This window comes from Epargyreus clarus, unplaced genomic scaffold, assembly GCF_041222505.1.
Source record: "Epargyreus clarus isolate Ecla_fem2 unplaced genomic scaffold, WU_Ecla_fem_2.2 ptg000033l, whole genome shotgun sequence".
In the NCBI taxonomy this organism is placed as follows: Eukaryota; Metazoa; Arthropoda; class Insecta; order Lepidoptera; family Hesperiidae; genus Epargyreus; species Epargyreus clarus.
This window is the reverse complement of record NW_027332238.1, coordinates 5284403-5356491: the sequence shown is the minus strand read 5'-3', so window position 1 is coordinate 5356491 and position 72089 is coordinate 5284403. Positions and strand designations below refer to the sequence as shown.

Sequence of the window (72089 nt, the reverse complement as noted above, 5' to 3'; positions counted from 1 at the left end):
ATTCAGTGGCGTAGCTACCTAGGGGCTAGGCGGGGCAGTGCCCCGGGGCCCTCAAACTCAGGGGGCCCTCGAACCCTTACCAGAAATCTCGATCGAACGGAACTTTTGGAAATTTCTCCCATTTTCAAAATAAATATGAAATGTTGCAACCCCACTTTAAACATGACAACTCAGTTGAAAGTAATTTAAAAGTTATGCCTAGGGAATTCCCCTAAATTCTTTCTGTACTAGTACTTAGTTTTACCTCAACTAACTCAAGCATGGACTGTTCACCAATCGTGCAAGGAAATAATGACCAAATATGGAGTGCTAGAATGCGACCTAACGGAAGTATTCCGCCGTGGGGCTCCGGCGTTGTAAAATAGGGCCTCCCCCTCTTTTTCCGTGGGTGCCGTAAGAACCGGCTAAGGGATACGGTGCAGACCATCTATGCACAAATGTGAATAGTTTGCAGACATATGTTTTTTTGTGTTTATTTGTTAGTATATTGCGGTTTGGTAGACATATATGAGTATATATATATAAATCAATAAATGTATTGATCGGCATGTTAATGCGCAATCGTATCAAATCGGGGTGCGCCGACACATGGACCCTTAATTTATTTAAGTAAGTAATGTTATGTGACAAATTAAAGGAAAAGGAAAATTTTGAAGAAAATACGTATTTTTTCACACATTTGCATACTAATCCTTAAGGATTATACATAAATACATATGTCATAACATGGAAGAATTTGTTGGTTAATCAACTAATTCTTCGATGTTATGACATATATGTTTGTAACTTGCGAAAATATAACGGACACATTAGCGTCATAGGATCGTATCCAATCGTGGTCCTATGACGCTTTGGTCTGCCTATTTTAAGAACAAATGTCCCTACAGTGAAAAATTTTTGATTTATGTGGAAACGTTATACTTTTGCGGAAACTAAAGCTAGGAAAAATTGTAAATAAAATAGTTATTTAGTCAGTTAGGCCCGACCTTTATATGATAAATCCTTGACGATCCTATTTCGTTTTATTAGCCAAACCTACATCCAGTATTTATTGTAATTTATGTTGTTACTGTTTAATATTTTTATTACCTGCCCTGCACTGCACAAAAAAGGATTTAAGCCCTTTTTAAAGCTTAGCATTTATAAAGTATTTGTATATTTCATATTTTTGTTTGATAAAACCTAATCAGTTTCTATAGCAGTAGACCAGTGCCGAAGCCTTTAAAAATGGTAAAAAACGAAAAAAAATTACAGTAGGATGAAACCCATTAGAAAAGGAGGGGAATATGATCAAAATGAAGGGAAAAATAAATTACAGACGATCCGAGTTCGGGAAGTGGAGGGGGTGAGTTTTTAAGGGTAAAAAATGGTTTATCTTGATTTCCGGCAAAACTACAAGTCCTATGGAAAAAAATTAAATGGCAAAGTTGTAGGTAATAAAAAGATCTACAACTTTTGTATTTGCAATTTTTTCACATAACATCAAAATTTAGGTGAAAAATTCAAAAAACCAAGTTTTTGGTTTTTTATTTATATCTTTTTCAAAAAAATTTTTTTTTCTACGAAATTTGGTGAAAACTTACCTTATTATGTCCCAAATACACTGTAATTTATTTGATTAAAAATATTTATTTTTTCGCCTTATTTTAACTTTATATCAAAAAAGCACCCTAATTTTCAATCGAAAATTCTGACGTCAAAATATCAGCTTTTTTCAAAAAGTTTGGCGGCTTTTTGTTCGTTGAAATATCTACTTTCTGATGGTGTAAAAAAAAATATACATTACTATAGGAAATGTTCTCAGAAAATGCAAAAAATTGAAGCAGTTTTTACAGCTGCTACGAAATAGCAGGTATGTAGTAAGGCCCAGACCCACCTAGGTCCGTCCCCACTTCTCTATGAAATAACTGACAATGGGCTAAAATTTACCGAAAGTCACTCAGGTATATAAATTATCTTAAAACAGCAATAAGACGTAAGATTTCATGTTTTATTGATAAACAAAAAAATTGCAAATTGAAATTTACTTTTATAATTAACAAACAAATAAGTTAATATTTAATAAGACATCTACAATATTTTGAAAAAGTTGTAAAATCTTATTTAAATAATATTTGTAGATGCCTATTTATTGCTGTTTTAAGATAATTTATATACCTGAGTGACCTTCGGTAAATTTTAGCCCATTGTCAGTTATTTCATAGAGAAGTGGGGACGGACCTAGGTGGGTCTGGGCCTTACTACATACCTGCTATTTCGTAGCAGCTGTAAAAACTGCTTCAATTTTTTGCATTTTCTGAGAACATTTCCTATAGTAATGTATATTTTTTTTTACACCATCAGAAAGTAGATATTTCAACGAACAAAAAGCCGCCAAACTTTTTGAAAAAAGCTGATATTTTGACGTCAGAATTTTCGATTGAAAATTAGGGTGCTTTTTTGATATAAAGTTAAAATAAGGCGAAAAAACAAATATTTTTAATCAAATAAATTACAGTGTATTTGGGACATAATAAGGTAAGTTTTCACCAAATTTCGTAGAAAAAAAATTTTTTTTGAAAAAGATATAAATAAAAAACCAAAAACTTGGTTTTTTGAATTTTTCACCTAAATTTTGAGGTTATGTGAAAAAATTGCAAATACAAAAGTTGTAGATCTTTTTATTACCTACAACTTTGCCATTTAACTTTTTTCCATAGGACTTGTAGTTTTGCCGGAAATCAAGATAAACCATTTTTTACCCTTAAAACTCACCCCCTCCCACTTCCCAAACTCGGATCGTCTGTAATTTATTTTTCCTTTCATTTTGATCATATTCCCCTCCTTTTATAATGGGTTTCATCCTACTGTAATTTTTTTTGGTTTCAAAAATTATCGGCACTGGTCTACAGCGGGGCCCCATTTTTTTATTTGCCCCAGGGCCCTTGGTTACCTAGCTACGCCACTGGTTACATTACTAGTACTTAACAATATGCAAATTGTAAAATATGTGCTGATTTGAGCAATTTTAAAAAAGAATTACTATTTGTAATTAAAAAACATGTATCTACTCGTATATTACTTTAAAAGAACGTGTGTATGTTATTTTCAAATATTTTAAATTTTTACATTACAAATAACAAAACGTAAAAGTAGTATACCGACTTATAAGTATTATTTATTTAAATTTTATTTTATAACTATAATTACAAAAAATATTTACTTTCTCTGTCAATTTGATCTCCCAATCTGTGATTGTATATGTAAGGTTAATTTAGTTATATTACTAGTACTTAATAATTATACAAATTGTAAAATGTTTATGATTCCAGCATTTTTAATAAAGAATTGTCCATTTTTTATTTTAAAAAAAGTATTTTCTTTCTTTGTTTCATTTTTCCAATAAAAAAAATTGACGTAAATTGAATGATTTACTGGAAAATAATAATATTCTAAGTTAGGAGAACAGAAAGAGCATTGTGGCAACACTGGCTAGTTGGCCAAGTCGCTGCTTTATAAGAATAATCGCATAACTCAAAAAAACTAATTTTCCAGGATAGCCAGTTTAAAATTAAACAATGTTTTTGTTTCCAAATCTTTTTTTTAAATGAAGTTAACATAATAAAAATATAATTTCAAGTAGAAACATGTAACCACATAATAGATAGAAACATTAAAATAGGAAATAAATTGATTACATTTTAAGAAGCTCTGCTGTAAAATTATTTTTCTTGAGTTGTGCGGTTATTCATGTAAAGCAACAAAATGTGGAAGTTCATCCAAATTCAACCAATCAGAAGCTTTGTTATTGGCGATAATAAACAACTTTATGTGCGGGAAAAGTAAGACTAAATTAAATTCTAAAAAATGGGACCAGGGTATAATGCATCCAGCATTAATGTAATTTGTATTTAGTAAAATTGTTTTAGTATAATAAAAGAAGGTTGTCTTAATAATATAAAGTATAAGTATAATTATTTATAATGAAATACATTGCAATAAATGCAATAATGACCTGATTCAGGTATCTTAAACATAAAGATTAGGGGTTCCTCGCTGCTAAGAGTTTTTTGTATACTAAATAATCGACCAACAATCGAATACTTTCGATAGTACCATTTTTATCCTAAGATAATTTGCGTGTACTAAACAATCGACCAACAATCGAACAATCGACGAACAATCGACAGCAATCGAACAATCGACGAACAATCGAACAATCGACAGCAATCGAACAATCGACAGCAATCGAACAATCGAACAATCGACCAACAATCGAACAATCGACCAACAATCGAACAATTTCGATTGTTCGATAGTTATTCGAATACAATCGAAGAATTTCGATAGTTATTCGAATACAATCGAACACAAAAACAATCGAATAATTCGATTGTTTTTAGTAACAATCGCGCATCGCTATTCAGAGCACCACCGTGCCGTGCCCACTATTGGACAACTTCTGATCTGTTGACAGTTGCGCGCCCCTTTTTTTATACCATGATACAGGTATCCAATTGTTAATACGGAGCGGTAGTTCGAAATTAATATCATGTGATTTTAAAAACGGAATATTTATATATATGAAATGAAGCATTCTCCCACAAATATTATAACAATAAATCATTCTTACATTTCAAAATCACCAGGAAGTGTAAAAAATGATAACTCCGGTTTTGATGAAGCCGAGTTTAAACAGCCGTATACCACGCCATACTTTCGTGGCATTTTTAAAAAGATCGCGGGAAAAAATAGCAAATAAATAACAACGTGACCGCTCGTTTTGATGCGACACTCGCTACTGAAGCACCGGGACACAGTACAAATATGGACAGTATGGAAACTAAGCCTAATTTATAAAATAACTACCTAAACTTCATCGAAGCATAGGGTTGTCACTATTTTTTTTTTAAACGGTTTTTTAATAATTGTGTTATTTATTTCTATTTTAGCATTTACTGTGCTGTAATGATCAATCAATCGAATTTCAATAACTATGCAGTTTACAAATAATATAAGTAGGTAATCTCACGGCGTCAGCTAATCCCAGCAAAAGACGATAATCATTATTATTATATTTTTAATAACGGAAAACACTTAAAAATTGATACAACTTGTGATGCAACTTACTTTGATTTTTAAGCTATTGCATAGCTTTTATCGCGGGCTTTGAGCGCGGCGACCGAATCGAGAAATTCCGTAACGAAAATAAGTAACACCTTTCAACAACTTGGTTGCCTGGAGACTTGATATCCAACTATCAAGTCTCCAGGCAACCGAGTTGTTGACTGTCAATAGAAAAATATGGATATAATTGAATAAAGTATTATTTTACATTCCTTATTATTTTATTTGATATTGGCGACGAGATGTCGAATGAACTAAAAAACAATAAGGAAATACGAGCCACATTACGTGGGTTAATGAAACGAACCGAAAATTACATTTCGGGAATAGAAAAAATTGACATTGAAGAAATAAATATACGACTGAATTCTTTACAAGAAAATTTGAACAAATTCTACGCGATTCAAGAAAAAATTGAATGGCTTACAGAAGAAGAAAATTTAGAAGAGGAAATAAAATACAGGTACGAATTTGAAGAAATATATACAAAGCTAAAATTTAAATTTTTGAATGTACAAAAAGAAAATAATCGGCTAATACCTGAATGTTCTTTTATATCAGCAAGAGCGGAAGTTTATTTGATAAACTGTTAACTGTCAAGGCACGCTTGAGACGTACACCTAATACAAAAGAGTTATCACCTTATCAGTTAATGTTCGGCAGAGAGGTAAGAACACTAAGAACCTATATGCATGCCTTATTTAAGAAATCCGCCCCACTATCCAGATTACATTACAATGCACCGCCAACGAAGGAGTTCGGACAAGGTGATAAGGTACAAGTCCGCAGTTACACCAACCCAAGAGTTAAATGGGAGTTCGGAGTCGTCATCCGAAGATTAGGTAGACTCCATTATGAAGTCAGAACTGAAAATGACATACTGGTGCGCCGTCACCTTGACCAAATGCTGCCGGCGCCCCTGGTGGTGTAAGTGAAAATAGCGGTGGAGGACTGTTGGATATCAAGTCTCCAGGCAACCGAGTTGTTGACTGTCAATAGAAAAATATGGATATAATTGAATAAAGTATTATTTTACATTCCTTATTATTTTATTTGATAACCTTAATTCGTCAACTTGAACACAGATGGCAGTAATACACATTTTTTTATAATCCGTGCAGAAATCTTAAAATTGCGTGAAGTATATTTTATATTCCCATTATAAAATTCAAAATTATATTACCATATTATCCAAATAATATGTTTTATCAACAAAAGCTATGTTGAATTCTGGATTGATAAAATAACGTAAAAGAGTGTTTGTTATTTTTAAACGTACAATTACAACTGACAGACTTGACAGCACAAAATCAAAACGCCATTATGATTTAGGGTACAAATAATTTGTGTACAAAGTGTTTTAAATATGAATAAACAAAGTGCATTTATTAATGAAAAATGCGATGTACCTGTAACATTCGGCCAAATGTCACAGGCACATCGCATTGATCCATTTATATTGCTGGTTGTTAATACTTTATGTCACTTATTAAATACTTTTCTATTTTATATTTTAGAATGTTCAGTCTTGCTTGGAGTTATGGTACAGGATCCCTAGTATAGTTTTCATCATTTATTACTAACAAGCTGATTTTTCGTGAGTAGCTTCGTTTCGACAAGACGCCCAACATTTTTCCTTACAGCAATGTTGGTAAATGGTAGCTTGATGGGGCAGCAAGGATAAAATATGTTGACCGGACGAATTCTAAAAATTTATTACTAACCAAATTTTTCTTTGTTAAATTACAAATCTTGTAGGATTAATAAAAGTTACCCTTTTTTTTGTAGGACATTGTTTTATTTAGATAAAAATTATATTATCCTATCACGTGATACCTTTGTCCTACAGTTACTAATAAAAAAAATAATCCTGCGGAATTAACATCTTTTCAGCGTAGGTCCGAGATGACATACCATGTAATTTGTAGGACAATGTGCATGGTAGACTATGTAAATGGTAGACAGCCAATAAAAAAAAAATCAGCTGGTTAGTAATTATTTTTCATGACCTTGTTTATGATACATGATGGAGAGGGGGGACGCCTTAATAAAAACCTTATATTTTGTAGGACAAAAATTTTTTCACGTTATTTAAATAATTATCTTGATAATTAACAAAGAAAAATTTGGTTAGTAATAAATTTTTAGAATTCGTCCGGTCAACATATTTTATCCTTGCTGCCCCATCAAGCTACCATTTACCAACATTGCTGTAAGGAAAAATGTTGGGCGTCTTGTCGAAACGAAGCTACTCACGAAAAATCAGCTTGTTATTAATAAATGATGAAAACTATACTAGGGATCCTGTACTATTATGAAATGTCAGCTGATATTTGCAATGTCTTATATAATGGAGATATGATAAAATAGTGGATAAAGATGTATTAATGTAAATGTTGATGATTATGGAAGAATATATTGTATTTCTGGAATTCCTTCTGAGCGTTTTCATAGCATAAAAAATGCTATGCAATAGCTTTACCGTGGCAGTCTCCGAGTGCCACACATATTTTTTGTAGATCTTTAACTTAGTATTAATTACGGCGTAACCTTTTACGAGTTTTGGCGGCAGCATACACGAGCCGCGGTTGTACGAAGACGATTCGTCCGCTCTTCGGAGCGGACGCGGGGGCAGGGAACATTAATCACTCTTTAGGTGTTTGTCACGCATTTTTATGTCAAAAATGCGTGTGATATCTAGTAATTAAAAAAACCATTACATAAAAAAATGCTTTATTCTTTATAAATTACAAGTTATTTACTGAAAAATATTTTCTTCTGCTACAAGTCCGGAATTTTCTTCTTTTCGGTCTTTATTGTTAAATTTTATAGTATAAAAGATTCTCATTCTTATGAACAGCTTTTTTTAAATGAGGTATTGGGAAACAAGGACAAGGTACTGTAAAACTGATTTTATCTAATTCCTTGTAAATAAATTCCGCCACTTTGCAGTTTACGTGTTCTCTCTTAAAGCAACTACGAAAAATGTCATCCATTCACAATTGTTCACAAATTTATTACAATCGGTCACACGGACTTATAATTCGAGTAAGTACCTACAAATTAATTTAATTATAGTTCCTATTTTTATAAAGTTTTTATTTATGTGTATAATAATTAAATTACTTTGGAATAATATATATAATATTAGAAACATATGATTTAAAACACCTACAAATTATAATAATAATATTATAACAATAAATCATTCTTACATTTCAAAATCACCAGGAAGTGTAAAAAATGATAACTCCGGTTTTGATGAAGCCGAGTTTAAACAGCCGTATACCACGCAATACTTTCGTGGCATTTTTAAAAAGATCGCGGGAAAAAATAGCAAATAAATAACAACGTGACCGCTCGTTTTGATGCGACACTCGCTACTGAAGCACCGGGAGAACCACTTAAGGGCCTCGTAGGCTTTGTAGGGAGTTTCCGTACTGTCCATATTTCTACTGTGACCGGGAGAACCACTTAAGGGCCTCGTAGATGCGCTTGTTTGTGTGAGTGTGCCGTTTCGAGCGCTTTGTAGGGAGTTTCCGTACTGTCCATATTTCTACTGTGCCGTAGTCCGATAGCTCATACTCGTATTATGCTATTTGATAGTAATACAGGTTATTTATGTGGGCCGATCCCGGCGGCACTGCAATGCCGGGCCGACCCGCGACGGGAGTGGAGCGAGCCCCGAACATCCCGTCAAGTCACAAAAATCAGTTTAATATACTGGTCCCGACGTGCGGGAACTTTCAGATATTAAGCTGAAAAGAACAGATACTACACTTTGATCTTAGCCAAAAGGCCGAGAAGCGATACCAAATTTAAAGTCCCGTGAGGTTTTATACAACCTACGTCGTGTTCTCAACAGCGTGATTCAGAAATCCGAAGTAAAATGATGTAGCGACATCTAGTGTCAACCAGTAAAAACTCATAAAAATCGCCCTCTAGCGGGACGCGTATTAAGCTGATACTATGTACTGCGTCACTAGATGGCGCTGTTATTAATTATTTATTAATACGTTAACTATGTAATACTAATAACAATAACATTTTCAAATAGAAACCAATAATAATAATTTATATCACGGCGTGCGTAAATGGACGTTTTACGCACGCTTCGCGTGCGCAAAACCCCCATTTCCGACCCCGTAATATAAAATTTTATACAACACGCGGACGAAAAATGTTTTTCTGACTCGTGTGATTGCAGTCCTCGCCTGCGGCTCGGCCTGCAAACTCACACTTGTCAGAAAAAAATTTTTCGTCCTCGTATCGTAATGTACTATTATTACTACTTTTAAGCAAATGTTTTTTCTAGTATTGAAAATTGTCAAATTCTATTCTGCTGTTCGTACATTTTAGACTCTTATTTGTAGTGCGCTAAGCGGACGAATAAAATATAATTGTTCGAATATTATTTTGTCGCCAAAAGGTTATTTCTTCGTCAATTAAATCCATTATATTCTTTTCGTTATATAAACAGACGAATAGCACTAGATTTTTGTCTGTACGGCTTAACGGAAGCAAAATAAATGCATTATTGTTATTATCTATCGAATATTTAGAAATGATTATCGTGTTGCTAATTTAATTAATTAACATTATCTACTTTAATAATTAATTGGAAAATTAGGTGCACTAACGACTTGGGTTACCTGTGATGTTAGTTTTAAGCTTATACTTAATCACACAAAATTATTATTCGGTATTTAGTAAACTCTATTAAATAAATTAGACCCAACCGGTTACACCACTATAAACATTGTTTAAAGTTGTAATTCAAGCCAAAAATATCTGGAAAAATAGCTATATACTCATAAAATAAAGTCACATGACGTAAATTTTGAAATATTTTTGTTTTACTTTCCTTCTTAAGCGATAAATACACTATTTATTGATTAAATACTAATTAATAAACTATTACATACTAATACCTTCTTATGTGCATACATACGTACACACACGCTGTTTTAATTTTAAATTTATTCACCTTCATAAGATAAAAACTAGCTTTCACCCCTCATTTATCCGCTTTTTCTTTTAAGGGATGCATTTTCAAAAATTAATTTTTAATATTCATAGCGTTAGCAATATATTCAAATTATTTAATTATAGTACTATTTTATTTAATTATTTTATGTTATTTTCATGATGTGTTATTTTTATAATAATAAGTGCCCATTTATATAGTCACTGGCTGTATGGGTTATACGATTGTGTGCATTAGCATAAACAAAGAAAAGGAACGCGTTTGGCGTGAGACTTGTAATTTACGCGGGAATAAAAAAAGTTGTAAATTGGACCCATAGATTAGTAAAGATTACTCACTCCTAACAAGAAAATGTACCCAGTTTTGAGAATTGAAATAGTTGCGTAAAAAAGTTTTGCCACGTCTCCATGCTGAAATGTCCCTAAAATATTTGAAATAATTATTTACTTATTATGTAAATTTCGCAGTATTAGTTATTTATTCGTAAATTTTCTCTAAAAATGTTTTTATTTGTCAAGAATTCAAAAAATGAACTTACTAATAAGCTGCTTGTGGTTTCATTCAATTTCAAGGCGGCGAAGTATCTTTACTAATCTATGATATAGAAAAATGAGGCTTGTACGTGGTTCTGTATGGGACAGCATGGAGCATACTGGCTTACGGTGAGCCACTATCAACAAATAATATGAAATTGGTTTAACAGCGCAAATCGATTACAATGGCCGGCATTGGCCACTAGTGGTCGGGTCTTGCGGGCCAGAGTTGGGACTTTCGTTATTATTTAGTGGTGATATGTATAAAACAGATGTATATTGAAGTGTTTTTATCTATCCCTCGGGGACGGTTTTTTTTTTGGGATAAAAGGTATAGTCGGCGCCAAACTTCTAGTCCGCTCTGAAGCTGTGCGCAGGTTTAGTTAGCATATACTCCGTAACGTAAGGGCACACTAACGCAGCTATGTCCCCGTGGGCGAGAGCGGCGGGGGGTGCCGGGGACCGCGGTGTTTTCATCCCGCTAATATCTACAATTTGCTGTTGCGACGCGACTCGTTTCTATATTCGGAGCGGACTAGTAGTTTGGCGCGGACTATACCCTATATCCTTTTCTGAACTGACAACGTGTGGACAAAATTTCATGGCAATCAGTTATGTAGATAAGGCGTGAAAGTGTAACAAACACAAAAAATCAAACACCATATTAGTTAGGACGCACACGTATGGAGTTTCTTGCGCCTCTTCTTCTCCATAGCGAAATACCTTCCGAAGCGGTGGTAGTTTGTTGACTTTCAAAAAGTATTCTATATGAATCAATTTTGAATAAATGAGATTTGAATTTGAATTTGACTTGAGGTCGGGGCAACGTGCTGGAACGTAGCCTTGAATATTCTTTGAATTTTTTTTGAAAATCGTATTTTTCAATTTTATTTTATAAGCTGTACTACAGATTTAGTAAGAAGTAAGTATTTCTGAATACATTTTGAAAGTAAAGTTTGTGAATCTACTACCGTTTGGGAAAGTGCTTCGCTATGGGAAAGAACGCTTTCTACACTCACAGCCCCACTAGGATTCTCTGTATCGTGGGTGCCATGGACACACACATAGACAAATACACAAACACCCAGACCCAGAAACAGAAATCTAAATTCATCATTTAGATATCCGTCTGGCCGCGGATCGAAACCGGGACCCTCTACGTGTCAGACCGGTATGGTGACCGCTCCGCCACGCGGGTCGTCAAATAAAAGAAAATATAATTATTGTTTTAAAAATAGTTTATTATACATCTGTTATATACAATTTAGATATACATTAAAGATCTATTATGGAAGCGGTGATAACTTAGTGGTGAATGCATGGCCCAAGGTTCGAAGCCGGGTCAGTATAGTCCGCGTAAAACTGCTAGTCCGCACCGAATATAGAAATGAATCGCGTCGCCATAGCAAATTGTATGACTACACCTGCTCGCAACAACTTCAGAGCGGGCTAGCAGTTTGGTGTGGACTAGGCGATGCTTTAACCGTCTTATTCCTCAGTGGCAACTCTTGTGATCGTCTTCAGGTAGAACCTTCTATATGGAGTTGGTTACAGATGTGGTAGACTTACCATCAGGTGGATTGCATACTCCTCCACACTAATATTATAAAGAGGAAAACTTTGTTTGTTTGTTTGTAATGAATAGGCTCAAAAACTACTGGACCGATTTTAAAAATTCTTTCACCATTCCAAAGCTACATTATCCACGAGTAACATAGGCTATATTTTATATGAAATATATTTGATAAATATATTTTGAGGCGGTACAAAGTTTGTTGGGTCAGCTAGTTTACTTATAAGTTGGCATAAACGATACTGTTTATACTGGGACAGCGTGGTGAGTCAAGCCTCCCCTTGTGGGTAATTATGCCCAGCAGTGGGTCATCGAATTGCAGCTATATCGTATATATAAAATTCTCGTGTCACAATGTTAGTTACCGTACTCCTCCGAAACTGCTTTAGCGATTTCACCAAATTTTATATGCATATTCAGTAGGTCTGAGAATCGGCTACTATCTATTTTTCCGCTACGCTGGCCTAATGTTTTAAAATAAAGCATGTATCATGCATCCATATACAAGCATGCGCATACAACATATACGCATGAATGCATGCATGTAAGATGCAATCGCCACTAAGGTATCAACGCTTATAAGGGCGCTTTTCTTGTCACGCGTGAACACAAGCAAATATATTAAATATTCATTAATGTCTCGTTATTTTTTTCCATTTCTTATGTAGTTTTGTTAAGCTAGCAACATTATGATGGCCAGTGGCGCCTCTGATACACACAGAAAAGTTTGTCGCACTATAACTTCGTTACCACGTGCGTGACATGATAGAATGCGAGTGACATGCGTGACAGGAAAGACGCTCTAAGACTTAACCCTGTTTTACAATGTTTTCAATGATTTTTTTAATACGAGATCTTTTTTGGATTATGATACAGTTGTCAAAATGTTTGCTTAAAATATAAAATTCTTGAATTTTAGTTTTGGATTTGGCAAATATGTTTAAAGAATTTTAAAAATAAATTTTTGTCTCAATAGAAGTTAATATTTTGACAATTAATCAAAAAAATGTTGTGTTAAAAATTAAATAGAACGGACATAAGGAAAAGTAATCCACTTATTAGCAATTGGTAGTAAGTTGTTACTGACATTGTAAAGGAGGGTAAGGTTTAAATAGATCTTTAAATAGCTCAGTTATGTAATCTTATGTTTTATGTTAAAATTATATTGTACGGTATATAATTTTATTCTTTATTATATTTGTCACAATACAAGTTAGTCGATCTACTGTATACAATACAATACAAAATGAAAGTGGTTTGTTGTTTTATTTTACAAAAAAATCCTGTAGTATTTATAAATAATCATCTGGAAATGGTAGAGCCCGTAGTTCGACTCCGGCGGCACCACCGCCACCTATTTCTGTTATAACAGCAGTGTAGCGCTGCTGTGTTCTGGTTTGAAGTGTGGTAAGAGACATACTTATCCAAGGCTTTCCAGCTTAGTCCTCAGGGGTAGCGGATCTGTGGACGATCTCAGGTAGGAATCCAATCATCTGGGGTTGATTACAGATGTCCATGGGCGGGAGTAGCTTAGTACCAGGCAGTCTATGCTCATTGGCTGCTTCCTTATTATAAAAAAATATATCCTGTCAAGCGCCAGATAATTCGAATTTACTAAGCGAAGTTTCTATAGTACCCATAGATTAGTAAAGATTACTCACTCCTAACAAGAAAATGTACCCAGTTTTGAGAATTGAAATAGTTGCGTAAAAAAGATTTGCCACGCCTCCGTGCTAGAATGTCCCTAAAATATTTGAAATAATTATTTATTTATTATGTAAATTACGCAGTATTAGTTATTTATTCGTAAATATTGTCTAAAAACGTTGTTATTTATCAAGAATTCAAAAAAGAACTTACTAATAAGCCGTTCGTGGCTTCATTCAATTTTTTCATTCAAGGCGGCGAAGTATCTTTACTAATCTATGTAGTACCACAGTATAAGGATATACAGTATTTTATCTTCATACAAACGCACGAAACGCAAGCCACGCCTACTCGCCTCGGGCCGGTACTAACTCGGTACACGAACATTCGTGAATGTGCCACGGTGACCAGCGGGTGATGTGACGGTTTTGTAAGATATTTTGTTGTTTCAAGAATAATATGGCGAAGAAAAGTTATAGATTATATTGTGTTGTTTTTGGTTGCTTCAATTCGTCAATAACACATCCAGATATAACATTTTTTAAACTGTCTGGAAACTCCGAAAGGTAAGACGATTACAATGATTTTTATGTTAATACTAGATACTTAATCTACTAGGTACTACTACTACTAAATTAGATTAGTTTTTAATTAATACAATTTGATATTTTAAAAAAATACGTATGATTGTTGTAATTTTGGTTCAGTAGACAGGTGTCAGAGCTTGTTATTTGAGGTTACCCCTCTTCTGAATTAATAGAATAAAACTATTTCTTCGACCAATTTACAACTTTTATTATTCCCGCGCAAAATAAAACTCGAAACTGTTGATAAACGAAGGGTTTGCTTGCACAACGCACGCTTCGTATTTATTCGTCGTCGCGCGGCGCAACAAAGGCTGAGGGCGTGGCTTAGCGGCCTTTCGGCACCCGTTTGTTCGCGCGATATGCCGCCGAGGGACTATTCTGTAGGGGCCCTATTCTGTAGTGCGTTACAATGTTAATCTAATAGCGCATATATTGGCCATGTTTTGCCCTTTTTAGTGCATATTTCGACATTTTGATAGTGCATATAAGGTAAAGTCACCTATTTCCGCGGTATTTTCACCAAAACTAGAAAGAGCGTCAAATATTAAGTATTTACTGCGGCTGAAAAAGGAATTAGATAATTTTATCAAAAGCTTTAGTATTTGTTCTTTTGAAATAGACTCGACTTTTTACGGTAAAATTAGCTGAAACCACTATTCGGCGCATCTCTAATTAAAATTATTATTTAATATTGTAATAAAAATTAAACTAAATTTTGCATAATTTATGTTAATTTATAAGCTATCATGTCGAACATATTTCATATTTTATTGTTGTAACTGTCAAATACCCAATTATAAATAGTTTCTATTACGTAATATATACATATTAAAAAACATAACATGCATTTTCATTCAACACTTTCTATATAATTAACTATAGCATTCATTTGTTTAAATAAAAAAATACAACATTTACAATCAAAAAATTAAAAAGAAAGTAAAGTATGCAGATGTAATTAAAAACTGTAGGCAGGCAGCCCTAACGCGTTACCGTGCCCAGCGCAACCGTAGGTATCTAATTCAAGGTCAGGGCAGAGTTAAATTACTGTATATCCATATACTGTGGTAGTACCCATTGCGTGATGCCGATGTAACTATCGATAAAACTAATAATATCGATAGCTTTTTCATTTTTGAATGTGGAAACTATCGATTATCAAATAGTGTTACAGTAACTGCGCCATGCCATCTATCATATTAATGCGTCGATTTCATGGCTTTTAAACTAGATTTTTTAGACGCTGCCTAAACTGTCAATTATATTGTGCAATATTGCGAATTGTGCAATATAATTTCTCGTTTAGATACAGAGCGTCTTTCAATCTTATTGTACAATAAAAAGTATTGTACAATGTTATTGTTGGTCTAGGCCTCTAGGGGGCAACCTTAGAAACACTAGTTTTCTCATCTCACTCAACATCAGTTTAACATTGTGGAATAAGGATGTTGAAAAATATCGATATATCGTAATATTGATATTTTTAATTTGATATATCGATTTTTTTGGCCTATACATTTTCATCCGATATATCAAAAATTATATAAAAAACGATATATTTTCTATTCCATCAGTACTGATACACGACGATATTTTGAAATTTCGTAATTTGCTTATTAAAAAGGAATAATAACCTATTGATATTATTATTATTTTAAACCGCTGAATAGTTTGAAAATGTTACCGATTATCGATATATCTTAATTTTATTCGCAATACCAACGCCGATATCGATATTTTAATTTATATCGACACATCGATATATTTTTTCACTTCCTAGTTCCTACATCGGACGACATCCTTATTATGGATTATAATTAAATGTACTGGATCCATTGCAAAACGCTCAAGTGCTATTTGTATTAGCACAGTATAAGGTATATCCTTAAACTGTGGTATTAGTTTTACAGATTATTTATGTGGGCCGATCCCGGCGGCACTGCAATGCCGGGCCGACCCGCGACGGGAGTGGAGCGAGCCCCGAACATCCCGTCAAGTCACAAAAATCAGTTTAATATACTGGTCCCGACATGCGGGAACTTTCAGATATTAAGCTGAAAAGAACAGATACTACACTTTGATCTTAGCCAAAAGGCCGAGAAGCGATACCATATTCGAAGTCCCGTGAGGTTTTATACAAGCCACGTCGTGTTCTCAACAGCGTGATTCAGAAATCCGAGGTAAAATGGTATAGCGACATCTAGTGTCAATCAGTAAAAACTCATAAAAATCGCCCTCTAGCGGGACGCGTATTAAACTGATATAATAGTGACGCATTAGATGGCGCTGTTGTTAATTATTAATACGTTAACTATGTAATACTAATAACAATAACATTTTTAAATAGACACCAATAATAATAACTTATTACTACTTTCAAGCAAATGTTTTTTGTACTATTGAAATATATCAAATTCTATTCAGCTGTTCGTACATTTTAGACTCTTATTTGTAGTGCGCTAAGCGGACGAACAAAATATAATTGTTCGAATATTATAAATTTATCGCCAAAAGGTTATTTCTTCGTCAATTAAATACATAACTTTGTTTTCGTTATCTAAACAGACGAATAGCTGTGATTTTCGTCTTTACGCCTTAACGGAAGCAAAATAAGTGCATTATTATAATTATGTTGAATATTTAGAAATGATTATCGTGCTGCGAATTTAATTAATTAACATTATCTACTTTAATGACTAATTGGAAAACTAGGTGCACTAACGACTTGGGTTACCTGTGATGTTAGTTTTAAGCTTATACTTAATCACACAAAATTATTATTCGGTATTTAGTAAACTCTATTACATAAATTAGACCCAACCGGTTACACCACTATATATATTGTTTATAGTTGTAATTCAAGCCAAAATATCTGGAAAAATAGCTATATACTCATAAAATAAAGTCACATGACGTAAATTTTTAAATATTTTTGTTTTAGTTTCCTTGTCAAGCGATAAATACACTATTTATTGATTAAATACTAATTAATATACTATTATATACTAATAGGGATAATAGATATAATAACTTAAGGGATGCATTTTCAAAAATCAATTTTTAATATTCATAGTGTTAGCAATATATTCAAATTATTTAATTATAGTATTGTTTTAATTAATTATTTTATGTTATTTTCATGATGTGTTATTTTTATAATAATAAGTGGTCATTTCTATAGTCACTGGCTGTATGGGTTATACGATTGTGTGCATTAGTATAAACAAAGAAAAAGAACGCGTTTGGCGCGAGACTTGTATTTTACGCGGGAATAATAAAAGTTGTAAATTGGACCAAGAAAATAGTTTATTAACAGTCATAGATTAGTAAAGATTACTCACTCCTAACAAGAAAATGTTCCCAGTTTTGAGAATTGAAATAGTTGCGTAAAAAAGTTTTGTCACGTCTCCGTTCTAAAATGTCCCTAAAATATTTGAAATAATTATTTATTTATTATGTAAATTACGCAGTATTACTTATTTATTCATAAACTTTCTTTAAAAATGTTTTTATTTGTCATGAATTCAAAAAAAGAACTTACTAATAAGCCGTTTGTGGCTTCATTCAATTTCAAGGCGGCGAAGTATCTTTACTAATCTATGTTAATAGTTAAAAAATTGCAAATGCCACAGTTATAACTAGGTTCAATAAATATATCATTATTATTATTTATATTATCTACATACTATAAGTAAATTTTGTGAATATTTTCCATTTCATATTTTTATCAGTACTTAATAATTTTATTAAAATTACTTTTATTGCGAAAATATGATATAAATAATATTAAAAACAACAAATGAATTTCAAATTATTTATTACCAACAAAATATACAAATAACAGTAATTAAATTACAACTTAAAACCGTTTTATAATAAATAAGTAACTTTTATAATTAAAACAAAATAATAATCATAAGACAAGTTTTACATTTTTGTTATAATATAGAAGTAGCAGACGAGCATGCAGTCCACCTGATGGTAAGCTACTGCCGTATGGACATCTGTAATCAACCTCAGATAAGATTATATTCCTATCTTAGGTCAGTCACAAGCATTGCTATTTCGGACTAAGCTGGAACGCCTCGGATAAGTATGTCTCTTACCACACTACAAACCAGAACACAGCAGCGCTACACTGCTGTTATAACAGAAATAGGTGTGACGGTGGTGCCGTCGGAGTCAAACCACAGAGGGTTCTACCTTCAAAAGCATATCTTGCATAATATTATTATACGCTAATTAGATAAGCTATATTATTGGGTGATTATTATTACTGTATGGAATGTAATTGATGTAAATATTAGAAAATGTGAATTGATCTTAATTTATTTAGATTATTATTTTTTTATTGTTGTATTAATTTAATATTGTCGAAAATAAGAAACTACCATTTGAAACGTATTTTCTTGATAGGACAAAACCTTTGTTTACATTTTGGACACCTAATTATGAATCAGACTATAGTAAGCTTGTGGCCGATGACAATAATTGTTTCTATCCCTCGGGAATAGAACTTTTTTCGGGATAAAATCTCGGGACAATATGCATGTTACAGAAATTGTCAAATACCGATGTTCAGTAGGTCTTTTCACATTGACATTTATTGACAAAAGTTGTCAATTCTTGTAGTAGGCAGGTTGTCAAATGTTTCTGATGAAATTCGACAATTTTTGTACTATGAAGATTGTCAAATGCAATGTTTTGACATCGACATCTTTGACATTTTTTGACAAAATTTGAAAATTTTTGTAGCATGCAGATTGTCAAATGTTTTGACATTGACATCTTTTGACATGTTTAGTTGAAATTTGATAATCTGTATACTACAGAAATGGTCAAGTCCAATCTTTGGTAACCAAAACATTAGATACATAGATTATTAATAACATACATCAATTAAAATCCACCATTTCCCAATTAAACTTTACAACACAGCTTTGCACATCATCCGTCTCTCTCTTGCAACATCTTTGCGCATCTCCCGTCTCCCTCTGGCAGCAAGCTCTCCCATTTCCCAATTAAACTTTACAACACGGCTTCTGCACCTCAGCCTTCTCTCTCTGGCAACACTGTTTTACATCTTGCGTCTCTGTCTTACAACACGGTTTCTGTACATCTCCCGTCTCCCTCCGCCCGCGCCCCGCGAGCGGCCTCTCCCTCTCGTCCCACACCACCACACCGTCACACGCACATATGCGTTTCGGATTTTGAAAAACACCCGCCGACCTAGCTATTATGCCGCAGGCGATGCTGAAAAACAAATATTATTATTATTATTAAAACGTTACATTTTGGTAGCAATTGTTAGAAGACACCATCTTGAAAAAGGGTTTTTAATTCCAGGAAATTATATAAATTTTCATAGGACAACAACAGAAGATCCGTTTCCAGTTCCATCCGAAACTAGGACAAACACCTACGCTTCGTTTCCAGTTCCGGCCGAAACTAGGACAAAAACTCAAGTTTCGTACTCGGTCCCGGCCGAAACTAGGACAAACACCTACGCTTCGTTTCCAGTTCCGGCCGAAACTAGGACAAACACCTACGCTTAGTTTCCAGTTCCGGCCGAAACTAGGACAAACACCTACGCTTAGTTTCCAGTTCCGGCCGAAACTAGGACAAACACCTACGCTTCGTTTCTAGTTCCGGCCGAAACTAGGACAAACACCTACGCTTCGTATCCAGTTCCGGTCGGAACTAGGACCAACACCTAAGCTTCATTTCCAGTTCCGGCCGAAGCTATAACAAACACCTACGCTTCGTTTCTAGTTTCGGCCGAAGCCAGTTTCGAACGGTCAGTTGTAAAAATAAATACTCACGTAGACCCACTGTCTCCGTTGATCTTCGACAGTGGACTCGTCCCGCGACCGAGGTCATCCCTCCTCTCAGTAATGGCTATAGACCTCCCCACTATGTCCCAAACCTGAAAAAACAAGAAATAACATTATGTTTATTATACGGGCCGAATATTTCAAACGGGCCATCATGGTGAAATCTAATCTAAAATGCCGAAAGGTGTTACAAGACCGATTTTGATAAAAATTAAAACTGCAATAGATTATTTAACAATATATTCCTAGTCAGTTTATTGACTAAACATTTAGTTTTTATGACCTGCAAATCGATGAATTCGAGTATTATTTCTAAGATTACTTATTTTTTTTAATTTTTTTTTTATAATATAAGAGTAGCAGACGAGCATGCAGTCCACCTGATGGTAAGTGGCTACTGCCGCCCATGGACATCTGTAGGTATTGAAGGTGGTAGAACCCTTTGTGGTTCGACTCCGGCGGCACCACCGCCACACCTATTTCTACCTAATAACAGCAGTGTTAAGCGCTGCTGTGTTCCGGTTTGAAGGGTGTGGTAAGGGAGACAGACTTTTCCGAGGCGTTCCAGCTTAGTCCTCAGGGGTAGCGGCGCATCTGTGGCCGACCTCAGATAGGAATATATATAATCCTATCTGGGGTTCATTACAGATGTCCATGGGCGGCAGTAGCAACTTACCATCAGGTGGACTGCATGCTCGTCTGCTACTCTTATATTATAAAAAAAAAAAAAAAAAAAAAAAGAAAAAAAAAAAAGTCAACCCCAGATAGGATTAGATATTCCTACCTGAAGTCGGCCACAGATGCGCCGCTACCCCTGAGGACTAAGCTGGAACGCCTCGGAACAGTCTGTCTCCCTTACCACGCGCTTCAAACCGGAACACAGCAGCGCCTAACACTGCTGTTAGGTAGAAATACGTGTGGTGATGGTGCCGCCGGAGTCGAACCACAAAGGGTTCTACCACCTTCGTAAATTCATCTTATTCGTCTTATTGCATGTATATGCGGAGCGGAGAAATTCAGCTTATCGTGTGCTCCGTGAGCTTAATAGATGGCGCTGTATAATTAACATTACATTCAGAATCCAGGCAAAACATGTAAATCTTATATATAAAATTATCGTGTCACAACGTCAGTTACCGTACTCCTCCGAAACGGCTTTACCGATTTTCACCAAATTTTACATGCATATTCAGTAGGTCTGAGAATCGGCTACTATTTATTTTTCATACCCCTAAGTAATAAGGGTTGTTCACCCTTAGCATTTTTTTATTTATATTGCAACACAACGTTTGCCGGGTCAGCTAGTTATATATAAGATATTACCTTAAGAACATTATCAACTATACGGAACGTCGCACGTCCCCGTTCGTCCGCTACGATGTTTCCGAGGTCCCCAGCGTGGCGTCTGTCCAGGGGGTCGGTTGGACCCCCGTGGGGAGACCCGTGGGGGTTGTAGTGATCCCCTATGGTGCTGCAACCCTTGAAATAAAAAATAAATTAGTTCAAAATAAATTTTCTAATAAGTTTTTAGTAACTTTATTTTCGTCGTTTTTCTCCTAAGAGCGCTTTTATTTGATACCAATATAATGGGGATGCATAAAAATTGTTGGTTCACTATTTTAGGGGATCTACCTAAAATAACTAAAAAACATATGTTATATGAGCAGTGATAGCCTAGTGGTTAAGAAACTCGGCCTTTTGATCGAGGGGTCGTAGGTTCAAATTCCAGGCACGCACCTCTGATTTAAAATGTATGTGCGTATTACAAATTAATTATCACTTGCTTAAACGGTGAAGGAAAATATTGTGAGGAAACCTGCATACCTGAGAAAACATGTTTTCAAAGGTATGTGAAGTCTACCAATACGCACTTGTCCAGCGCGGTGGACTATGGCCTAATCCTCATTCTGAGAGGAGACCCGCGCCCAGCAGTGGGACAGTAATGGGTTAATGATGATGATGATGATATGTTATATAACTGCCTGTTACAACAAATTGATTTTAATAAACGCTTAAAACGCTTTCTACACTCACAGCCCCACACTAGGATTCCCTGTGTCGTGGATGCCATGGACACACACATAGACAAATACACAAACACCCAGACCCAGAAACAGAAATCTAAATTCATCATTTAGATTTCTGTCTGGCCGGGGATCGAACCCGGGACCCTTTGCGCGTCAGACCGGTATGGTGGCCGCTCCGCCACACGGGTCGTCATTGATTTTAATACAATTGATTTAATACAATTGATTTTAATACAATCTTATAACCTATTAACAACTAATAACTTATTCATCAATAATAATAACTTATACATAACTAATTAATTAATCACTAATATCTTATTAATAACCAATAACTTTTGAATAATAACTTATTAATTATCGCTTGCTGTCACCAATTCCTGATACACTTAACTTTGAAACATCAGAGACCAACCTGGGACTCAAACCTCAAACCTTCCAATCGATAACCCTTCTTATAACATATCTAATACGCACTTACGTTCATCTTACTTTCAATTTATTTCTGCACATCCTAAAGGTTGACTGGGAGAAAATTCAATTTAGCATTAAGTCCGCCTTTTGCACTACAACTTTATTTTTGTTAATAAAGTATAAATAAATAAATATCATCCTGGGACTCAAACCTCGAACCTTTCAATCGAGAACCCTACTTACAACCACAATCTACCACTCTGCCTGGGACTCGAACCTGGGCCCTCCCACTATAACCAATGACAATTTAATAATAACTGATTAATAACTAATCACACATTAATAACTAATATCGCATTAATAACTGATTAATAACTAATAACTCAGAATGCATTAATTACTAATAGCGCATTGACAACTAATATCGCATTAATCTCTGAATAATAACTAATATCTCACAACGCATTAATTACTAATAATTCATTAATAACTAATATCGCATTAATAACTAATATCGCACCAATAACTGATTAATAACGCATTAATAACTAATAACTTACTAACTATCACTGGCTTTGGCTAGGTTTTGGCCAAACCTGGGTCCTCCCACTCACCTGGCTGAGGTCCCCGGCATCGTGCACATGTAGCCCATGCAGCCCCGGCCGCAGCCCGTCCACACTGCCATCAGCTATCAGGGCACCGTCCGGCGACTCCTGGAACCTGACCACTCCCAACACACCACCCTTGCAACACACCTGGCTGGACACCATCGCGACCGCTGACTGGGTTTCTGTAATCAAAATACAAAAATATTTTCAAAAAAGTATTTTAATTACAAATCCCCTTAATTGTTAAGACATTACTTGTAGGGTTAATAGGAAGATTGAAGGTGATAGAACCCTATGTGGAAGCAACAAAGAAACATGCAGACCGTAATCAACCCTGTCTGTAATCAACCCCAGATTCCTACCTGAGGACGGCCACAGATCACCGCTACCCCTGAGGACGAACCTGGAACGCCTCGGATAAATATGTCTTTTATCACACCTTTCAAATCGGAACACAACAGCACTACACTGTTATAACAGAACTAGGTGTGGCGTGACGGTGGTGACGCCGAAAACAACAGAGGATTGTACCACCTTCAATAAAATGAAAGGGTTTTCTATAAACTTCTTTTCACTACGCTTTTATTAGCTTGACCTGCATGTATGTATCTAGCTATGTATGTACCAGAATCTTAACTTATTATTATTATTTTTTAACCAGATGATATTGCAATCTGTCCCTATGGACATTCAGCAATCTTAAGGGCGAGTGGTATTGTGCGTACACAGGTCCTGGACTACTCTTTTTTTAAGTCTTCTGGTGCTTGGAAATATGTCATCCATAAGATGGGATGCTAATGTATTTGGATGACTTAGTATCGTAAGTTTATATATATGTCGGAGCAAATACGGCAGTTCTCCTATTATAAAATGAAATGATTAAACACCTGAGGTAAAACTACCTGCATCCTCAATAGAAAAACAAGTGCACGTGCGCCGGTCCTATAAAAAGGGCCGTACTGGCGACATCTGGACATTACTGCTCGAGCTGTGGAACAGTGCAGACCTCCTTAGGACGTCGTTATGCTGCCCGAAGAATAAACGAAGCTCAACAATTCTGGTGTGGTTTGCTTTCGAAGGTTTCATCGAGTCATTCATCAACATCATAACAATAATTATGACGTCAGCGGTGCTGACGTCACGCCTTTTTAAACTGTTACTCCGTTATATATATATATATTTTTATATTATAGGAGTAGCAGACGAGCTTGCAGTCCACCTGATGGTAAGTGGCTACTGCCGCTCATGGACATCTGTAATCAACACCAGATAGGATTAGATATTCCTACCTGAGGTCAGTCACAGATGCGCTGCTACCCCTGAGGACTAAGCTGGAACGCCTCGGAAAAGTCTGTCTCCCTTACCACACCCTTCAAACCGGAACACAGCAGCGCTTAAAACTGCTGTTATTAGGTAGAAATAGGTGTGGCGGTGGTGCCGTCGGAGTCGAACCACAAAGGGTTCTACCACCTTTAAAATATGTTGTATGTTGATGTTTTGTCCCTTATTTCTTCCTTAATGGTTCTAATACCCAGTTCTCGGTGGAGTCTTGCGTTTGTTATATACGTTTACTATCATTCTTAATAGTTTAGATTGAAATCTTTGAAGTATTCCCAAGTTGGAGTTGGCTGCTGTTCCCCACAGCTGAATTCCATAGGTCCATATTGGTTTGATTATGGTTTTGTAAAGGAGCAACTTGTTCTCCATTGAGAGCTGACTGTTTTTATTGATCAGCCAGTACATTTTTCTGACCTGCCGTCCTAATGCTAGGCACTTTGTATAAATGTGTTTTCTCCAGGTTAAACATCTATCGAGATACATGGGAAGATTTAGCTTCATTAGATTGTGGAATTTGGACACCATTTATAGTTACAGGTGGACAGATCTCTCTGCGAGTCGTAAATGTAACCTGTACAGATTTGGATTCATTTGCCTTAATACGCCAGTCCTTGAGCCAACCTGCATTTTATTTAGGCTAATCTTATCTTATAAGAAAAATATTGTTTTGTCAAGACAGGCTCTCAGGTACGATCCCCGGTCAGTCGAAATCTAAATAATGAATTAAGGTTTTCTACTTATGGATCTGGGTGCTACTGTATTTGTCTCTGTGTATCTATAGCACCCACCATACAGGGAGTTCTAGTGTGGGGCTGTGAGTGTAGAATGTGTCTTACTTTTATAAAGCTTCCTTAACACACGCTTCAAACCAGAACACAGCAGCTTAACACTGCTGTTATAACAGAAATAGGTGCGACAGTGGTGCCGGAGTCGAACCACAGAGGGTTCTACCATCTTCAAGCCATTGTCCTTAATGGCAATGCATCTGTGATCAACTTCAGGTCGTGGGACCCTTAAAATATATGAATAAATATATAAATACCTCCAAATCCTTGCAACACCGCCCTCTTCCCCGATGTCTTAGCCACCATATCTAGTACCACCGTGCTTGGTAGTGTGGTCTCCACCATAAAGGCACCATCTTTAAATACTGCCTGAAAGTAAGACAAGTTATAATGTAATTTTACGGTGGTAGAACCCTATGTGGTTCGACTGGAGGCACCATCGCCACACCTATTTCTGTTATAATAGCAGTGTAGCGCTGCTGTGTTCTGGTTTTACGTGTGGTAAGGGAGACATACTTATCCGAGGCGTTCCAACTTAGTCAGAGGTAGCGGCGCCTCTGTGGCCGACCTCAGTGTCCTCCCCGAGACTTTGATTCCTATCTAATCTTATCTGGGGTTGATTATAGATGTCCATGTGGCAGTAGCCACTTAACATCAAATGGACTGTATGCTCGTCAGCTACCCCTATATTATAAAAAAAATTAAGGGTGTGATAAGGGAGACATGCCTATCTGAGGTGTTCCAGCTTAGTCCTCAGGGCTAACAGCTGTGGCCGATCTCAAGTAGGAATCTACTGCTATCTGGGTTTGATTATACATGTCTATGGGTGCAGTATCCATTTACCATCAGGTGGACTGCATGCTCGTCTACTACTCATATTATAAAAAACTTACCTGCTTTACATCGTCTTGTGAATTCAACTCCTTCAATGTCTTTTCGAGAACTCTTTCGTCCGGCTTCGGCCCCAGATCAACTAGAACTTCTAACTGTAAGTAAAAGGTAACAATTTACATATATTTGTAACTAGAGTAATGGTATAATAATAATAATAATAATAATAACATTTATTTGCATAAATAAGGTACAATTTAGATATTTCATGTATACAAGTCCTCTTATTTTACCTAATGAGGCATGCAAATTACAATAGCATACGTAATATATAATTATTACGTACAAGTCACTATGATCAAAAAGTTAATAGTATTAAGATAGGAAATGTCATGTCAATATAATTATTCAAAGATTTAAATTTATATAAACACACCTTAAGCTGAGACGTGCAATATAGATACAATTATAATTAATAAATCTATTAATAAAAAAATAAATATACAGTTATACTCATGTTACGATAGATATTTTGTACATTAATATTATAATAAAACAATTATTCATTACAATTCTTATTTTTTCACATAGTTACAAGTTATTATTTGTCAAATAGATCATTTGTAGAGTAGAATGTCCTTGCTATGAGCCATTTCTTTAATTCTTTCTTAAATCTATCAAAATTTAAGTTTTTTATGTCTGTTGGCAATGCGTTATAAACTTTAATGCACATAGAGTAACAATTTCTCTTATAAAAAGCTGTTTTTGGCGTTTTATGATACCCTAGCCTATTTGCAATTCTCCTTGACTTTGAGTTATATATGTCTTTAGATGTTTTAAATTGATCTGGATTACTTTTCACAAATTTGCCTATTTCAAAAATATACATGCTTGGTAGAGTAAGAATTTGGTATTTTTTAAATAACGGTTTGCATGATTCATGAGGCGCGAGACGGCAAATAGCACGTATGCATTTTTTTTGGATAATAAATACTCTATTTATATCAACTGAGTTCCCCCATATTAGCAAGCCATAATTTAATACAGAGGAAACATACCCGTGATATGCCGTGAAGGCTGTGCTTAAAGAGACCGTTTGCGACAAACGACGTAGTACATATACAAATTGATTAAGTTTTTTGGAAACATATTGAATGTGTGCTTTCCAATTACATTGCTCATCTATCTGTATACCTAAGAATGTAGCTCTATCTATTTGTTCTATATTTACGCCGTTGTAGCTGACGTTTAGTCGTCTTATTGGTTGCTTATTATTTGTAAAGCTTAAAATTTTAGTTTTATTTAGATTAATTTGTAGGTTGTTACTATTGAGCCATTCTATTATTAATGTCAATGTTTTATTTATTTTAATGGTGTGATTGGTTATGTCATAATTGTTTAATTTGTCCGATGTCACAACTACAGAAATGTCATCAGCATACAATATCATTTTATTATCAGTTATGGAAGGGAGATCATTGATATACAATAAAAATAATAATGGTCCGAGTATGCTTCCCTGCGGCACACCACTAGTATTATGTCGATACTTTGAAGTATATGTAGTAAATTCGGCTTTACCATTGATATTTTCAATTTCAACGCATTGCCTTCTATGTTTTAGATACGACTCTATCCATTTAAGGGCCGGTCCTCGAATTCCAAGGTTTTCCAATTTTTGGGACAAGATTTTATGGCAAACAAAATCAAACGCGCGCGTCATGTCAATAAATAAAACAGTTGTTAGCTTTTTATCATCTACATTGTCTACTATTGTTTTAACAAGATCGTAGCAAGCTGTGATTGTAGAACTACCTCTTTGAAAACCATATTGCTCCTTTTTTAGGATTTTGTACTTAATTATAAATTCAATAAGGCGTTTATACATGGCTTTTTCTAATATTTTAGCAAATATTGGAATCAAAGTTATCGGTCGATAGTTAGACATAGAGGTTCTATCAGCTTTCTTGTGTATTGGCTTTACTATGGATTTTTTTAATTTTTCAGGGAAACACCCATTTTCAAAGGATAAGTTTATTATATAAGACAGTACACCCGATATTTGATCTCTACATTGTTTTATTACTTTTGTGGTGACGTCATCATAACCAACTGAATTTGTATTGTTTAGTGAGCGTATTAATAATTTAACTTCATCGGGTTCAGATGGTCTTAAAAATATGCTGTTGGATATTGAAAATTTGTTTGTATTATTTACCGTGCATTCTTTATTATTAGTCAATTCTATAAAATAGTCATTAAAATATTGTGCTAGGTCTGTTGGTTTCTTTATTACTACTCCATTTACATTTATCTCTTTGATGAGTCTGTCCGGTTTTGTAAGGTCGTTTTTTATTATTTTCCAAGCTGAACGACACTTATTTTTCGAATGTAAGATAAGTTTATTGTTACAGTTCAATTGAGATATTCTGATGCATTTTTTTAATAGATTATTGTAGGCTAAAAACGTATTTTTATTACATGTTGTTTTATTTTTATAGTATCGCATTTGGAGAATTCGTTTTGTCTTGCAACTAGTTTTTAGGCCCTTGGTGATCCATTTAAGTTTTTTCGTCCGATTATCAACTTTTACTCTTATTTTCGGGAATGTTAAGTTGTATAACATTAGAAATTGTTCGTGAAATATATTAAAAGCCATGTTCACATCAGTTTGCTGGTACACCTCAAAGAATTTGATGCTGTTTAGGTAGTTGGAAAATTTTTTTAAATACTCGTCACAGTAGTCTCTCTTAAAAATATAGTATATTTTTCTTACATTTTGTATAGATTGTCTAGGTATTAGGAGCATTTGGGCTGTGTCATGATCCGATAGGTTTAACTTTAGTACTTCTCCTTGTGCGTTTGGTATGTTACTAATTATTTGATCTATGCACGTTGTTTTTCTTGTCGCTATTTTAATATGTAACGTCATATTGAAATTCTGGGCTATGTTTATTAATTTGTTTGTGTCGGTTTGACTTTTTAAAGTATTTATATTTAAGTCGCCTGCTAGTACAATTTTTTTTCTTTCTTTGTTGGTTAAAATATGTAGAAATCTCTCCAAGATATTAAAGAATAGGTTTACGTTTGATTTCGGAGTTCTATATAAACATACGATTATTAGTTTCTGGGACGGGATCTCGATGCCACAACATTCAAATACTAAATCCGTAGCGTATTGTTCTGCAATATTTATTGTTTTGTAGTCTATGCCCTTTTTTACCAGAATACATACACCACCGCGTTTTTGCTGTGTATTCCTGCAGAATACTGACCCTAGGGTATAGCCATGTATAGTTATATTTGATTCGCAGTTTTTCTCTATGAATGTCTCTGTGACGCAAATAATGTCAGGATATTTTCTAGTCTCGAAAAGTTCGGTTAAAGTAATTTCTAGTATATATTTTTTGTTATTTATACCAGCAATATTTTGGTGCATTATTCGAAAACTACTATTATTTTTATTCACGAAAAAACTGTTTAGACGAAGGGTTACCCTTAGTTAAATTATTGAATTGCGGGTCGTTATTATAAGACTGGGATTTTTGAGTATTTTTTCGTTTGTTAAGGGGAAAATATGCGGTAATTTTAGATTGAACTTTTTTACATACATTACTGTTACACCCGGACACTGTTTTTTTATTTTGTGCTTTGAAGTAATCAGTAATTGTAGATTGTTGTTTAAGGCGATTAACAGGTTTAATTTTAGCATGAGAGACTCTCCTTTTAGAAAAATTTAGATTGCTTTTTTTGTCTCTCTTCATAAATCCGAGAAATCTGGAGTCATAGTCAATTTGGTCTATTTTCCTGTTTAAACTTATACACATGTTCAGTAGGTAGTCATAAGATATTAATGGATTACAATTTAAGAAATAACAATTTTCTGCATAATAATTACAAGTCATTTTGATTGCCTGATTCAGCTTACACTCATTTAGGTTTAAGTTATTTTGCACACTTAATACAAGTATTGGACATCGGTTATTCATTAGTTTAAGAAAATTGCTTAACGCGAACATAACTTTATTAGGATCCTTGTCGTTTTCGCCTATGCTTATTATGATGCGGTCGTCCGATGTAATAGTAAATGCTTCACATGTCTTGAGGATTTCTTCAGAATCTGCACCTGGTTTAATAAAAGATGTCACCATGTATTTTGTATATGGGGTATTTTTCCTCGAATGTATTAGTTTTTGTGACAGTCCGATGCATTGATCTCCTCCAGCAATAAATATCGTTTTATGATGAGGTTCCTTAACCAATAAATTGGTGCATTTACGTTGTTGAGATAATAGGTTACACGGTTGTTGACATTCTTCTCTTACAGTTGTTTCCATGGGTTGAGTTATATCTTGATGATTTATCTTATTATCAACAGGTTCATTGAATATTTTTTGTTCCGGTTTCAGTCTGTCGCTCTGTGTAGTAGCTGGACTGTCATTTTTATTTATTGAGCCTTTTTTTGTTTTATTTATGGATCTCTTACGATTACATGTGTCCTTTTTTGCAGAAGTTGAAGTTGGAGTTTTGCAAATATTTTTCAATGATGATATTTGTCTGTTTAGATCGCTTATTTGTTTTTTTAAATTGATATTTTCCAAGATCATGTTGTCTAATTCATTTTGTGTACTGCATAAGTTCGCGGCCAACTCTTCGTTCTTTGTTTGTAGTTCGTTGATTACATCTAGGTCTAGATTTGTCGACAAATCCAAACTTCAGGTATATTCATTTATGAAATATATTTTACATTTTTTTATTTATAACTAGCTGACCCGGAAAACGTTGTGTTGCCATATACTTAAAAAAAAGTTAAGGGTGAACAACCCTTATCACTTAGGGGTATGAAAAATAGATGTTGGCCGATTCTCATAGATACCGGATAAGCTCAAAAAATTTCATTAAAATCGGTCAAGCCGTTTCAGAGGAGTATGGCAACGAAAACTATGACACGAGAATTTTATATATTAGATACTTCTTCATTATATTATGTTAATAAGAGTATATTTAATTGCCTGTAAGTAGCAGTTTATTCGAAACTATATAAAAATAAAGAAGGATAATATAGTTTACAGAATACGATGTCATAAAATGGATTGTCAGAGAAAAAAAAATGGAGGTGAAAGAATTTTTTATTATTATAGTATTTTAGGAAGCTTACACTAGTTTTTACCCGCGGCTTTGCTCGCAGTCAGTTTTATGTATCCCTCGGGAACGGTACTTTTTCGGGATTAAAGGTATAGTCCCCGCCAAACTGCTAGTCCGCTCTGAACTTGTTGCGAGCAGGTGTAGTCATACAATTTGCTATGGCGACGCGATTCATTTCTATGTTCAGAGCGGACTAGCAGTTTTACGCGGACTATACGCTATGTCCTTTTCTGAACTGACAACGTGTGTACAAAATTTCATGACAATCGGTTATATTTAAGGTTTATTCTAAAAGTGTAACAACACATTTGCATTTATAATAATAAGAAGGAAGTAAAAAGCACTGTCATGTTTTTTATTTTTTTTTGTTATCGTTTTAAATTACGAAAATGTTAAAGAACATTTTAAAGAAGTTTCGTACCTTGGAAGCCACCATGTTGTTAATTCTTCAATTACGTTTTATCTTAAAATGAGTATGCACTTCAAGTTACCGTACTAAAGTTTTTATGAATAAACAATCTTACATTTTCTAGAAATAAAAACAAATACACATGACGTTGACAATGACAGTTTGTACCATGTGACGTGTGACGTAATAGTAAAGCTACAGTCAAATGAACGACAAATTTATTAGCGGATTGTCTAGCGTAGCGACAAAATTTTAGTTTGGATTTCTTTCAGCGGGTTTATTAGGTAATATTGTTTTTCTTTGGCAGGATATTACAGTTTTAATATGAATAATGTACCAGTGGGTAAATAGGTAAATATTCGTACGTTGCTTGCAATTTGCCATTATTTACTATTATTTTAATTTTAATTATATTTTAATATTCGTAAAGATATATTAATACAAATATGTTGCTGCGCATAAAGTATCACTTACTTTGACGTTCATAATAATAAAAATAACAATATATAATACCAATCAATTGCATGTGTTTGAATGAAACCTTATTTTATGATGTTTTTATAGTATAAGTATGGTAAAGATTATTGATTCTATTCAGCCACTGTTCCAAACAATATATAGTGATACCATAATTGGCTACTTGACACTTTTTGGAAAAGTGTTGTAATGAATTAGTATACGTATTATATATGCCTTTCATTGATCACTTTTTCGAAAAAAGGGCTATTTATTAATAAAAAACAAAGTTTCTTTACGGTGAACGGAACGTCGCGTTAAATCAGGCGGTCAAGTGTCATTTTGTGGCGAAACGTTATTATACTCATATACTTCATATTTTATTGTTATAACTGTCAAGTACCCAATTAATTTTCAAAACTGGGAACAAAATTTTAATAAATATAAAAATCAAATTAATGAAGTGACATTCAAATGTCTTCACTGACATTTCTTATCTTTTAAAACAATAATGTATCTATATTAACAACTTTTTACTTATGAATTGTTTTTAATCTAGTGGATTGATCTATATATTTACGCGATTTTTAGAATATTTCTAAAAATAACTTCAGGATTGTTTTAAGTGGTTTTACAAATATTTGCAAATACTCCAAATAAGTATATCAAATTAATTTTACAAACTTTATAATGTAAGTGAAAAAAACAATAATCATTTACGTTCATATTACAATAAGATTACGAAAAACTTTTAGGAAAAGAAAACTCAATTTAAAGTTAAAAGCAATTTATTTCAAAACGAATAAATAAACAGATTACAAAACATTAACAACATATAAACACAGAACAGATATCAAGTATTTATATATTTAATAATTATTTATTTAAATTCATTCAATAAATTATAATCTTTTATCACTGGAATAATTCTATAAAATGATCATATATCTAAGGTAGGAATCATACTCATTCAAGATTACATTCAATCTATTTACTGGATAAAACGCCATCTATTGTCAATTATTGGAAGTTCTCAAATTTGAGCTTGTACTTAGGCTAAGAAATCTTTCATATCGTGATTAAGGATCGTAACGCCATCTATTGTTAAGTAGCGAAAGATTAAATGACTAAGGCTTTCTCCCACAGACATTTATAAGCTAGGCGACTAAAACACGAATAATAGGTATGCTTACCATACGAAAATGTCCATAGGTGGGTGAATATGTCCAAAGCCGTCAAAATTTCCACTTTTTGTTTTACTAATTACAATTATTGAGAGATAACTCAAAAAGTATTCATTTTATACCTTTTTTATTGCTCAAAATTTATTAAAAATATACCTTTTTGCATTGTATTCTGATAAAGTAATGCTTAATGTTGTTGTTTCATATCATAACTTATTAAAATATGATTTTTTTTGGAATTTTTTATTGTACGAATGAATAATAACATCAGTAGGCGATTGCTTCGGGTCTCAGTCGCGTAGCATCTAAATATTTGTGGAAGGGCCTAAGGGTTTTACTGGATATCTGTTCTGAGTATTGGCAGTGGGTTCAGGGCTGTAGCTGCGGAGGGATGGTCACACGCTGCTCTGAAGGGAAGGGTGAGAGTGAGCGGACTCTCTGGAAAAGATAAAACACAATTGAATAAAGTTCGGATTAAAAGGGTCTTATATAAGGGTCTTATATAAGTAAGCCGGCATTCAGACCCTTCCACCAAAACGGTGGAAGGTGAAGGTTCTTTGAAGGTGGTAGAAACCTCTGTTTCGACTCCGGCGGCACCACCGTCACACCAATTTCTGTTATAACAGAAGTGTTAAGCTGCTGTGTTCTGGTTTGAAGGGTGCAGTAAGAACATACTTTTATGAAGCATTCCGGCTTAGTCTGCAGCGGCGCACTGTGATCGACCTCAGGTAGGAATATCTTATTCTATCTGGGGTTGATTATAGATGTTCATGGGCGGCTATAGCCACTTACAATCAGGTGGACTGCATGCTCGTCTACTACGCCTATATTATAAAAAAATCATCATACTACATATTGTCAATTTAGGTCTTCGGTAAGTAAAAAAATAAATAGATTGATTTTCTAAGTCTACAAAAATCGTCATATTATACGAATACATTGTCAAATTTATTTATTATTTGAATACACTGATTTTCTAAGTCTACGAGCTACGAATATAATAGAGCTCACCTCTCTATAATCAGACTCTGCGATGACAGGTGTCAGCGTCTCGACCCGCTTCAGCGGCGTTTCGTCCAGGTTATGGACCACCTTGTACACCTCCGACCGCTGCAGGTGGTCCAGGCTTACGGGCGGCTTCTCGTATTTCATGAAGTTGATCCTGGGGCGATAGATAGTATTAGTTGGGGTTAGGTTAGGTTGGAGTTTGTTGTTACAGTTTAGTTTGTTTTTTGGTTATTTATTCTGTTTCTAAGTGTTTATTTTTGTAGCTCATGGCTTATCAAGTAAACAGTCCACTTGATGGTGAACGGATTGTTACCGCTAGACATATTATAGGACACATGGGACCTTATGGTCATTTTTAAACAACCCATTATGCTTCTAGTATTACAGCACGATTTTAAAGTTTGCGTGTATGATAATATTATTTTTTGGAGTGTAAAAGATTCATTAATCTTTGGTCACTCAGAACTATAAAAATAGCTATTAATCCGAATTTTATAATTTAATTTCTTACATTTTGATATATCTACAAATCAGGCCTAATAACTATAAAATATTTACGGCAGTCAAATTAATACATTTTAATTAAACTATTGAAATTGAATAATAATTATTACTGTGAATTATGTAACATGATAAATGAAGACTCAAAAATGTCTATAAAAAGAAAATGTTACCTTATGTACTTTAGGTGCATAAGTAATGATTAAAATATTGATTGAAAATATTTAGCAATATTGAAACTAATTTAAATGTTTTCTAATTATTAAGTGAAGAAATCTATTGTTGTATATATGTTTTATGTATGACAAAATGTTTAATGTATGTAATGTTTGAAACACGAATGCATGTAGAAAATTTTCTGTTATGTGCGTAAAAATCAAAACACAGCAACACTGGATTAGTAGCACACGTTCCACTTAATAATCACATCGACCGTGAGTCACTCGATAATTATTTGTTTATTTATTTATCCGAATTATTAAGTGGAACTTCTAAAGTGAATTTATTTATAAGAAATGAGCTTTTATTTCACACTTTATTTTTTTATAAAAACAAAATTATCCATCCTATAACAATATATCAAATTATTTTTAGTAAGTAGTAATTTTAGTTAAGACATTTTTGTTATTATTATTATTAATAAGTCAATGTATATTCCCTTTAAACGTTTGATATTACCCCCAATTTCAGGGAGAAAATACAAAGCTAGCAACACTAGCTCAATAGATGAATAATGCTCATTCCTTAATAATAGATTCGTGTATTCAGCACTCACTTCAATTAATTTGTAATAGGGTTTAACATAGGTATCGTATAGGGCGTGGAAATCAACCAAGTGGCAGTTCGATTCTCTGGAAAAAGATTATTAAGACTTAATCTAAACTTAAGAAATATAATTAAATAAGGTTAATTAATAATACTAGGGGCCAAGCTTAATAGATTTTTTTTTTAAATAATTATTATCATTGTTTTATGTTAATAATAATTGGGACACAAATCAAAATCGACATAATTCATACAAAACTAATGCATATCCAGGATTTATATAATAACTAATGCATATCCAGGATTAAAAATAATACTTGTAAATAATTTTGATAAACAAAAAGATTCAAGTGCTTAAGAAATTTAATGACATTTAAAAAATAATGGTTGCCAGATCAATAAACTAATTTTAAGTATTTTTTCAGTCGTTATAAATAATTTTAATTCCTAAGCTAGCTTAAAACATAAGTAATTTTATACCTTGACCCCGTCATGACCTCTAAGGAGCTAAAATACGATAGATTTAAATAAAAACGTAGTTAAAATCACCATTCAATAACATGTAATAAACTCAATTAATTTAATCTTTATCTCTTTCACAAATTACTAACTTTAAAATTAAACCATTTTTATGTAACATTTATATATCAATTCTAATAATATTCTTTAAGAATTATTTTTTATTAACCTAACCGTGCGAGGAACAAATCAAATTACTATCCCCCTAGGCACAATGCACTAAATGTATATCAAATTATGATGTGATATATACCTATATTTCCTACAGAATGACTTCGTGTTCCCCCAGGGCCAAATCTGGTTCCAGTGCTCAATCTGCCACCGCGAAAGGTACATGCAACAAACAAAAACCACTCGTGAACACACAACACACGAAAACACTTGCACTTATATATAACTTAGGGTCTCGTATTCAAAAGGTAGAAACGGAACCCTGCTAAGTTTTATATACATATTTGACAAACTATCAGAGCCATATTAAGTTTAAAATTTTGCCCTAAGCGATTATAAATAAATAAATAATAATAAATAAACGCTTTCTACACTCACAGCCCCACACTAGGATTCCCTGTATCGTGGGTGCCATGGACACACACATAGACAAATACACAAACACCCAGGCCCAGAAATAGAAATCTAAAGTCATCATTTAGATATATGTCAGGCCGGGGATCGAACCCGGGACCCTCTGCGCGTCAGACGGGTATGGCGACCGCTCCGCCACGCGGGTCGTCCATGACTTAAAGTTTTAGCATCATAGGACGTCTACAAGAATATACATATAGCTATATAAATTGAAAAAAATATTTTCTATACATTCGATTTCATAATAACATTTGTAAATAAAACTTTAATTATTACATGATCATAAAAAAATAATAAAAAAAATTCATGGCAATAACATATAGAATATAATTTAAAAAATATAATATAATGATTTAAAAAGTTCAATGTTAAGTCGTACATTCGTTCTCATTTCGTTTTCGTCAATTTATGATTAGTCACCGTTATAATAAATGACCATTTTACAATTAATTTTACAATGTAATGATCATTTATTAAATTTAACACCTACATGAAACAAAACCTACACATAACATCTTAAAAATAAACTTGATACAATTATATACATTCAAACTTATATTTACAGAAGGATTTATATTACAAGGCAGTAATTTACTTTCTGAAAACTATTTTTATTTATAAAGTCTATTTAATTCCATGCATTGATGCATATGTATGAATATGCCAAACCTGTCGTCATATGGTAGGAGAACGCTTTCGAATGATGGCCTAAAATAATGTAAATAATGATTATAATGATATCATATATATATACGTTAACATAACACTAAATTTACACTAATAAAACTCTTATTATATAATATATTTATCAATTAAAAGCCATAATATATCAGGTCCATATTAGACATCTAATTCTGTCCCTTATAAAATAGTACCTAAGTGATGGTCGTTGGTATGGTGACCTTATTTATAACCAACCACAAATAAACCAGAGCAACTAATTGAAGATCATTTTTTTAGGTTTCCATATAGTAGAAGATCCGAAGCTAAGTCGAACTGGACCGAGCTGATAATAGAATGAAACTCATTTTATAACGAAATTAGTACATTGGGTAATACATTAAAAATGGGTTTGCTAAAAAAATCCTGGACAGGATAATTTTAATTATTTTTTGAAAAATTAATTTTCATTTTGCAGACAACCCTATATCAATGTGTTCGCAATAAAACAGCGCTTCTACTGATATAAAATTTTATCTATTATCATCATGAGTGAAAGTAGTTGCCAGCGAAATACCTGTTTATACCTGACAACCCAGTAGTTCGTCCACGTAAATAATAGGCAACCCAAAGCCTGCACATTCTGTATGTTTTTAACATTCACTCAGAATAGAATTTTCTTATTATCTTGATGTTGCAAAATTTAATTTTCAATTAAATTTTAATTTTTCAAAAAATAATTAAAATTTTCCTGTCCAGGATTTTTTTAGCAAACCCATTTTTAATGTATAACCCAATGTACTAATTTCATTTTAAAATGAGTTTCATTCTATTATCAGCTCGGTCCAGTTCGATTTAGCTTCGGATCTTAGACCAATATCTTACCAAACCATTAGATATCATAATAACAACGCAACTATCAATACATCATATACTTATATGTCCATAAACTATATTTTCCTTATATACGGCCCTATAATAATTACACTATGAATCTACAGAATAACATAAAATAGAATATGTTTCCTTACTTATCTTATTTTGTAAATATATTTTCAGAATTACATAATTTCCTAGCATCCAACCTGCCCTTTGGTCTACTGATGGACATAGCCCTAATTGGCCCTACTCCAACCGGTCCCGTGCCCGTGCCCGTCCCGGTTTTCCACCGTCTTATTTAGGTCGTCGGTCCACCTGGTTGAGTGCGACCTATGCTCGTTTTGCCTAAGCGTGGTCACCACTCGAGGACCTTTTTTCCCCATCGGTTATCGGACCTTTGAGTGATGTGGTTGGCCCGTCACCGCTTCTAAACTAGCTTATTCGGTATGTTTCGTACTGAGTATCTCTCTCTGCATAGCACGTTGAGTGACACTGAGCTTTCGAATGACGTCTAATGTCCACCTCAGTTTCGCCGTGACCACGATCCATGCAACTGGGTTGAAATATCGGCAATAAAAAACGCATATCGTGAGTACCCGTTACATAATAAAATGTCTCAATTCCGCGATAATTTTAGTCTAAAATCATAGACGTCTAAAGTATCTAGCAAACGTGTGCTAAATTAAAATGTCAAAATTTAAGTGTCATTAAAACGATCCCTTTAGGGGTCGCTACACCCAAATTTGTATTCTTAAAAATATATCATATATTATGTCCTTCAGTGTCCGAAGCGTTACACAAAATACAAATCAGACAAGTAAGGAAACAATAAGTACCCCATGGCTTTTCCTTGTATAACTTCAGAGTGCGCGTTGATCATTTCAGCGATCATCTGCTCATCATACACATCCTGGGGTCTCCTCCACTTCCGACCCCCAGGGAGCACCAGGGGCCTGTTGACGGGGACAGGGGGCCCGAACATGGGCTTGGGCTTGCTGACGCGAGGGGTCGGGCGCTGCTTTACTTGTCTGGATTCGTGCTCCAGCTTCATTTGTTGCATGACCTCCTTTTTTTCGAAATTTTTGATTTTTGTGATGTATTGATTAAATATGAATGTTAAATTAGATTAAAATAAAAACATTCGATACATTTATTACATTATTAAATTATAATTGATACTAAGTTTTAGTATAATCTTAGTAACTAAGATTAAAATAAATTATATTTTTATAATTATAACCATTATCAATATAAAACTGATTATTATGAGTCGAATAATAAAAAAATAATAAATTGTTCCATTAATTCCTTTAAACAAAAAAATATTTGCACATAATAAGTATGTTAAGTTTCTAAATAAAAAAATGAAAAAAAAAAAACAGCGAGACATATAAATAGCCAGATCGAGAAATAGAAATAGGAATGCCGCTATTTTGAATTACAATACTAATTGAATTTATTCATTAGTTGTCTATCAGTATAATACTCTTTATATTAATTAACTTAAGAAAGAAAAAAATATAATATTTATTCTTACTTAGCATAACAAGAAAAGATTAAAAATAATTTCAGTATTAAAAAATCTAAATCTATTAAAACATACCTTTCTTTGCTTCTCAATCTTCTGTTGCTCCGCCAACATTTCTTCCTCCTGCTTTTTCCTTCTCGCTAGTTCTTCTTCCGACAACATCGTCTTACTCTCTTCTTGGACATGCTCTTCTTGTCTCTCCTCTGTTCTCACTTGGTCTTCCTCAGGCTCAGTGATCTCCACAGTCGGTTGTTCGTATTCTTGCCTTTGTTCTTGGATTTGTTCTTGTCTTTCTTCTGCTTCTTGGTTTTCGACTTCTGTAACAGGAGAAGGAAATTAATTCTAGATTATAACTGACGCTGATATGAGACTATCTTAGTTCTCAAACGTGGCAACGCATGTGATTAGCTTCAGAAACTGTTCTTTATGGACTTGGTTCTAGGATGATTTTACCATCAGGTGGATTGCATACTTGTTTACTACTTCATAAATAAATAAATTACTAGGAACATCCTAAGTTTTACAGATCTTGCTTTAAAATTGGCGGATTTTTAATCGAATTTTCGCCGCTTATTTCAACCCTTTAGGGGATCATTTTCCATAAAACTTTCTAATTGGCATTTAATTCTTTCTAACTAGAAAGCCAAATACACTTACACTACTAAGTTTCATAGAGCTTACATTAACATTTGTGGATATTCAGACAAACTTTCCATCTCTATTTACTTTCCCTAGAGATGAGACATTAAAAAACTTCTATCAGCACCCATTATCATCTTAGCATCATACCCACGTCATAAAAGAAACTGACTGTTAAAGTTTCGTGCTACTATCTGCAGGGGTTTAGGCTGATGATGTAGTCAGTCAGTCAGTCAGGACAAGTCTTTTTATAAATGTAGAAGATGATAGATATATTTACCACTTTCATATGTCTCTTCAGTTACTTGATACTGCTGTTCTTCTTGCGCTTGCGTCTTCGCAGATTCCTGCAAAAGAAGACAAAATTGGATAATAATCAGTAGGGAACTGCTCTAGGCAGTCTGTGAGTTCTGTGACCAACCACGGGTGGTAGTCATATGTAAAGGAGCGAAACTGATTTTAATAAACGATACACTTAGTAGTAAATCTTACTTAGGAATGACTATTGCCTATAGCCGATCTTTCGAACTAAAAGTGGTAAGTAGATCGTAGTTAAAAAAAACAGTAGAAAAAAGTATAAAATTAATTGAAATATTCGTAAAGACAAAGAAATCATCGCCGAAAGATCATCAGAACGTATATGTCGACAAAAAAAAAAACAAAGGGCGTTAGGATAAAAAATCTTTGAAATATATATTTGTAGTCCACCGGGAACGACCTTCCGTTTAATGCGGATCATTATTCACAAAGACTGGCTCGGAGAGCATCAGTCCGCATTTTATTTTCACACAGCCCGGATCGTATACGCTTGGAATTGGCCGGAGCGGAGCCGCCAACTATTTCACATAGATTGGCTGTTTATAATATAGGAGTAGCAGACGAGCATACAGTCCACCTGATGGTAAATGGCTACTGCCGCCCATGGACATCTGTAATCAACCCCAGATAGGATTAGATATTCCCACCTGAGGTCGGCCACAGATGCGCCGCTACCCCTGAGGACTAAGCTGGAACGCCTCGAAAAAGTCTGTCTCCCTTACCACACCCTTCAAACCGGAACGCAGCAGCGCCTAACACGGCTGTTATTAGGTAGAAATAGGTGTGGCGGTGGTGCCGCCGGAGTCGAACCACAAAGGATTCTATCACCTTCGATCTGCTCTCGCAATCGGAGCCGATCGGCTGCGCGAGGAAGAATGAGCACGCAGTCAGAGCCGGTCGGCTCCTCTTGTTATTTCACACGAAGCGCGTTCAAGCATTCAATGACAAAAGAAGTTCACATGCACCTGTACATGAGTAAACCTTAACACAATTAGGTACTAAAAACTCTGTTTCCAACGTGATAAGAATCTGCTCTCCTCTCCGAGTCGGTCTGTCTGAACGGATCCTAATGCATGAAATCTATTTGCCCGATGCGTTGCCACTATTGAGGGCCAAAATGGACACCTCATATCTAAGTCCACATTCATTCGCACAGGCTTCCTCTAAACTTCCTCTGGGTTACCTTATAACTGAGCTGGCTGATCTGTCGCGCCACCAAGTCCAGGGTCTGCTGGATGACGCCAGGCAGCTGGGCTAACGCGGCTATCTGGGCTCGCATTTGCGCCAGCTGTTGTTCTAGTGTTGCGTTTGGATCTGAAGGAATATGAGGAAATAGTATAATTAATGGTCTTATCTCTGTAATATGTGTGTGTTTAATGATCTAAACTGTGTGTGTAGTAGGGGATGAAAACTAAAAATTTCAAAGTTGTGACAGATATTATTGTATGCATGCTTTATTAATAGTTCTGTAGCGACTTCCCTCTAATTATCAAGAGATGGTGCCACGAGTTTTTGAATCTCGCTATCGAAGTTTTGTAAATATCTTGCATATATTCAAGCTCCGAACTGAGACTGTCGGAGCACGGTCGCTCTCTGGCACGATCACCTAGCCCGGCGGGAGATCTCCCTTTGCCAAATTTCCTTCACTTCTTTTATTTGTTTGTTAAACATCTCATTTGCTTTTTTTGTCTCCTTTTCCATTTCAAAAAGCTTCATCAGTTTCTATCTTTCTTCCTTCCACTTTACTATATCCCTGTTTTTTTTAAATTTTAAGGAGTTTCTTAAATTTTACTCACCAACCATCTTCTGCACATTCTTCAGCAGTTGCTCTGCTAACTGCTCCCCGTCCATATCTTCCTCTGTTTCTTCTTCTATTGGTGCTGGCTCAAACTGCTGTTGTGGTGCTTCTTCTATGTGTTCTTCTTGAAGCTCAATTATAGGTAGTGGACTGGGTGGTCGTGGTGGGGGTAGAGGTATTCCTAATTAGAAAAAAATATCGTTATTTATAGAGAAATAGCCAAACATCTCTAAATTTATTTCTCTTTATTAGTCACAATTACTTTAAAATCAATCCAATCCTCATAAAATCCCTTAATAAAAAATCATTACTTTTTACCTCCTGTAATTAAACCTGATTTGCCCTTCGAAGCATGGAAGCGCACCCTGCATTGACTGTTAATATAAAATCATACTTTGCCACTAGCGGTCACCCATCCCACTTCACACCCCGCATAACGTTGCCTAATTTTATAGATCCGTTGATAGTTACTTAAGCTGTGATCAAGTTAAAACCATGCCATTTAGTTGAACCACTAAGGGCCGATTTCACCAACGTCGTATAAATCTTATTCCCAGAATAAGTCGTTAGTTACTCGCGAGTAAGCCTATTTTACGTTTCACCAACATTTATCATAGGGATAAAATCTCTATACTGGAGTAAAGACGTATATCGCCGATTTCGGCCGAATAAGATGCTATTCTTAGATTAGTAGTGTCATTTTTCTGTCACTATATTGTATGTTGCACTAAGGTTCTACCACTTATAGGCACTTTGAAAACATTTGACATGGGTTGACTACTAAATTTGTATATTTCAATAATACCTGTGTCCTCAAGATCGGGGACCTCGCTCTCTGGTGTAGGATCAACAGCTTCCAGGAACTCGGGACCCTCCTCGGGGATGAGAATGGGTTCCTCGGGTTCTATTGGGGGAGCGCCCGGGACTATTTCCGGCTGGGGTTGCTCCCAGGGTAGCGGGCCTGTGTCGAAGTCCTGGAGAATAGAATTTTTAGTGAGACTTTTTGTTTTCTTTTATTTGTATTTTTATCGCGTCTGAGAATTACAATAAAAAGTGTAAAAATGCAAAAGAGTAAATCCTTTTGTTACTTATTTTTTTTCAAATCGAAATCATGAAAATTACATCCAAAATTGCAAAAAAAAAGCAAAAAATCTTATGTTATGTACCGAGGCGTTCTAGCTTAGTCGTCAAGAGTAGCAATGCATTAGTAATATGGTAACTACCTCCCATGGTCATCTGTAATCAATCCCAGATAGGATTAGAGTTCTACCTAAGCTCACAGTGTTGCTACTTCTAAGTTGGAATTCCTCGTCTCCTTTACCACACTTCAAATCAATTGCTGTTATAACAGGAACAGGTGTGGCGCTGGTGCCTCAGTGGTGGTTCGGAGTCAAGCCACGAAGATTTCCCTTAAAGTGTCTAAAATCTATATCTAGATAGACTTACTTCTGGTTTATAATCTGGTGCAACTTTAGGTTTTGGCTGCTTTACTATCTTAACCTTGTAGGGTTCCTGAAAAAAAGTAAAATTGTTAAATTAAAAAAAAAACAAGCCGTTTTTAGAGTTCCGTACACAAAGGGTAAAAACGGAACCCTATTTGTAAGCTATAGCGAAATACTGTCTGTCCGTATGTCCGTTGGTCTGTCTATCACGGGGCTCTATATCTTGAACTGTAATAGAGAGTAACTTGAAATTTTTACAGAGTATATGTAGGTAGGTTACATAACGGTTGCCGCTATAACAACAAGTACTAAAAATAAAAAGCTCGAATATAAATAGGGGTTGCCATATAAGGAACTGCCATTTTTTGTGATATTCTCACTCGCACTTGGCTAATTTTACTTGCACTTGAAATTCCTGCTGTGGGTGTCAAGAGTACAAACAAACTAATACACATGCACACCTATAGGAACTCATATCTCTTAGCAAGTCTATATGTTTGCCTGAATATTCTCTTCTTAAAATAATATATAGTTAGTTTAATTATTGTATACAACATTCAATAATTAATCTAATAATAAAGATGTTTAAATAAATCACGTACCTATTTATTTAGTCTATATTTGGCTTATAAATACTATATTGTATAATAAATAGACACAATCAAATGCCAAGATATAAATAAAATGTTCGACACAGCGGTCCATAGTTTGTCTACGTATAATAATGCATCCACACACTTGGCACTTGCAAACTCCAAGCCTCTACGAACACACAAACGTGTGTACATGGTGCTTGCGGTAAATTCCCTTTGATTTGCTGAAAAACCTTATTTATTTAGTTTAATTTATAAAGGGATTTTTTTTCTGGGCGAACATATCATCCCGCACAAATACAATAGAGAACAATCCATTCATCGTAAATAATTAATTATATGTATAGTCCGCGCAAAACTGTTAGTCCGCTCTGAAGTTGTTGCGAGCAGGTTAGTCATACAATTTGCTATGGCCACGCTATTCATTTCTATATTCAGAGTGGACTAGCAGTTTTACGCTGGCTATACCATTATGTACAATTGCATAATATTTACTTTTTAAAATATTTCAATTTCACACATACGGACTTTCTTTCGCCACTTCCTCTCAATAACGAAACACTTTCTAAAGCATTAGTAGCTTGGGGCGGCAAAATCTGAATTTTCTTATTATACAATAACGTGTATTTTATATGGGAAGTCAATTAAAGGTCAATTTGAGCTCTCGGGCAGCATGTTAGACAATTTTTAAGCAGGCGACGAATTCAATTTTTGCCCCGGGCGGCGTTAACCCACGGTGAGTCACTGTTAGTTGCTAAATACCACGTTTCTGAATTTCAAGAAGGTATTAAATATAGTTTAAAACATATGACACGGGTTGAATTACGACACAGCAATACATAGTAAAGGGGTATCATCTTGCCCAGGGCGGCACTTTTCATGGGACGGCAAAATTATAACCAAATAAAAAAAAATATCCACGACGAAATAAAAAAAAAAAATCCTTTCCAAGGAACAGTGTAATTAGCTATATAAAATTTTATATTCAAAATTAATACGTCTAAAAATATTTAAAATTATTTTGTAGCACTCAAATTATTTTACGAAATATATCCTTAACAGTTTTATAAGTAACTCTACATTTTAATCAAATAACAGTTATTGCGTAAAGCATGCAACATACTTTAAAATCTAAGTAGATTTTCTCATACTAGCAAATACTTTAAAAATACTAGGTACATAAGAAATACTAGGTACTTACCCGACAACCGTCCACAAGGAGTATCGAAAAAATACTAAAAAACAATTGAAATTCATTGATTTAATGCCAGACCATTGTTATTGATGGAAGGTTGCCAGTACCTTGATAACAAGATAAATGAATTCCCAATCAGGAAATATCTAATACTGACAGACAAGGAACTTTATGCTATAGAAATACCAGTGTCATTTAAAATGTTTATTTATGGGTATTGACCTGTCAATCAAATTCAGTAGACTTGGACTCAGAAATGTCAGATTTAAAAGAGCTATAAATAAAAAAGTGCCGCCCCTCTGAACAATAATGTTAGACATTGTTCCGAGTGCCGCCCAATATTGCCGTTGTCAATGCCGCCCCATAGATAAAATTGTGCAAAAAATACTGTTTAAGGGAAAATACTGTTTTTGCAGTCGAGACGATGGTACCGTGGGCTAGAAGCGAAGCATTTCTATTAAGAATTGTCTCCTGATTGAGGCCTCCGGTGACCTAAGAGCTGTAGCTTTCCTCGGCCAACAAATTAATGCGTTATTCGTCAATTCAGGAAGTAATGCTGCTAGTATCTTGGGACCACTTTCTTGGGACAGCGTTTAGACTCATTTATTCTATTTATATTATTTATGTATTTTTTTAGTTTAAATAGTGTTAAATTGTATTATAATCGTATTGCCAACTTAAACTGTGTTATAATCTATTGCCAACTTAATATCAAGAAAATAGTTTTTAAACCACACCCTAAGATTCCCTGTATTGTGGATTAAATACACACACGCACACACACACACTATACTAATATATACAAATCACCCAGAAAAAAAACAAATTTACTGGGTCGGGGATTGAATCCGTAACTCTGTGTGTGACACCTGTATGGTGACTGCTTTGCCATACGGGTCAACATCTTGGGCCAAACTAGGTAAATGGCACCTGTACCATATGAACATCTGTAATCTCTGAAATCTGAAGGTAGTAGAACCCTTTGTGGTTCTGTTCTAACAGCAATGATAACGCTGCTGTGTTCTGGTTTGAAGGGTGTGGTACGACTTTTTCCGAGGCGTTCCAGCTTAGTCCTCAGTGGCGACGCATCTGTGGCCGACCTCAGATAGGTATCTAATCCTATCTGGGCTTGATTACAAATGTCCTATAGCAGTAGCTTATCATCAGGAAGATGCATACTTGTCTAGTACTCCTATATTATTATTACATCAATGGGCGGCAGTAGCCACTTACCTTCAGGCTTTCATACTCGGCATACTCGTCTGCTATACTCCTATAAATCTAACATTTACCTCCACAACATCTTCCTCCTCCACGTATCTGTAGTACCCATACTTAGGTCTCGGCGGCGGCCGCTTCGGCTTCTGCAAGAACGTCGTCCACTTCTTCTCTTCTTTCTTCTTCTCTTCCCTTACTCTTAAAACTTCTTCGTTCAACGCCTTCAGGACCTCAGAGTTCTTCAGGGATTCTATCACTGGCTTTATCTTCTGGAAGTCCACGCTGGAATCGTCATCAGCTCGGTGCATATGCGTGGATAGCACTCGAGCTAGACTGTTTTCAACCATTTTTGTGTGAAAAATATTGTATTAGTGTGTAGTTGTAAAAAGTTTTAAAAATATAAAAAGAGCTACTTTGTAAACTTAAATAAATGTTGTGATGGCTAGATGGCGCTGTTACCAATAAAGGTTAAGATAAACAATATTGTATTACTCCTAAATTGTAAAAGCTTTATAAAATTTTTAAATTCGAGTAGCTCTATGCTTAAGGTAATGCTGTCATAAATGAGGTAGATGGCGCTGTTTTCAATGAAAGTTATCATTCAAATATTCTATTACTGCTAAATTATAAAAGTTATATAAAAATGTTTAAAGAGAGCTCTAAGCATAAAGAAATGTTGTGATTGCTAGATGGCGCTGTTACCAATAAAGGTTAAGATAAACAATATTGTATTACTGCAAAATTATAAAAGTTATATAAAAATGTTTAAAGAGAGCTCTAAGCTTAAAGAAATGCTATCATAAATGAGGTAGATGGCGCTGTTTTCAATGAAAGTTATCATTAAAATATTCTATTACTATTAAATTGTAAAAGTTACATAAAATATTTAAAGAGAGCTCTAAGCATAAAGAAATGTTGTGATAAGTAAGTTAGATGACGTTTTCCACGAAAGTTACTGTAAAAATATGTAAATTGATTGAAATAAACATTTAAATGCATGTTTCTGAAGTTTATTATGGAATTTGGTGGTGAGCAAACTAGATGGCGTTGTGTCCGACAAGAGTTGTAATGAAACTACCTTCAAAGGTATCAATTATATAAGTATTTTAATTTGTATGTGTAATATTTTACACAAATTCTCATATCCTATTTAATAGTTTATGATTGAACTAGATTAAACTAATTAAACTTAAAATAAAAGTCAAATCCAAAATCTTATAAGAGTTACATAACTTTGATAAAAAGCTGATTTTTCTATCTAAATAATGCAATGGTAACATAGAAAGACATATTTTAGCAATAATTATAGGTAATGTTTAATGTTATACAATTTATAATGTGGATGAGCAGATGTGTGAAATAGATGGCGCTGTATTCAAATAAAGTTTTGCTAAAATGCTGAATATTTATATACCTAATTCCATATCGGAATTATATATTATAACTAGCTAATAAATCAAATATTTTTTTAAATTCAAAAAAGGTTCTTTACAGAGCACTTTTTGAATGATTAACTGACCCGGCAAACGTTGTATTGCCATATAAATAAAAACATGTTAAGGGTGAACAACCCTTATCACTAAGGGGTATGAAAAATAGATATTAGCCGATTCCCAGACCTATTGAATATGCATATAAAATTTGATGAAATCGGTAAAGCCGTTTCGGAGGATTACGGTAACTAACATTGTGACACGAGAATTTTATATATAAGATAATAATAGGTAACTTTTACATGAGGCCAATTTTTCTTTCTTTTTAATGAAATACTAAAATAAAAAGACTTCAGTAATAGGTAATGTTAAATGTAATTCGACATATATGTGCAGATGTGTGAACTACATGGCGCTGAATCCAACTACAACTACCCTCTAATGTAAAATGTATGTAATCATAAATTGTATTGAAAAAAAAAACAAAAGAATATCCATTGAAACTTTCTAAAAGTAATTCAAATTTGATTTTCCTTTGCTTTTGTGATAAAATGGTTGAAAATGCAGTCGACCCATACAATATACTCATTTGAAAATGAACAATAAATGACTTCAAATTATTAATTAGTTAAATATTAATGATAAATTAATAATGACGACCGTATTTTAAAAAAAAAATGAATTATTATTAACTAATGGCTAATAAATGACAAACGAACATTTTAAAACATTTTTACGCACAAATGGATACATCTGTGAAATGTTTGTAATGATTATGATTTTAACTGATTCATCATCAGCTGGATTGATAGACTTTTTCAAAAGAGGCAAATGCACATCCAGTCGGCAGATATTGGGTATTTTATGCACATCTGTAATTATCCCAAATTATTTTGCTACTCCTGAGAACATTGTATCAACATTTTAAGCACATTGTTTAAATAAAAGCCTTATAATGGCAAATAAACCATAATAACCAGTTTAAAACTGATGTTATAAGTCAGATATAGGTGGCGGTAGTGCCGCATATAACCACAACACGTTGGAAATTCTCCTTTACTCACCCCATCACATGCGCCTCTCTTAGCATTTCCGCTTCCCCTGATATTAGTTCAGCTATCTTTTCATCTGGCATTCCTGGCTTGCCTAGAGCTTCTACAAAAATTAAAAAAATCATTAAAACCATTAATACCCCTTCATAATCAACTCATTACTGTCCCACTGCTCCTCTCAAAATGAGAAGAATTAGGCCATAATCCACCGCGCTGGATAAGTGCGTATTGGTGGACTTCACATACCCTTTAAACATTTTCCTTAGATTACCCATGTAGGTTTCCTCACGATGTTTTCCTTCACTGTTTAAGCAAGTGATAATTAGTTTCTAATACGCACACAACTGAAAAATAAGAGGTGCATGCCTGGGATTTGAACCCCAGACGTTTCGATCAAGAGTGCGAGTTTCTTAACCACTAGGCAATCACTTCTTAAAACCTATCCTTTATTATTATCTAATGATGCTGTATTTTTGTACGATGCAGTCCACCTGATGGTAAATGGCTACTGCCGACCATGGACATGTGTAAACAACCCCAGACAGGATTAGATTCCTATTAGATACTAAGCTGGAACGCCTGGAAAAAGTGTGGCTCCCTTACCACACCCTTCAAACCAGAACACAGCAACATCTAGCACTGCTGTAATAAGGCAGAAATAGGCGTGGCGATGATGCAGCCGGAGTCGAACCACAATGAGTTCTTTCAATTTGATTACTTACTTGCAACTTCAATATCAACAACAGCTTCTTCCAAACCATCCACGATACCTTGGGTCGTGCCAATAATCTCCCCGGTGTCAGTCATGTAGACCTTCGGTTTAGTATCTTGACTTGGTTCCTAAAACAGAAAATCCGTTACATATGTAAAGAAAAAGTTTCTTTTAATTAATGTTTTTTTTTGTACAGAAAATTAATTAATAGAGTATTAGTATTTAGCGGTCACCATACCGGTCTGACGCGCATAGGGTCCCGGGTTCGATACCCGGCCAGACAGAAATCTAATTGGTGAATTTAGGTTTCTGTTTCTGGGTCTGGGTGTTTGTGTATTTGTCTCTGTGTATGTCCATAGCACCCAGGTTATAGGGAATCCTAGTGTGGGGCTGTCAGTATAGAAAGCGTTTGTTATTCGCTGCTGTGTTCCGGTTTGAAGGGTGTGGTAAGAGAGACATACTTTTCCGAGGCGTTCCAGCTTAGTCCTCAGGTGTAGCGGCGCATCTGTGGCCGACCTCAGGTAGGAATATCTAATCCTATCTGGGGTTGATTACAGATGTCCATGGGCGGCAGTAGCCACTTACCATCAGGTGGACTGCATGCGTGTTTGCTACCCCTATATTATAAAATAAATAAATAGTTAGTAATACCTGTATAACCGGAACGCTGGCCAACTGTTTTCTTCTAGCAATTTCCTCTGGATCAAATTTAACCGGTCTATACTGCTGCATAGGGTCTACCTTAGGCTCTTCTATGATCTTTTTAGGTTCATCTATAGTCACTTCTATCTTTTGTGTCATTTCTTTATGACCATTTTCAATAATGTCAGTTTTCTGAACTTGTTCAATTTCTCTATGACCATTTTGAACAACTTTTTCAACTTGGTCAATTCCTTTATGACCATTGTCAGTAACTTTTTGAACTTGGTCAATTTCTTTATGACCATTTTGAGTAACTTTCTGAACTTCAACATTTGCAGTGACTTTAGTTTCTTTTTTGACTTCTTTGTGACTCTCAGCAGTTTGAATTTTTTCAATCTTTTCAGATACTTTTTCGACTTTCACATCGCTTTTAATAGATTCTTCGGCTTTTACATCAGTCTTAACAGCTTGTTTCTCTTCTTTCAAATCAAACGAAACTTTTACCACACCGTTGGTTTTCTCAGATTCTGTACTACTCTCTGTCTTAACTTCTTCGTGAGATTCAAATTTCGAACCATTTTCAGTCTTACCATTGCTATGACCATTACGTGCGCTGACCTCGACCTCAATGATTTGGACTCTCTCATCTTCCTTCCCATTCTTACTATCGCCATTCGCTTCTTCAATAGTCACATTCACCGACAACTCATTAACATCCTTATGATTATTTTGTACTTGTTTTTCTATCTCTTTCCATTCTTTTTCAAAATTATCTTTTATCTCCTTCGTTTCTTTGTTAATTGATCCGCTTGATGACATCTTATGTTCAATTCGGACTGATTTTGAAGACATACTGATTTCTTTTTTCGCTTCGATACCGACTTCTTCCTTGTATTCTTCGATGCTTTTGATCGTTTTGTCGATTTCAGACGCGAGAAGCGATGATTTTCGCTCTATTTCCAAAATTTCCTCCTAAAGAAAAGAATTTAATTAAAATACTATTTATGATTTATGCAGATCTGTTCAAATAATTTATTTTAAGTAAGACAAACACAGATTGAAATAAATATTACTAAGTATCAAAAGTATAAAACAAAAAAGTGTTATGATCAGAGCTAATACATCTGTAACCAACTATAAAGAAGTTCACACTGAAGATATTTCAGCAGAGCTTCTACTGCTGAGGAGTAAGTTATATGTTGTATAAGTACTATACAAAGGCCACCATACAAACCAAATATAAGCAGCATTTCTTACTGTAATAAAACAAAAAAGGCGTGGCGCTGGAATGATAATTTTAGTAAAATGTATTGAAACTAAAAACTTAACACGTTCGTTGCATTACGATCTATGATACCTCTTGCGGGACTTCCGTATCTTGCGTCGACAAAAATTGTGTTTTTTCACTCCTTGCTCTAATTTGTAAAGTTCTGTGTATATGAGTAAGACAAATATAGTATACATATTTGCTTCCTACTTAAAACTGAATTTAAGGACATAAAAAAATAATTAGAGATTTATTAGCTTCCTAACGCACAGTGGTATAAGGTTTTTCATTCCTTGCGTTAGGAGACGTATTAGCACTCGTGGAATCGTAGGCCCCGTAAACGCTAGAGAGGCGGGGCCGCGTTTAAGTGTTGTGCTAGCATCGACGGGGCAGGTCGCGCACAAGTTTTACGCATAAAGAGAAAATAAAATAAAATAATATTTTTTTAATTATTCAGAATGTGTTCAGTTACTAAACGTTAATTTAATTCCGCCATGAGTATATTTTAAAGCAACAACAGCAAGAACAAATGTCATGTCATGTTATTAATACTCATTCTATCCAATTTTTCCCTACCAAAGACCGATTTTTAACAATCTCTTGAATGAAGTAATAATGTTATTATTTAATTTTCAAATATATCTGACAGATATACGACAAAAAAATGAGATTTAACGAATTAAAAAAAAAAAACATGTAATAATAACACAAAATAAAGAAAAATAAAAATGCTACACAAAATATTATTATGAAAATACATATCGCCACTGAGAATGATGTTAATTAATTGAAAATGTCTTAAATTCAAAACATATAATATACAATGCTTTGAAATGGTAAAAAGTTACATAGAAAACCATTTCTGAGAACGATAGTGTGTTTTAAAATATGAAAACAAAGTTAACCCACGCAATTTTACAAATTGGAATGATATTACATTGTCTAATAAAAAACCAACTAAGCAACATACCTTGGTCATTTCCTCTCTATCCGACCCACCTCTGAGCCCAGGCTTGATATACCTCATATTCCTCCACCTTTCGGACCCACCTTGCAACCCTGGCTTCTTATACTCCGGGGACCCGAGTTCCCGCCCAGGAGGAGGCGTTGGCAAGGGCGGTTCGTAGGTATAGCTCTCAATAGCCGTATCGATATGGGGTACTAGCTTCTTCTTCACGATATTTGGGTCTTCGTCATCAGGAGGGGTGCAGTCTCTTGGAACTGGGGTGGTACCCCTGGTTTTTGGTAAGGGTATTTCGAGCTTAAACATGTATTCGTCTGTAACAGGAGTGGCGGGGACGGGAGGGGATTGGACATCTTCTACAACTTCTTCAACCTTCTTTTCCTCTATAGAACGTTCCTTCTGCTGCTGGAGAGAGAGTTCCTTCTGAGACATTTCAGCTACAGATTTTGCTTCAAATGACGCTTCTTGGACGGATTTCGCTTCAAAGGACGCTTCCGCAACCGATGAAGCTTCGAAAGACGCTTCCGCAACAGACTTAGCTTCAAAAGATGCTTCTTGGACAGATTTAGCCTCGAAAGATGATTCCTCGACCGATGTAGCTTCAAACGACACTTTTTTGACAGATTTAGCTTCAAATGACGCTTCTTGGACCGACTTAGCTTCGAACGATGCTTCTTGCACAGACTTAGCTTCAAACGAGGCTTCTTGTGATACATAAGTCTCCTGTTTGGATTCAATATGCGCTGATGTCGCCTCAATAGCTGTTTCTACTTTAATTGCTCTACCTTCTATTTGCAGAGCAGTTGGCGCACTCAATACCTCTTGATACAACTTCGTTTCTGTCTCATCAAGACCTTCAATAGCCACTTCTGTTTTCTCAATCACTTGCACCGGTATTTCCTCAACTTCCTCAGCTATTATTGTCTTATCTAACTTAGTTTCGCCGACAGATTTGAATGTTGCTGTCTGAGATACATCTAATGACTCAAACTTATCCTGTACAGCTGTTTGTACGCCAACAATCGATTCGTATATCTTAGAGTCAGCGACATCACGCTTGTGCAACGCAAGTTCTACTTCAGATATCACGACAATCGGTTCTTCTACCTCTACTGGGACCAGTTTCACGATCTTCAGTTCGGCAGATGCTTCTTCCAATGTTTTTCCTTTCTTAACAGGCACTTTAATAGCCTCAGCGATCTCAGTGGCCTTATTTTCGACTATTACTTCAGCGGCTTGCGTCACAACTGGCTCCTCTACGTTAAACTCTTCATGTTTCACTTCTTCTATTCTTACCTCAGTCGCCTCTGCAACGGTTTTGATAGCAGTTTCCACAGTCTCCTTAGCTTGTAACGCTTTCGGTGCGACAACTTCTAATTCCTCTGTTTTGACTTCTTCAACATATGCTTCTGACGCCTCAGCGACTGACTTAGCGCTAGCTTCGTAAACAACTTCCAGGCTCTTTGCCGGTGGTTCCTTGATTTTGAGTACTTCATCTTTCACTTCTTCAATAACCACTTCTGAGGACTCAGCAATTGCAGTGGCAGCTGTTTCAATCACAGCGCTAGCTTGTTCAATATGCACAGACTTAACATCCTCAATGATCTGTATAGGCTGTATTTCTTCCACCACCTTCTGTTCTACTTCTTGAGCCTGCAGTAGAATCGTCTCTTCTTTTTCCTTCTTAACAGCGCTTTCTACAGCAACCTTCTCAATTTTAGACTCTTCTCGTTTTTCTGTTGTTTCTCGCCTTGAAATTTCTTCAAATATGGCGTCTTTGTTAGTGTAGACATGCGATTCTACTATCGCTACGTACGTGATTGGACCCTCTTGTGTCTGAGGCACAGGCTCTTCAGGTACAGGGCGTACATACGGCACGGGTGTCTTCAACTCACGGGTCTCACGATGCATTTTCGCTTCATAGCTCTGTTTGGTCATAGTCTGTTTTTCAGATATTTCGTGTCTTCCAATCCTTGTCTCTAAGGGCACACTTTCCCTTTTCGCGTCGTAACTTGAGCTTGTTACTGACTTCATTCCGGTTTGTGAGTATTTACCGATTTTAGACATCTCCAACTCACTCTCTTTACTAAGTCTAGACATTTCTAACTCACTCTCCCTACCAATTCTAGACATTTCTAACTCTTCTTTCCGATCGTGCGCTTTGCTACGACTTCTAGATTTAGTCCGTCTTTGCACTGATACGCTCCTTCTATCAGGTTCTTCGATTCCAGATTTCTTCTGGAATTCAGTTATAACAGCATCCAGCTTCTCGATCAGTTCTGGAGATTTCCTTTCAACCATTTGCGCCATTTCCGCACCGGTCTTCCGTCTCGTTTCTATAAATTCTTCTTCTTCATACAACTCTTCATCGAATTCTTCATCAAACGTTTCTCTCTCTTGCATATGTCTGTCTCTTTCTTGCTTGTACATAAGAGCCTTTTGTTCTGCGGCGATCCGTTCTTCTTCCCGTCTTCTCTCTTCCATTCTATGATCTATCATTACCTTCTCTTCCATTTCACGTATATCTTTCTCAACTTTGCTGTCTTTTATATCTTCAACTTTCCGTTCTTGAACTTTCATCTCTTCTTTACGTATTTCCTGCTGTGCTACTTCAATCCTTTCTTTTTCATCTCTTATCCTTTCTTGTTCTTTCTTAACCATCTCTTGTTCTTTCCTAACCATCTCTTGTTCTTTCATCAACCTTTCTTGTTCTTTCCTGACCTTCTCTTGTTCCTTCAACACCATTTCCTGTTCCCTCTTTATTCTTTCCTGTTCTCTCATCATCATCTCCTGTTCTTTCTTAATCCTTTCCTTTTCCGTGACCGTTTCAGTAACTGTAACTACTTTTTCTGTCTCTTTCTCTTCAGATAGAACGGGTTCAGTCAAAATAAATCTAGACAAAGCGACCATCACATCAGTTAGATGTATAAAGAAGGTTTTTAATAACAAATTGTAGTGGTACGAAGAATGTGTGGTACCTCTTATCTTAGGTATTGTTTGTAAACCAATTGTATAAGCCCTTTGTTCTGCTAAGAGTTTCGCTGTAGACATCTTTTTGTCAGACGCTTGTGAGCTAACTCTATCAGCTTTCACTTCTTTCTCATACCGTACTTCTTTATCTTCTTTAATTACTTCTTCTTTTCTCTCTAAACCTTCTCTTTCTTGTTTAACTTTGGCCTCTTCTACGCCTTTTCTTTCTTCTACATTTTTTTCTTCTTTTATACCTTTTCTTTCTTCAACAATCTGTTCTTCGTATATCATTGACTTCCGCCTCACACTATCATCTTCAATAACTTCCTCTAATTCTTTAGTCGATAACCTTTTTTCTTCTATACCATCTTGCGCACTCTCTATCTTCTCTATCTCTTTCTTAACATCTTTCGTCTCGCTCTGTTTGATTATTTCTTCCGTAGTTTTGTCAATTAGTTCAACTAACTCGCTCACAGCTTTAGCATCTTGTACTTCTACTTTGCTTTCTTCTTTTTCTATCTTAACTTCCTTCTCAACTTTCGTTTCTTTAAATTCAGACTTAACTTCTTTAAAATCTACAATCTCCTTCTCCGATGAGCTGATTTCAATATCTATTTCTTTTTTGATCTCCTCTGCTACTGAGACCGCTCTTTGAATACTCTCGTCAACTATCTCGGATGCTGTCATCTCAATCTTATCCAGATCAAGCTCCTTCTTCATCTTCTCCAAATACTCAGCTTCTTGTTGCTTTATCTGATGTTTAATCTCTTTACTCTCTTTACGAATCTCATTCTCTCTCTCCCTCTTCTCTTCTTTAATCTCAACTGTCTTCTGTTCTTGGATCTTCTTAATCTTCTTTCCTTCAGGATCATATTGCTCAGAAATAGGCAACTTGAATCTACTCTCCGGTGGTATATCAGGCTTAATTTCCAAAATATCCTCTACTTCTATTTTCGGGAACTGATCCTTATAATTAGGGTTGAGGATTATAGGGTCTTCTAAGGGTGGTACATCAATGGGGTCGGTGGAGAAGGGTCGGTAGGGTTTGGTTGGAGTGAGGAAGGGTGAGGCGGTGAGTGATCTAGCATCTTTGGGTGGGGGTACTTCTATGAAGGTTGCTAGTTTGAATACCTCAGTGGGATCCGAGGGTTGGTCTGTATCTTCCTGGTCTACCGGCTCGTATATGGGCTCGTAGTCGTCGAGCACCGGGTCGTATAGGCCGCTGGAAGGAAAATTAGAACTTAACACTGGAATGCTACCAAGGTTAATACAAAACTTTGATATGTTGTACTCCAATGTATTTAAGACAGGTGGAAGAACTAGTGTGATTCATAATTAGGTGTCCAAAATGTAAACAAAGGTGTTGACCTATCAAGAAAATATGTTTCAGATGGTAGTTTATTCTTTTGACAATATTAAATTAATACAACGATAATAAAATAATAATCTAAATAAATTAAAATCATTTTCCAATATTTATATTATGTCAAATTATTTCATACGGTAATAATAATAAAAAACAAGGTTTATGGTAGAAAATTAAAATGTGATAATGGTAACACAATTGGAATCCAAAACATTTCTTGTGCCGTCATTTTTAAGTTTCGTAGCTGATATTATTCATTTTCGTGATTGTGATCGAACTCGTTTACATAACGCGTTTGTTAAATTGTGTATATTTGTTAAAATTTTAGTTTTTTGTTGAGTTTGTTAAAGTTTTTGTTTTCATGTTAATTTTGACAGTGACATTTCTTTGTTTACATTTTGGACACCTAATTATGAATCAGACTATAGTGTGATTCGACCAGGATCAATGATACATCTATGGTTCTACTATCTTTCAACAATATTCAAACAATAACTGGTATTGTTCGATTTGCTTGAGTTCGTATTGTTTGTGGATACGGAACCCTCTGTGTGCTAGTTTGACTCGCATTTGACCAATTATTAGCTTACGGTTTAGCACAAATTCGAAAACCATTGATAATTTTATGCATGTGTATATGTATGTATAATATTTTTTTTATAATATTGGAGTAGTAGGCGAGCTTGCATTCCACTTGATAGTGAGTAGCTACTGCAACACATGGACATCTGTAATTAACCCCAGATAGGATTAGATATCCTACCTGAAGTCAACCCCAGATGCGCCGCTACCCCTGAGGACTAAGCTGGAACGCCTTGGATAACCATGTCTCCCTTACCACACCCTTCAAACCAGAACACAGCAGCGTTTAACTCTGTTGGTAATAAGGCAGAATGGTTGTGGCGGTGGTGCCGCCGGAGTCGAATCACAGAGGGTTCTACCACCTCCAAATATTAATTATAATCAAATAATTATAAATAATAATTACATTATAATCATCAATATAGTATCTGTGGATCATCAAAGAAATTAACGTTATGTTACTCTGTGACTCGGCACTCATTTTGACTTTTTTTTAATTAATCACTGTTTTTTTTAAAGATAATATTACCGTATTTTTAAATATTTTTTTATAATTTAAAAAAAATAGGTAAATACAAAATGTTTTATTTTCTGAAACAATAAACTTATTATTTTTAATTCCTTTAGTAGAATGTTACAAATATTAAACACAAAACATTTTTCGAATGAATAACTTAACTTTCTTAATACGCCATAAACGAAATAATTATTTCTTTAACTTTGCATCACTAGCATATATTTTAAAAGATAAACGTCTTTTGTCACTGAGCCATAAAAAAGGACAAATATTCCCCGAATTTTAAAAAATATGACTGTCACAATCACCACAGATAATAACTAAAACAAAAAAATAACGTTCTTTTTTTAAATGTCACAACCATTGAGTCTAAAATATTCACAGATTCTTAAAATTCCCGCCACATTCACCACAGATTATGAATTAAAACACAAATATTCTTTTAAACTGCCACCGTTACCGCGTAAACCGTAAAACACAGATAACACAAATATTTTATTAACTGCGACGCGTTTTCCCGCGTAAACCATAGAATACAGATAATAAATACAGAAACTCACTGATTTTTATAGACCAGGTAAAACCTCATTTTGTCATGGGTTCGTTAACTCGAAATAAAATAAGACGGATGGGTTTTTTCGGAACAAAAGCCTAAATGGGAATGACTTAGACCTATATAGTTTTGCTATTTTCGTCGATCACAACCCTGACACTGAGTTACTAAATATAGACTCCTAATTAGGGTTCCGTTTTAATTAATTAATTAGCTTTCAAAATAAAATTATATTATAAAAGGTTTTAAAACAATTTTGATTTTCGTATTTTTCAAAAAAATACATTCTTTGATACCATAGATTAGTAAATATTACTCACTCCTAACAAGAAAATGTAACCAGTTTTGAGAATTTAAATAGTAGCGTAAAAAAGTTTTGCCACGTCTCCGTGCTAAAATATTTGAAATAATTATTTATTTATTATGTAAATTACGCGGTATTAGTTATTTATTCATAAATTTTCTCTAAAAATGTTTTTATTTGTCAAGAATTCAAAAAAAGAACTTACTAATAATCCGTTTGTGGCTTCATTCAATTTCAAGGCGGCGAAGTATCTTTACTAATCTATGTTTGATATCCAAATAAAAAAAATTGTCTGCCATCTTGGATTGTCCGCCATATTGGTTAGAATGACGAATAAGTATTCGTAAGTATATTATATAATAAAGTATAATGCAAAAATTCAGCTTAATCGATTGGTTAAGTTTTTTATAATTCTCCTCGGATAAAAACGAATTATCAAAACAAGTTAACTAAAAGCTTAAATAAAACCAAAATGCAAAGTTTGTTTTATGAATTTTAAATATTTCAAATTAGGTTTCGTTACAATAAGTTTAATCTATCCGTCAACAGATGGCGCTCCATATCAATTTAACAAACAAAAACTAATCTCTCAATAATCAAGTACAAATAAATATACTTCTAAGTAATTCAATAGAAAATGAAAGTTAAAATATTTTGTTTATCTACGGAACCCACACCGAATATAGATATATAACTATAAAAATAAACTATTTGAATCTTCGATATATTTGACTTTGGCATCCCTATATTCCGTAAGGTGCAACCCACACTGCGTGTATAGTCGTAGCAGTTTAATGTTCGAAATGTTAACTACATTGATGGCTAGGCAAAACCTACCCAAGTTCGAAATTAGGCAATAATTGGCAAAAAATGGTTAGTATTGATCATTATTATTAATAAATTACTTGCGGGTGTTAATAATTGATTAACAGATGCAAGTGATTTCGATCGACATACCAAATCAACATTTTGGAAGTTGATTTTTTTTTGCCTAATCCTTCATTGTTTAAGCCGTAAATGGCTATTATAATTTATATTTTTATATTTTAAACTATGATGTTGCACAAATTCACCTATATCTGCAATAACTGCAGTTTTAAGCGTTGTTGTGTTCCGTTTTGAAGGGCGTGGTAAGAAAGACATACGAATCCGAGGCTTTTCAACGTAGTCCTAAGGGTCCTAAGGGTATCAGTCCACTTCGACCGCGATCGAAGCTGCGGGTAAAAGCTAGTATATTTTTTTATAATATAGGAGTAGTGGACGAGCATGCAGTCCACATGATGGTAAGTGGCTACTGCCGCCCATGGACATCTGTAATCAACTCCAGATATGATTAGATATTCTTACCTGAGGTCGGCCACAGATGCGCCGCCTCCTGAAGACTAAGCTGGAACGCCTCGGAAAAGTCTGTCTCCCTTACCACACCCTTCAAACCGGAACACAGCAGCGCCTAACACTGCTGTTATTAGGTAGAAATATATGTGGCGGTGATGCCGCCGGGTCGAACTACAAAGGGTTCTACCACCTTCACTAGTAATAGCAAATCGCAGCGGTTTTCCGCGCAGTGCGTAACAGACCTAATACTTCGATATTTATATCTATGCAACCATCCATTGGCACATAATATGTCAATCAGTTAAGTCGATAAAGACAAGATTAATTAAATTAGAACAGTTCAATATCAGGTTATTTAATAGCTAGTTTATAACTTTTATTATTATCATCATCATCATCAACCTATTACTGTCCCACTGCTGGGCACGGGTCTTCTCATAATGAGAAGGATTAGGCCATAGTCCACCGCTCTGGACAAGTGCATATTGGTAGACTTTTTGAGATATTTTTAAGACTTCTCATGTATGCAGGTTACCTCACGATGTTTTGCTTCACCGTTTAAGCAAGTGATAATTAATTTCTAATAGGCACATAACTTTGAAAAATCAGACGTGCCTGGGATTTGAACCTTGGATTGCTTGATCAAGAGGCAGAGTTTCTTAACCACTAGGCTATCCCTCCTTTAGTTATATAACTTATATTATATACTAGTTTATATAACTGCAGCTTCTCTTGGCCACATTTTATCTATCCCTCGGGAACGGTAACTTCAGGGGTAAAAGGTACCCTATGACCTTTTCTGAACCCCTGACAACGTGTGTTGATTTCATGAGAATCGGTTATGAAGTTAGTGCTCGTACACAAAACTGCGATGCGACGCGACGCGAATTCGCAACGCAGAAAATTGCGACACGAATTGCTGCGATGCGATATTGTGCGGCATAGCGTCTCCCAGGGTGACCATACAGGGTGATACAAGAAAGAGTAACAAAAAAGATTTTGAGTTCATCCATTTATCATATATCATTTATTTTATATTTAGTTTCCCAAAGAGTCCCGTTCCTCAATCAGTAATATGAAAAGTCAACAAGTCAACAAGTCGTAATTTGTCATTTTTTACATTAAAGTATACGTCTTCCCACAGAACAAATACAGGTCTGTGCATCTTCCCTACACGCTGTCTCAGAACGAACTAAAAATGGCGTCAACAAGTGTGACGAAACATCGCAGGAATGCGCGATGCGAATTAATTCGCAGATTTTTACGATGCGACGTCGCATCGCAGTTTTGTGTACGAGCCCTTAAGGTGTGAAAGTGTAATTCTCGCTCCACATTCTCGAGATTCTCGCGAGAACGCGAGAAAAGCACGAGAAGCAAGAATGTGGAGCCTATACGAATCGGGATTTTCTCACGTTCTCGTGAGAATGTGGAGCAGGATTAATAAACAAACAAAATCACTTTTGCATTAGTTAGGAAGCAAGTGTATTATATATATAAGGCGAGCTTTCAACCCTGAATCAATTTGATCAGGTGTTTATTTTCCAAAAACCGAGAAAAAGGTGTTTTATAATTTGTAACCGAAAAGTTAAATGCAAGTTTTCCGAGGAATTGATTTAAAATTAGCAGAGTTTGATTCCTTTCTTATTTTACCCTCTGAAGGGTGGAATATCAACAAATCCTTTCTCAGTAGGTCTGCGTCATATAAGGAGCTACTGACTAAATTTCAAATGTCTATCTTCAGTAGGTTAGAATCAACGATGATGAATATAGATTGTAGTAGCAGACGAGCATGCAGTCCACCTGATGGTAAGTGACTACTGCCGCCCATGGACATCTGTAAGAAGCGTTGGCTAGCATGCTCCACTAATATGTAATACGATAGTAGAAAAAACACAACATTATAAGTATTTTGGGAGGTAAAACCTGTGGTTCGACTCCGGCGGCACCACCGCCACACCTATTTCTGTTATAACAGCAGTGTAGCGCTGCTGTGTTCTGGTTAGAAGGGTAGTAAGAGAGACATATTTTTCGTGGCGTTGAAGCTTAGTCCTTAGGAGTAGCGGCACATTTATGGACGACCTTAGGTAGGAATATCTAATCCTGTCTGAGGTTGATTATAGATGTCCATGTGCGGCAGTAGCCACTTACCATCAGGTGGGCTGCATGCTCGTCTGCTACGCCTATATTATATAAAAATACTCACCGCACCACACCAAGCACCAAGCTATCCTCAGCTGCGTTGACAGCTTCGCTTGCGACTGCGTGCGACATTTCAGTCGCAAGGCTGTCTTCTATCCGCAAGACTGTATCGCCGTCCTGTAGCCCTGCGCGGTCCGCTGGTGAGTCTGGGAGTACCTTTGGAAAAAATAAAAATAAAGTAAAAAATAAAATATGCCAAGTGCGAGTTTAATTCGCAAACTAAGGATTCCGTATCACCAAAGTTTCATTAAAAAATAATGTAAATTAAAAGAAGAAATAATTAGCTAAGTGTGAGTCGAACTCGCACGTGTAGGCTTCCATGACACCAAATGTTCAATATATTTTACTTATTTTTATAAAATAATCATATTAAAACATGTTTTATTGTTCTTCTTTGTTTTGATTATAATACCAGTTATAGTAGTAAACGTATTGTAAAAATTTCAACCGTCTTCCTAGTACGGTTTAACAGTTAGGTTGAAAAATACCGAAAGATACCGGTTTGTTGTATGGAAACCCCCTATAATATTCAACTTTGTTTTATTTTTAGTATTTGTTGTTATAGCGGCTACCGATAAGCATCCTCTGTAAAAAAATCGAGAAACTATCTATTACGGTTCCAGAGATAGAGCCCTGTGACAGACGGACGGACGGACAGCGAAGTCTTAGTAATAGGGTTCCGTTTTTATCCTTTGGGTACGGAATCCTAAAAATAATTAGCTAAGGGTTCACCAAACTTTCATTGAAGGACTTATTGTAAGTTTATTTTAGGTATTTGCATAGATTAGTAAAGATACTTCGCCACCTTGAAATTGAATGAAGCCACAAACGGCTTATTTTAGTAAGTTCTTTTTTTGAATCCTTGACAAATAAAAACATTTTTAGAGAAAATTTACGAATAAATAACTAATTTACGTAATAATTACGTAATTTACGTAATAAATAAATAATTATTTCAAATATTTTAGGGACATTGTAGCACGGAGACGTGGCAAAACTTTTTTACGCAACTATTTCAATTCTCAAAACTGGGTATATTTTCTTGTTAGGAGTGAGTAATCTTTACTAATCTATGGGTATTTGTTATAATGTTGCAAGACGAAAAGAAATGCAACGCGATTAAAAATAATGACCCCAGACAAATCCCGGTATTCCGGTTTTTTCGATATTTTCGAGATTAAGATAAAGTTACTAATTTTTATTAAGCATTTTACTATGTAATATTAATTTAGTGATATTCCGAAAGAAAATAGGTCCTATTACTTAATACCAAATTAATTGCAGCGTCTAACACTGCTGTTATAACAGAAATAGGTGTGGCGGTGGTGCCGCCGGAGTCGAACCACAGAGGGTTCTACCACCTTCATATGGTAGGTAGGGTGGTAGGTTTGTATGGGTATATTTTCATTACAATCATCATCATCATCGACAACCCATTATTGTCCCACTGCTGAGCACGGGTCTCCTCTCATAATGAGAGGGATAGGCCATAATCCACCGCGCTGCCCAAATACGTATTGGTAGACTTCACGTACCTTTGAGATGTTTTTTTTTAATCTCTCAGGTATGCAGGTTTCGTCGCGATGTTTTCCTTCACCGTTTATCAAGTGATAATTAATTTCTAATACGCAAATAACTTTGAAAAATCAGAGGTGCGTGCCTGGGATTTGAACCTCGGACCCCTCGATCGAGAGGCCGAGTTTCTTAACCACTAGGCTATCACTGCCTGCCTTCTCATTACAATACTTTTTAGTTATTTAGCGGTAAACTATATCAAAAAAAAGAAGGATACTATGTTTTTTTTTAAATAAAATATCAGAATGGATTTTTAGAGTTATTGATTTTTTTATTATATAAAATAGTATTTATGAATAATGAGTTTATTGTTAAAAAAATCTGTAAAGAATCTATTTTAAATAAGATAATTGCAATCGAATTAAACCTATTACGAAATAAACTAACATTGACACTAGATTGACAGCTAGAAATAGATTATTGGCAGTCGATCGACAACCTTAACTTCAATCCGATCTTGGCAGATAGATTGGCAATCGGTGCACATCTTTAGAATGGCAATGATGTAAATACGCAACTCTTATTTAGTTCGTTTTATTTTGAAAAAAATATTCTAGCTCTTGAAAATCTATGTAAAAATGAATGTTTGTCTGTATGTCCTTTATAGAATCGTAAACTATGCATTTGATAATGTGATCTTTAGCAAAGTTGTTGTGCATGAGCCCACGAAGGTTTCTGTGGACCAATTTTCGGCAGATGGCGCCACTGTCATTCCAATGAGGGTACACATTTTTAGTTATATGTATGTCATGTTATTTTTTTAAACGCGGGCGAAGTCGCGGGCGCTACTAGTATAAATACATATCAAAAAAGTAGTAATAGCCTAGTGGTTAAAACTGGACCTCTCGATCGAGGGGTCCGAGGATCAAATCCGAGGCACGCTCTGATTGTTCAGTAATGTGCGTATTACAAATTCAATTCAATTTAAATTGGTTGGAATTGGCATGATGACAAATTTTGAACTCCCCTTCTATAATGTAGGTACATGTCTACCGATTCCAAAAATCGTATTGTTTCTGCAATAAATTCAGTATTAACGAAAATAGTATACTTATTTTGAATTAAGCGCGAAAACGCTCGCGAGTGACGTCCGTTGGTGACGTCACATTAGAACATCCCATACAAAAGTTCAAGTAATTCAGTGACACCCAAAAATGACGTCATTCGCTCCGATTGGCGTTTCAGACAAGATGGCCGACTGCAGTATTTTATACTTTCATTTTATTGAAAATATCATAAATCTTAAAATATTTTTTAAAACCGGGCCATTTTTGAGAATCCTTTCAATATATTGTTTTTACTTACATCATTTATTCTTTGATTTTTTAATACTGTATATCATGCCTGTGAATCTTAATAGCTCTGTGATTGTAGTGTATCGATTGCTCTTTGAACCGAAGCGAATAGTCCGTTGTCTATAAAACTATACTCATTTTTAGTGTGTAGTTTCAAAGAATTTCTGAAGGTGGTAGAACCCTCTGTGGTTCAACTCCCGGCACCACCACCACACCTATTTCTGTTATAACAGCAGAGTAGCGCTTCTGTTCTGGTTTGAAGTGTGGTAAGAGACATACTTTTCCGAGGCGTTCCAGCTTAGTCCGGAGTAGCGGCGCATCTGTAGCCGCCCTCAGGTAAGAATCTGATCTTATCTCGGGTTCATTACAGATGTCCATACGGCAGTACCTTATCAGGTGGACTGCATGCTCGTCTGCTACTCCTATATTATAAGAGGACGCCCGTTGACTTAATGACACGACTATCTAGTCTTTAGGAGTGGCGCATTCATCTGTGATCGGCTTCGGTAGTAAATATTCTAATTTTTTTTTTATTATAAGGGTAGCAGACGAGCATGCAGTCCATCTGATGGTAAGTGGCTACTGCCGCCCATGGACATCTGTAATCAACCCCAGATAGGATTAGATATTCCTACCTGAGGTCGGCCACAGATGCGCCGCTACCCCTGAGAACTAAGCTGGAACGCCTCGGAAAAGTCTGTTTGGATTTGGTTTTGTGTCAGTTCTAGATTAGGTCAGAATGACACGTGTAAAGGTGTCCATTACAGTTCAAACCAGAACATAGCAGCGCTTAACACTGTATTAGGCAGAAATTGATGTGGCGGTGGTGCCGCCGGAGTCGAACCAGATTGCTACCTTTAAATGTATTTTTTTATAATATAGGAGTAGCTCACGAGCATGCAGTCCTGATGGTACGTGGCTACTGCCGTCCATGGACATTTGTAATCAACCCCAGATAGGATTAGATATTCCTACCTGAGGTCGGCCACAGATGCGCCGCTACCCTTTAGGACTAAGCTGGAACGCCTCGGAAAAGTATGTCTCTTACCACACCCTTCAAACCAGAACACAGCAGCGCTTAACACTGCTGTTATCAGGTAGAAATAGGTGTGGCGGTGTTACTGCCATTAACCAGAGTTATACTACCTTCAAATGTATGTTTACCTGCGTGGCGGAGCGGTCACCATACCGGTCTGACGTGCAAAGGGTCCCGGGTTCGATTCCCGGCCAGACATATATCTAAATGATGAATTTAGATTTCTGTTCTGGGTCTGGGTGTTTGTGTATTTGTCTATGTGTGTCCATGGCACCCACGACACAGGGAATCCTAGTGTGGCGCTGTGAGTGTAGAAAGTGTATGTTTGTTTAAAAATGTGTTACCTTGATAACTGTTAGGGGTATTTCGGAGTCATTCCCACCAACCAGCGTGAAGCCCCAAGCACTGTTGACCTCACGAACTATATGGACGTCTAGCTCCATCTGTTGGACAAATAAGGAACTATGTATTGTACCTAACACCATTTATTGAGGATTATGAAGTAAAGTGAAAGGTGGTAGAACCCTTTGTGGTTCGACTCCGGCGGCACCACCGCCACACCTATTTCTACCTAATAACAGCAGTGTTAAACGCTGCTGTGTTCTGGTTTGAAGGGTGTGGTAAGGGAGACAGGCTTTTCCGAGGCGTTCCAGCTTAGTCCTCAGGGGTAGCGGCGCATCTGTGGCTGACCTCAGGTAGGAATATCTAATCCTATCTGGGGTTGATTCCAGATGTCCATGGGCGGCAGTAGTCACTTACCATCAGGTGGACTGCATGCTCGTCTGCTACTCTTATATTATAAAAAAAAGTAAAGATTATTTTCATTATGTGTAGCTCCATCTATTGGTAAAATTGAAAACCAGTCATATATTAAAAACCAATTATTATTAACCATTTATTATTGATCGTAGGGTGGCGTAAAATTAATCATCCTTTTTTGTTTTTGAAACACTTTTGTACTGAATAAAAAAAGTGATTTTGAGTGATACAAATCTTTACCAGGACCTCTAACTTTTTTTGCTAATTAGAAAAGATGATATCTGTCAAGTGTCTTCCACCAGCGTTGAAAAACTTTGGTGTCCATTTCATCACATTTTCCACGACTTTATTTAAGATTTCCGCTGATAACACTCCGCATTCCAGTCTAATATTCTCCTTGAGCAATGTAGGCATAACTAAAATATATATGATAACTAGCTGACCCAGCAAACGTTGTATTGCCATATAAATAAATAAAAAAAATAGGGTTGTACTACTCTAATATTTAGGGGGATGAAAAATAGATGTTGGCCGATTCTCATAGATACCGGATAAGCACAAAAAATTTCATCAAAATCGGTCAATCCGTTTAGGAGGAGTATGGCAACGAAAACTGTGACACGAGAATTTTATATATTAGATTGCCTTTTCTGAGCTTCATTTAGATAACGTTCATTTACGGAACATTAAAAACTATAAATAAAGCCGTTTTCAGAAGTATATTGGATTCTTACATACAGTATTTAAAATGAGAGTATATTGTTTGATCAACGGCTTATATTAAATCTATGTAATCATTCTTTGTAATAGGCGCAAAGGGATTATAAAAGAACTAGCTGACCCGGCAAACGGTGTGTTGCTATATAAATAAAAAAAATGTTAAGGATGAACACCCTTACCACTTAGGGGTATAAAAAATAGATAGTAGCCGATTCTCAGACCTGAATACTACCTGATACTGAAACTGCATATAAAATTTGGTGAAAATCGGTAAAGCCGTTTCGGAGGAGTACGGTAACTAACATTCTGACACGAGAATTTTATATAAAAAATATATAGTATTATTCGGCTTTATGCACTCCTCGTATGTCTCTCTTATAGTACCCTTTATTATAGGAGTAGCAGACGAGCATGCAGTCCACCTGATGGTAAGTGGCTACCGCCCATGGACATCTGTACTCAACCCCAGATACAATTAGATTCCTTACCTAAGGAACGTCGCTATCTCTGAGGACTAAGCTGAAATGCCTCGGAAAATTATTTCTCTTTTACCACACTTCAAACCAGAACACAGCGCAGCACTGTTATAACAAAAATAGGCCTGTAGTTCCGGGACCAGAATAGGGCTACGATATTCCCTGCCTGTCGTAAGAGGTGACTAAAAGAGGCTTCCGGGGTCGCGAGCGGCAAGAGAAGTGACCGTCACACACTAGATGGTATGGTGAGTTTTATGCTCACCAGGGTAGAGCCCGACGGGGTAACACGCTGAGAGGACTCATTGCGTTCTTTTGGAGATCCCGGAGTCCTCAACGCAGCGCCGAGGACGGACACCGGGGGATTTTAGTGCGGTAAGAATCCCACATAACCCCGCTCCCTATTAGGTTCTTTTAGGCTATCAGGCGGACTGCATGCTTATTTACTTCAATCTTAAAATAAACTTACCTTAATAACACAGTTAACAACTGTTCGAAACCACAGTTAAACGCTAACTGTGGGAGCAATTGGCAAGGGTCGACAGTGACCGCATTTTAACCATTAGTTAGCACAACCTAAAAAAATAATACAAGCCAGAATACAGTCTCTGTCTTATATTTTAATGATTTATTTCTACACAAGACATTATACTTATATACACATTATACGTTATATGTAAGTATACTAAGGGAGACACACATTTCTGAGGCGTTCCAGCTTAGTCCGCAGGGGTAGCGGCGCATCTGTGACCGATCTCAGTTAAAGATTACTCACTCCCAACAAGAAAATGTACCCAGTTTTGAGAATTGAAATAGTTGCGTAAAAAAGTTTTACCACGTCTCCGTGCTAAAATGTTCCTAAAATATTTGAAATAATTATTTATTTATTATGTTAATTACGCAGTATTAGTTATTTATTCGTAAACTTTCTCTAAAAATGTTTTTATTTGTCAAGAATTTACTTACTAATAAGCCGTTTGTGGCTTCATTCAATTTCAAGGCGGCGAAGTATCTTTACTAATCTATGGCTTCTAATAATATAGGTTCAGGCAGGTAGGCAGGTAATATTAATAGTCAGATTCTTGTTTTTTATAACATTTTTGTTTAAGTATATTTTTGTTTTTAAAAAACTTACTAATAGCGAAGAGGTTTATCTCCGAGACCACGAATAATGTCAAACAAGTCGTAACTGACCACCTAGATTCAAAACTTAAAATCTAGTCTGCAACAGTGTGAAAGGTTTTTTCAAAAACAATGCGTTTACTAATACTTATTCTAGGTTTAACAAGTTATGTATTTTGTAAAACTAATACAAAATCTTTGACGGAATCAATGGGACAAGAGGTCATTGAACTAGCGGCTCCTATAAAAGGTAACTCATCAACCCATTACTGTCCCACTGCTGGGCACGGGACTCATATTGAGAAGGATTAGTCCATAGTCCACCGCGCTGGCCAAGTGCGTATTGGTAGTCTTCACATACCTTTGAGAAACTTAAGATCTCAGTTATGGAAGTTTCCTAATGATTCCCTTCACCGTTTAAGCAAGTGATAAATAATTTATAATATGCACGTTTGAAGGTGGTAGAACCCTTTGTGGTTCGAATCCGGTGGCACCACCGCCCCACCTATTTCTGTTATAACAGCAGTGTTAAGCGCTACTGTGTTCTGGTTTGAAGAGTGTGGTAAAGGAAACATACATTACCGAGGTATTCCAGCTTAATCCTCAGGGGTAGGCGCATCTGTAGCCGACCTCAGGTAGGAATCTAATCTTATCTAAGGTTGATTACAGATTACACTACAGGTTGATTACAGCAGTAGTCACTTACCATCAGGTGTGAAGCATGCTCGTCTGCTACTCCTGTGTTATAAAAATAGTTGATTACAGATATTCATGCGCAGTAGCCACTTACCATCAGATGGACTGCATTCTCACTTGTTTCTTAACATCTGCTATTTCCAGATGTACCACCAGATCTAGATGAAGAGCCGTCAGCAGAAGTGGACGACTTCTCCGTTACCAGCACTTCTCTTCAACCTGCAACAGCTAGGGACGGCAGGCGAGCCACGGTAAAGGAACTTTCTTTGCATCAGCTGCTAATCAGCTTCATTCTTTTAGGATACTGTCTTACTGAGCACGGGTTATCAATATGCGAGGGTAGTATTGCTAACCACGCTGGCTAAGTAAGGATAGAAGATGGTAGAACCCTCTGTGATTCATCCAGCGGCCCAACCGCCACACCTATTTCTGTTATAACAGCAGTGTAGCGCTGCTGTGTTCTGGTTTGAAGTGTGGTAAGGGACATACTTTTCTGAGGCTTTCCAGCTTAGTCCTCAGGAGTAACGGCGCAACTGTCTCCGACTTCAGGTAGGATTATCTAATATGGGGTTCTACTATCTACGATCTGGGGTTGATTACAGATGTCCATGGGCGGCAGTAGCCGCTTACCATCAGGTGGACTGCATGCCCGTCTGTTACTCCTATATTATAAAAAAGTAAAAATAAAAGCTTATTATTTTAAACTTTTTATAAAAAATGATTTTTTATCCTTTACCCTAAGAATCGAAACCTTACCTAACCATATATAGAGAGAAGGATGATATAGATTTATTGTTTTATATTTACAGGCTATAGACACACGGCGTAAGATGAAAGATATAGACAAGATAGAAGGAGTGAAGCCAGAAGAAGATGAAGCCAGGATTGAGAAAGAATTAGCAGAGTTGTACAAGGATCCAGGTAAATACATTCTTTGTTAAGTTACATCTATACTAATATTATAAAGAGGAAAACTTTGTTTGTTTGATTGTAATGAATAGGCTCGAAAACTACTGGACCGATTTTAAGATTCTTTCACCATTCGAAAGCATTATCCACGAGTAACATAGGCTATATTTTATATGAAATATGTTTGATAAATGGATTTTGAGGCGTACAATGTTTGCCAGGGCAGCTAGTACTTAATATGAGGACACCATACTAGTCTTCAGGCATGTGATCGGCTTCAGGCAGACCCTGCTCTATATGCAGTTGGTTACTGATGTCCATATAGTGACTTACCATCAGGTGGACTGCATGCTTACTATACCTGAGAACGCATATGAGAATAGGAGCATGCAGTCCACCTGATGGTAAGTGGCTACTGCCGCCCATGGACATCTGTAATAAACTCCAGATAGGATTAGATATTCCCACCTGAGGTCGGCCACAGATGCGCCGCTAC

At 35.4% G+C, this 72089-nt stretch overlaps 3 protein-coding genes and 2 non-coding genes across 10 annotated transcripts; all 5 read right to left on the bottom strand.

Moving 5' to 3' along the window:
• Positions 1-8724: 8724 nt before the first annotated feature.
• Positions 8725-8917, bottom strand: LOC140755689 (U2 spliceosomal RNA). The gene has a single exon (XR_012103824.1). It is a non-coding gene; the product is annotated as a U2 spliceosomal RNA (small nuclear RNA).
• A 7430-nt stretch (positions 8918-16347) lies between these two features.
• On the bottom strand, positions 16348-16540 carry LOC140755696 (U2 spliceosomal RNA). Its single transcript, XR_012103830.1, has one exon. It is a non-coding gene; the product is annotated as a U2 spliceosomal RNA (small nuclear RNA).
• A 1743-nt stretch (positions 16541-18283) lies between these two features.
• On the bottom strand, positions 18284-31972 carry Ccs (copper chaperone for superoxide dismutase). The gene is made up of 7 exons (XM_073090737.1): positions 31837-31972; positions 26333-26425; positions 25697-25808; positions 23323-23498; positions 21591-21746; positions 20256-20359; positions 18284-19686 (listed from the first exon to the last, which is right to left on the bottom strand). Exons 1-7 carry the CDS (start codon positions 31849-31851, stop codon positions 19455-19457), a joined length of 888 nt encoding a protein of 295 aa, XP_072946838.1. The 5' UTR covers positions 31852-31972; the 3' UTR covers positions 18284-19454.
• Positions 31973-33572: 1600 nt separating this feature from the next.
• On the bottom strand, positions 33573-49700 carry LOC140755591 (uncharacterized). 6 transcript variants are annotated; one of them, XR_012103810.1, is made up of 12 exons: positions 49610-49700; positions 47187-47445; positions 44111-44176; positions 43470-43638; positions 42663-42845; positions 42050-42180; positions 40829-40895; positions 39985-40226; positions 36511-36572; positions 35749-35824; positions 34476-34626; positions 33573-33902 (listed from the first exon to the last, which is right to left on the bottom strand). XR_012103810.1 is itself a non-coding variant. In XM_073090875.1 (12 exons), exons 1-11 carry the CDS (start codon positions 49678-49680, stop codon positions 35754-35756), a joined length of 1551 nt encoding a protein of 516 aa, XP_072946976.1. In that variant the 5' UTR covers positions 49681-49700; the 3' UTR covers positions 34488-34626; positions 35749-35753. The 6 variants fall into 6 exon arrangements, 5 of the variants coding, with proteins under 5 accessions (XP_072946974.1, XP_072946978.1, XP_072946975.1 ...); XM_073090875.1 differs by lacking the exon at positions 33573-33902 and adding an exon at positions 39218-39447 and having other exon boundaries at positions 34488-34626; XM_073090873.1 differs by lacking the exons at positions 35749-35824; positions 36511-36572 and adding an exon at positions 39218-39447.
• Positions 49701-50311: 611 nt separating this feature from the next.
• LOC140755345 (uncharacterized) lies at positions 50312-70889 on the bottom strand. Its single transcript, XM_073090540.1, has 6 exons — positions 70779-70889; positions 67259-67357; positions 63013-63164; positions 53189-57374; positions 50961-51923; positions 50312-50437 (listed from the first exon to the last, which is right to left on the bottom strand). Exons 1-6 carry the CDS (start codon positions 70779-70781, stop codon positions 50312-50314), a joined length of 5529 nt encoding a protein of 1842 aa, XP_072946641.1. The 5' UTR covers positions 70782-70889.
• Between the last annotated feature and the right edge of the window lie 1200 nt (positions 70890-72089).

Excerpts from the sequence above, each read along its gene's own strand:
- Ccs (XM_073090737.1), bottom strand. Across the intron at positions 23,499-25,696 it reads GGTGTTGCAAGGATTTGGAG|AAACCCAGTCAGCGGTCGCG; the intron begins GTATTTATATAT and ends TTTTGATTACAG. Across the intron at positions 21,747-23,322 it reads ATGCCGGGGACCTCAGCCAG|GGTTGCAGCACCATAGGGGA; the intron begins GTGAGTGGGAGG and ends TTTTATTTCAAG.
- LOC140755591 (XM_073090873.1), bottom strand. The coding sequence starts at position 49,680 with ATGCCAGATGAAAAGATAGCTGAACTAATATCAGGGGAAGCGGAAATG. Across the intron at positions 44,177-47,186 it reads AGGAGGAAGATGTTGTGGAG|GAACCCTACAAGGTTAAGAT; the intron begins GTAAATGTTAGA and ends ACTTTTTTTCAG. Across the intron at positions 40,896-42,049 it reads TCAGCCAGCTCAGTTATAAG|GAATCTGCGAAGACGCAAGC; the intron begins GTAACCCAGAGG and ends CTTCTTTTGCAG.
- LOC140755345 (XM_073090540.1), bottom strand. Across the intron at positions 57,375-63,012 it reads TTGGTGCTTGGTGTGGTGCG|CGGCCTATACGACCCGGTGC; the intron begins GTGAGTATTTTT and ends TTTTCCTTCCAG. Across the intron at positions 51,924-53,188 it reads ATAGAGAGGAAATGACCAAG|GAGGAAATTTTGGAAATAGA; the intron begins GTATGTTGCTTA and ends TCTTTTCTTTAG.